The sequence below is a fragment of the Theropithecus gelada genome, chromosome 16 (assembly GCF_003255815.1).
Source record: "Theropithecus gelada isolate Dixy chromosome 16, Tgel_1.0, whole genome shotgun sequence".
Classification (NCBI taxonomy): domain Eukaryota; kingdom Metazoa; phylum Chordata; class Mammalia; order Primates; family Cercopithecidae; genus Theropithecus; species Theropithecus gelada.
The window spans coordinates 67128433-67200144 of NC_037684.1; the positions used below are offsets into that span (position 1 = coordinate 67128433).

Consider the following 71712-nt stretch of genomic DNA (forward strand, 5'->3'; position numbering starts at 1 on the left):
GCTGGAGTGCAGTGGTGCGATCTCAGCTCACTGCAACCTCTGCCTCCCAGGTTCAAGTGATTTTCCTGCCTCAGCCTCCCAGGTAGCTGGGATCACAGGCGCACACCACCACAACCAGCTAATTTTTGTATTTTTAGTAGAGACAGGGTTTCACCATGTTGGCCAGGATGGTCTCAATCTCCTGACCTTGTGATCCATCTTCATTGGCCTCCCAAAGTGCTGGGATTACAGGCGTGAGCCACTGTGCCTGGCCCAGAGTCAACTCTTGAACATACATGATGCTGTATATTCGGTAAGGTTAGGTAATCTTAATTTTGACAACTGCAGAGATTGAGACCTGGAAGAGAGAGAGAGACAGACAGAGAGAGAGAGAGAGAGAGAGAGAGAGAGAGCGGTGTCTCCTCCAATACAATTCCTCCCCACCACCCTATTTCACCCATCCCTGCCTCAGCTCTTAGCAGGAGTGAGTGAACCGGACAGGCCATTGATAAAGCTGGGTGCCCTGTGTGAACCCCACTCTTCCCTGTCCACCACCTGGATGTCTAGTGTGAGACAGTTCCTGCAGCTTCAGAGATGGGAGGGCAAGAGGACTTGAACCATCAAAGCCATGATGCTTTGACTTTTTTCTCTATTTCCTCTTTCCTTAGAGACTTGAAGAATGCTTTGAAATGACTGCCAAATATAAAATTTCATTGATTCAGAACTTACTTATGAGAGTCTTTGCTCTAAGTATATCAGTTCAGGACCTAATCAAATCATATTCAAAACTCAGAAGAAGAAAATAACTTCTCCCAGTCATGTTACCTAAGTAGGAATTGCAACTGGCTGCAAGTAACAGACCCAAAATAATGATGACTTAAATAAGATAAAGTTTTATGTTTATCTTCTGTAAGAGAAGCCTGGGGTTGGGCAGTCCAGTTGCTCCCCGGATTTCACGAAGGTCACAGGCATCTTAGAACTTTCTGCTCTACCCTCCTTGACAATGGCTTTTATTCTCAAGGTCAGTCAGTGGTCCCAAGATGGCAGCTGCAGCTCCAGCCATTGGGTCTGCATCCAAAGAAGCAAGAGTGAAGGGACAACAGCATCTGGCAGGTGAAGAGCTTCGGGCCTACAGATAGATTTTTTGGCCTCCACCTAAGTATTTCCAGACACATCTCATTGGTCAACCGTTGTCATGAGGGAGGCTGGGGATCTAGAAGGATCATACTTTAGCCGGGCATATTGCTGCCTTCAGAAAACTAGAGGTTTTATTACCAAAGAAGATGGGGAAAAAGGATATTGAATAAGCAAGTAGTCGTCTCTCACATTTCTTCCAGAAACCCAGATTTCTGGCTTGGGCAATTGGCTAAACTGAGTGGTGGTGTCATTTCCTGAGGCAGGCGACACAGAAGAAAGAAGAGGAGCAATTCAGTCTGAGGCAGGTTGAGTATACACTGCTGGAGGCATTAAGGTGAAGGTTTTTGTCATAGGCAGAACAATGGCCCCCTAAAGATGTCCACATCCAGGTCCCTGGAATTTATGAGTAGGTTACCATACATGGCAAAAGGGACTTTGAGTTGTGATTAAGGGGTGTTATGGGCTGAACTGCATTGTCTCCACATTCATATATTAAGATTTGAATCCCCAGCACCTCAGAATTGGACTGTATTTAGAGACAGAGCGTTTAAAGAGGCCCTGATGAAATGTGTCTGGGGGTCCCTATAAGAAGATGAGATTAGGGAACAGACACGCAAAGAGAAAGGACCACGTGGACACACAGGGAGACTATGGCCATCTGCAAGCCAAACAGAGAGCCCTCAGAAGAACCAAACCTGCTGACACCTTGCTGTTAGACTTCTGGCCCCAAGAACTGTGGGAAAACAAATTTCTTGTGTTCAAGCCATCCAGTTGTGGCATTTTGTTATGGCAGCCTAAGCAGACTCATAAAAGGATTTTAAGATTGGGAGATTATCCTGGGCTATCCAGGGAGGCCCAATGTAAGGTCTTAATATAAGTGCCCAACATACAGCACCACATAGGGGTCCTTATAAATGAAAGAGGGAGGCAGGAGGGTCAGAGAAGAGCTGTGATGACATAAGAACACCATCCGTCTTCTGCGGACGTTGGCTATGAAGATGGAGGGGGCCTCAAGCTGGGGACTGCAGGCGGCCTTCAGAAGCTGGGAAAAGCAAGGAACAGATTCTCCCCTAGAGAATCCAGAAGGATGCAACCCTGCCTGCACCTGGGCTTTAGTCCTGTGAGATCCATGTTGGACTTCTGACCTCCTGAACTGTGAGATAATGAATTTGTGTTGGTTTAAGCTACTAAAGTTATGGTGTTCCTTTTTATTTTACAACCACAATAGGAAGCTAATACTGCATATTCAGTAGGCATTTAGATGTATGTTTTGCAAAGTCACCGACACACAGAGAATAACTGAAGCCACTGTCATGGACAAAATCATTCAGAGAAGTATTTAGAATGAGGAAGAGATGGAATCTAGGGAAGAATCTTCCAGGAGACCAACATTCCAAGAAAGGGAAAAAACTGCATTGCTGTTTCTTTGATGGCTGGATTTCAGGACAGAAGTATAGCCAGATGGGGACACGTGGGGGGACATTGATCCCCCAAAGTGCCTTCCTTAGACATGACAGCTGTACAACACAATTGAAGGCTATGATGTACAGGCTTCCAAGGAAACGGCAAAAAGCAAGACCGTGAAATAGAGGTGTGAATAGAATCAAAATGGCATTGCTTTTTATAGGCTGGGGTCCTCCTACTAACCCATAGGCAGCTCCCAGTCCCCCTCTCCCTCCATCTCCCCATTCCTTTCCTCTTGCATCCTACCTCTGATGTGAACACCTGTCATAGCTCCATTCTAGAGAGCTGGAAAGGCAGCCTGGGGTCAGACTGACATGGGCACACACCCTCTGCATTCCGTCCTCCCTGTCTCCATCCTACTGTATCATAACTGATGATCTCCTTGCTTCTCTCCTCTGTGGACTCTCCTGATTGCTTTCTGAGATGATAGCTTGTCTTCCTCACAGCATCCCCAGTTTTGATGTCTGGTGCATGGCAGGTACTCGGGGCCTTGAAATGCCAGGCTAATAGCTACTCCTGAGGGAGGGATCAGAGACCATGTCTGAGAAAGGCATCAGAGGAAGGGAAGGGCCCCAGGCCCCCCAGGGAATGAGTTGGGCAAAGGCTGCCACAGTAGAATCTGCTTCCCTTCTCTTTCAGGTCTTCCTCCCATGCAACCCCACATTGATTGAAAAAGAGCTCAATATAGTCTACATGATTGTCCGAGGGGCCATTGGCCATCACTCCCCCTCCTCTTTGCAGTTACTTTGGTGGTTTTGCCAGAGAGCCCTGCTGTGCAGTGGGAGATGGTCTTATTTTGGAGGTGACCTTTACCTAAACTTCTTTCTTTTTGGAATAGGAGACCTGGACTTGGAGAAGGCCTGAAATCTCTCTTTCCTGCACCTGTAGTCCACAGAAGTGAGCACTGTCCCTTAGCCATAGAGGACCCTCCCTATGGAGACCAGGGGAAGCTGACCGCACAGACCATGGCTGGGCTGGTGAAGTGCCTGGAGCTCTGTGCAGGTCTGGATAGGAGGAAACGGCCCACAGGAACTGGCCCTCCTTGCAGGTGCCAGGAGCACAGGCTCAGGGCTCCAGGGATGGGGATGGAGGTAGGACCTGGGAGGGCAATTGTCTGTCCTGGTTTCTGCTGGGGGCTTCTTTCTAGGACCTGGTGTAGTAGAGTCAAGGCCCTTCAGTGACCAAGCCCAAGGTCCTTCAGTGACTCCTCTCTAGTCGTGAGAGATAGAGGGAGGGTCTTCTGAGAATGAAGGAACAGGGTAAGTGGCCCCTAAAGCACCTCTGCCTGCGGGAAGACCTGATGCTCAGCAGCTCTTCTCTGAAGAAGTGGTATTGGGTCTTTTAAACGTTTTTTTTTTTGAGATGGAGTCTCCATCTGTTTCCCAGGCTGGAGTGCACTGGCATGATCTTGGCTCACGGCAGACTCTGCCTCCAGGGGTCAAGCGATTCTCCTGCCTCAGCCTCCCAAGTAGCTGGGATTACAGGTGCTTGCTACCACGCCCTGCTAATTTTTGTATTTTTGGTAGAGACGGGGTTTCACCATGTTAGCCAGGCTGGTCTTGAACGCCTGACCTCAAGGGATCTGCCCGCTTCGGCCTCCCACAGTGCTGGGATTACAGGTGTGAGCCCCCACGCCCAGCATGGTATTGGATCTTGATTGCCCCTTTTCTTCTAAGCACTCCCTGTGGGAGGTGGTTTTAGCCTTCTGAGGGGTTATGAACTTGGCCTATAATGTGATGCAATGTGGACACATAACCTGTGTCAGAAGGTCCTGAATCCTCCTGCTGCTCAGTAAGTGAGCCTGGCCCCTGGAACAAAGGCTGGATGTACCAAGGCCACCTTGCTTTGACAGCGTGGTGATTGGAGGCCTCATTCCTGCCCCTGACCATGCCCGTAGCACGGAACCTCATGCCTATGGCCAGAAGCTCCGGGTATGAGAGCACATGAGCTCTGGAGGCAGCCGTGGGCTTACGCCTCTGATCTGGTGCTTACAGGCTGAGACCCGGGACATGTAACTTACTTTTCTAAGCCTCATTTACTTATCTGGAAAAGGTGTTACAAAGGTTTCAATACAGGGAAGAAAAAGAACAAACTAAACTGTGTGAAAGCCCCCAGCACAGGGTCTGGCACAGAGGAGGTACTCAGAATGCGGGTTTCTTCCTGGCTGGTGGCTCCTTTTGTCTTCCCTTCTGGGCTCCTGGCCAGGAATTTTACCCCCGTCCTGGGCCCTTGCCTGGTGTGCCCTCCCAGCCTGTATGGTGACCTCAGCTCCCTTTCCGTTTTCCCCACCTTGATGATGCTGGTGCCTTCTGCTGCTCCTCAGAGGCCTTTAGAGAGTCTGTGGAGGTGGAGGGTGTGGGCGTGGCCTCTGCAGCTACACCAGCTGGGTTTCAATCATACTGTCCTAGCTTGATGTCCCTCTGCCTTACTTATCTCACCTGTAAAGTGAGGATGATGGTAACAGTATTTCAGGACAGGATTTTGGAAAGGATTGAATGAGTCAGTGAATAAAGGGCTTAGATTTTTCTTCAGGCACTTAGTGAGCACCCAATAAACAATCATCATTTCATTCTTCTGCTCTTCAGACACCACCCCAGAATGCTTCCTTGCCAACCACCTCTGATCACCCTTCCTTCTTCTGTCCTCCCCTCCCCAACCTCACCCTCCAAACCCCCCATGGCACAGGGTTGGTGCCACCCAGCAGCATCCCCAGGTACACCCGCTGGGCAGTTTCCTTGCACGTGTTTAATATCAGACATGTTTGGAGCTCTGGGTTTTTGTTTTCCAGTATCCTCTGATCTCTGAGGGCAGGAAACAGTGAGGAGATGGGTATGAGGGTCAAGAAGGGTTGGGAGGCAGGTCATGACTCTGGAAATGTTGCAGGAATTGAAGGAGGAATAAAATATTCTTTGTTCTACCCAGACACACCACCAGTTGCTTTCTTTCTTCCTTTATGGATTGAGCCAGCTAGCGTAAGCAGAAAGTCAAGGCCACAGTGAGTTTGGTGGGAAGCCAAGTGGAAGAGAGTCAGGATTAAAAAGCTGAAGGGGCAGAGGAGGTCAGCCCAGAAGATGGGGAGAAGGGGCTTAGAAGAAAGGAGACCGGGGAGCTGAACTGCACCTGCTCCTTGTGCCTGCACTTGTCAGTTACTGGGGACATTGATAGGCTGATCTTGGAGCAGCTGCCTGCCTTGCCCTGGAACACTGATGCATTCTGGACAGTTCTTTCTCGGTTTCTCTTTTTTTGGTCTCAGTACTTGACTTTTGGGGATGGAAAGAGTTGGAAGCTGCTGGTCTCTGCCCTGTCAGCATCTCAGAGTAGGGTCATCAGTTCCTACAAGATGCCTGAGGAACCATGCACAAAACCCATCCTGTCCATTTTCTCCCAGGTAGCAATCTGGGGAGAAGGATGTGTGGCAATGGAGGGTGGGGTGCATTTTAGAGGAATTAATTGGTGGACATAGTCTTGAAATTCCTGAAGAGAGGAATGAAAACACAGCAGACACTGTTACATTGAATACAATTCAACATTACATTGATTCCTTTAGGCTTCAGGTTAGATCAAACTCTCCCAAACATAATAGCCGTGGGGAGCATGATACAATCTAGTGAGCTGAAAACATGGAAGCTGGTTCTGTCCTTTGACCCACTGACATGAAAAGAGTCATTGCAGGTGATGCTTTGTTGCAGAAATGTGGAGTCTGACCTGGGCTGCATTCCCAGATCAGGTGCATCCATACTTCAGCCTTCCATGGGGCAACAGGCATTGGCAAATACCTCAATGTCCTGCCTCAGTGTGACCCTGGAACATTTCCAGCCCACACTCATGTGGAGGATCCCAGTGGGGATGACAATGGGGATATTTCCTCATGTTTTCTCTGCTGAGAAACTAGCTTGAGTGGGCAGGGAATGGAGGCAGGTACTGCTAGAGTCTGCAGAGTGAATCCAGAACCTGGACTTCTAGAGTTGTGGTTGTCCTCAAACTTCCTTCCACTAAGACATCCGTGATAGCGGCATCCAAATGGGCCCTCCTCATATAGCTGTGCCCAGGCTACAAGCTCCTGGGCAGAGGAAATGAGGCACCCGGAGTATGGGTTTCCAGTGAGTGAGTTGGGGCCCATCCCATTTGCTCCCATTTAAGAACGCATCGAGAAATGCAAGGGTGATATTATAGGGCCAATCTCAAATCTGCATTCATGTCAGAAGAAGAAAAATGATCTGCAATGTTTGTCACTGAGGCACTAAAACTACGATTAATGACACAGCACTTGCAATGCTCCCAAGAGTGGTCCTGACCGCCTGTGTGCAGGGCTAGAGGTGAGCTAGAGACCTGGCCACACTGGCATGGGTCTGCATGAAGGCTATGGCCATCCTGGGTGAACCTCAACGGTCATGAGTTCCCCAAACTCTGACTCCGTGGGTGGGTCAGGTAAGGGGTGGTCCCCATGACAAAAGTGCTTGCATCCATGGATTTTCCCACAGTGCAGAGGGAATAAGGATGGATTCTGGCTCTGCATATGGAACTGCCATGGAGGATGGGGATATCTGGAGGGCCATGGTGACTGGGGAGGCCACAAGGCTGAAGAGTGAAGAGAATTACCTCAAGACAAGGGTGATTCTGGTGCAGGATGCTCTCCTCTCACACCTCATTACCAAATGCTCTCCAGGAGTCTTTGGCTTGGCCTAGGGCAGTGTGACTGGCCCCCTCACAGGTACCACTTCTGTTCCTTCACCTATGGGCCTCTTGATTGCCACAGGGAGTTACAGAAGCACTTACCTCTCAGGGACTCTCTGCTTGGCAGGCCCTCTGGAAACCCACTTCCCGTCTCTACCATAGACCCCAGGAGGCTCTCAATGTGCCTCCAGGAGAAGCTACACTAGGCACTTGGGGAAGAGGTGGGAAGTCAGGCAAGAGAGGGATGAAGTAAAAACATCTGGGAGTCAGACAAGGGGCCGTGCAGTTTCCTAATTCCATCGTGCTTCTCCTTCCCCAAGCTGCTCCTGCACACACACGGCAGCGCCTGCTGCTCCCAATGCTGTTCTTTCCTCTCTTTGGCAACTCTTATCCTTCCTTTCATTTTTGGGTTGGAGGACATGGCCTCCAGGAATTTCTCCGTCCTCTCTCAAGTTTAGGGTAGACGCCTCCTGTGTTCCCACAACCACCTGCATTTTGCTGGTTGGCTTGGCTGCCTCTCTCACCTTGGGAAGCAAGAAGACAGCAGGGATCGTGTCTTGCTCCCAGCCAGGGCTTATCCCAGAGCGGGACACTGAATAAGTATTGACTTTTTTGTTGGGCGGGGGCAGGGATAACAGAAGTTGGAATTTTCTAGCGTGAATTCCATCTCTAGAAACCTACAGATCATTCGGATACGGAACTTGATCCTCTCCATTTTGATCTTGATAGACGTGAAGGGGAAAACAATCTTACAGGATCCCTCCGTATCTTTCCATTTTGCTGTTCTAGACGCAGAGGTAGAGGCAGGGGTAGGAAAGAAATTAGGGCAACGTGCATTCGTCCTCGGCTAACGACCAAGTTCAAAGAAAGTGGTCAATGAGAAGAAGTTAGAAGGTCAAGCAGAAACCGTGACATCCCCTGGCCTACCCCTCTGATGTAAATATTATATAATTAGGAGTTAAACTTCTTCAGCTGACAAACCCCCAGAGTCATGTTGCCATGTCCAGGGGCACGTGTCATCTTGGAGAGTGTTTTTCCCAGGCCTCCCTTCATTGTTCAGTCTTTGGAATGTTTGATACTTGTGATCTTGAAAGTCTGCTGAGGGAGCTGGGGCTGTCAAACCCAATGGGTTAGAACTCAGCCGTCCCTCCCTCCTCTGTAAAGGACCTCCGTGGGTCAGTTTTGGTTCCAGAAGGATGCAAATGAAGAATCCAGCTCTGGCACTCAGGTATGTGAACAAGAAGTTCTCCCTGGGGCATAGCCCACCCCCGAAGAATTTCCCAGCATGCATTGCACTTGGTAGAGAGTGTTGGATGAATGATGTCTGGACGCAGAGGCAGGGGGTTAGAGTGACGAAAGGGAAGGCCACAGCCAAGATCCAAGGAAGCATCAGTCAGAACAGAGATAAAGTGGATATATCTGGCAACATTCCCGGCTGCATGGAGGATGGAGCCCTGAGCTCTGTCTTCCCCACTGGGTCAGGAAGAGCATTTTCCTGGATCAGTTTTATGGCACCCCACAGAGGAGAAGGGGATGTCGGATATGGTCGTCAGATCTTCTCCCAGTCAAGGTGGCAGGGAGATGTGGAAACCACCATCAGCGAGTCAGGAAGAAGGACTTGAGGCTGCGTAAGAAATTCGACTTCTGTCTGTGCTTCTGTTTCTTTTTGATGATGGGCACCCACACCAGCCCGCACACCAGCATCATGAGTCCCAGGGACAGGAAGCCGGGCCCTACCATTTTGAGGATGGAGAGATTATTCTTACTCAGCTTCAAGGTGTAGGCCAAGCAGGTGATGACCACGCCAAAAAGCAGGATGGCACCGCCCACCGACATGATGACGATGGGCTTGCGGTAGATTTCCCAGTTACTCCTGGGGGTGGTGGTCCAGACAGACTCGCTCCTGGAGCTGATGCACAGGGAGCTGGCGGTCTGGCTGGGCAGCAGGTCCTTGGCTTCCGGAGACTTCTCATCGACCTCTAGAACCTTGGGGAGAGTCTCCATCGTCATGATTGCTCAGGACTGGGCACCTAGGACCGGCAAAAGTTGGAAACAAGAGTGGAGCCAAAGGAATCCTCACACACCCTTCCTGTACTCAGCATCCATCTCTAGCCCCGCTCTCAGTGGAGGGTGAACAAGGTCTTTGAGCTGAAGCCAAAAAAGAAAGTGAAATGAAATTCACATAAATAAGAAACCACCCAAGCTGGTATAATTTTTTTTCTTGTGAGAGATAAATATTATAACATTTTATTCAATAGCTTTTACTATTTAAAACAAGGATCACTATTTAAATATTTATTCAATAGCTTTTAATATTTAAAACAAGTGATGCCATTTTAGAAACAAACAAAAGCTATAGTTTTTTTTTTTTTTCTTTTTTTTTTGAGACAGAGTCTCCCTCTGTCACCCAGGCTGGAGTGTAGTGGCGTAACCTCAACTCACTGCAACCTCCACCTCCCAGGTTCAAGTGATTCTTCTGCCTCAGCCTCCTGAGTAGCTGGGATTACAGGCTCCCACCATGAAGCCTGGCTGATTTTTGTATTTTTAGTAGAGACAGGTTTTCACCATGTTGACCAGGCTGGTCTTGAACTCCTGACCTCAAGTTATCCGCCCGCCTCGGTCTCCCAAAGTGCTGGGATTACAGGCATGAGCCACTGCGCCCGGTCAGCTATAGTTTATTGAATGGCATTTTATTTTCAGACCCAACCACTTTCTAGCTGTCTGATCTTGATGGAACTACTCAACCTCTCTTTGTCTCAGTTTTCTTACCTATAAGATGAGGATAACATTACTTCTTTCATAGAATTTTCACAAAGGTCATGTGAGTTAAGTGGTGTAATGCACTGAAATAATGCCTAGCATATGGCAAGTACTCCATAAATGATATCGTTTGTCTATTAGAAGAGTGATGCTTTATAGATAAATTCTGCATGCGTGTCCTGTGCCAGACACTGCATCAAACACTTCCTTTATTAAACTGAAACTCACAATAAACCTGTGAATTAGGCATTAGTTCTGTTTTACAGATGAGATAGTGAAGCTTCAGAGAGGTGAAGCAACGTCTTGAAGATCACACGATAAGGAACTGCCCAAGCTCAGATGTAAACCCGTTACTCCTACCGGGCTATGCACAGGTTGGAGAACACCGTTTCGTGCAGCCTGGGCTTTCATGTGCTCTGTCAGCAGAGGACAGTGAGATCTCAGGTTCACAGTGCAACCTTTTTTCCTGTTTTTGAGATGGAGTTTCACTCTTGTTGCCCAGGCTGGAGTGCAATGGAGTGATCTCAGCTCACCGCAACCTCTGCCTCCCAGGTTCAAGCAATCCTCCTGTCTCAGCCTCCTGAGTAGTGGGGATTACAGGCATACACCACCATTCCCAGCTAATTTTGTATTTTTAGTAGAGGCAGGGTTTCTCCATGTTGGTCAGGCTGGTCTCAAATTCCCGACCTCAGGTGATCCGCCCACCTCGGCCTCCCAAAGTGCTGGGATTACAGGCATGAGTCACCGTGCCCAGCCCCCACAGTGCAACCTTCTAAGATCTAAATGCTACCCTTCCCCACCCTCCATGTTAATTACATTGAGGCCAATTTCCAGCTTCCTATTCTTAGGCCTGGAAAGGTATGGAGTCTCACTCAACTGCCCACTCCAGTGTCTCATCGAGAGCCCATCTGCATGGCTCTCAGCCACTGGGACTCCCTCATCTCTGACCCCAACTCAGGAAAGGTAGATGGTCATCCATGTAGAGCAATTTCAGGGCTGGGCTGTAGAGAAGTACTGCTTGCCCACCAAATACTTCACCATACCAATGCTTTCTCAAATTCTTTTAATGTCAGATTAAAGGATTTCTTTTCTTTTCTTTTCTTTTTTTTATGTGTAGTTTTGCTCTTGTCGCCCAGGCTGGAGTGCAAAGGTGCAATCTTGGCTCACTGCAACCTCCGCCTCCCGGGTTCCAGCGATTCTCCTGCCTCAGCCTCCTGAGTAGCTGAGATTACAGGCACTCGCCACCACACCCAGCTAATTTTTGTGTTTTCAGTAGAGACAGGGTTTCACCATGTTGGTCAGGCTGGTCTTGAACTCCTGACCTCAGGTGATCCACTCTCCTTAGCCTCCCAAAGTGCTGGGATTATAGGTGTGAGCCACCGCGCCCAGCCTCGATTAAAGCCTTACATTTCATAATCAGAAATGTGGCTTCAAGGCAAAGGTCTATGTATTTACAACAAGGTCATAAGATGTAAACGATTGATATTAGATACTTCCTGAGGATAGGTTCTGTTTGAGAGAGCCCAGGTTCCCTGCCTGGAGGTTTCACAAAGGTACTGCCCTGATTCATCTTTCAGATGTCTCCAAGGTGTCTGTACAGTGCTCTGTACCCCAGAGATGTAGCTTATCTTTAACTGAATGAGTAAGTAAATGAACAACTCTCTCTCCCTCGTTTCCCCTCCTCTCCCTTCCACTGGTTGCTAAGGACAAACGCAGGACCTTCTCCACTTACATAGAAACCACTTACACACTTATTTGTCTTCTAGCAGGAGCCTGGATCCTTCCCTGCAGTAAGCTCAGGCATTTGCTGCTGTCTGGGACAGAGTCCGCAGGCTCTCTCCTCCTGTACCCCGAGTCCTCAAGCTCTCTGGCTGTTCTCTGAGGGTCCCCTGCCTGCTTGGGATGACTTTCCTTAAGCAGTTCTCCTAGGCTTCTGCCCTTTTTCCCTCTTCAGATCGAAGCCTCTGGACCTTGGCTTCTACCCTCTTTCCTGGCCAAGAATCCTGCGCTTCCTCCTCTGTCTTCTTCTGTTTCCTGTTTGGCTACTCACAGCCTACTCACATCAGCATCTCTACTAAAAATACAAAAAACTAGCCGGGCGAGGTGACGGGCGCCTGTAGTCCCAGCTACTCGGGAGGCTGAGGCAGGAGAATGGCGGGAACCCGGGAGGCGGAGCTTGCAGTGAGCTGAGATCCGGCCACTGCACTCCAGCCTGAACAGAGCGAGACTCCATCTCAAAAAAAAAAAAAAAAAAAAAAAAAAAAACAAATATCCCTGTTTGTGAGTGGGATGCAAGAGATTTCTTTCCCTAGCAGAAAATTGTATCGGGGAAGGTGGACTATTCATCCCGGTCACAATGAAACCACCTTCCCCAGCTCAAATAGGATGCCTGCGAGGGAGGCTGGAATTAGACTCAGATCTGTGGTGGGGTGCACTTTGGGAAACCGTATTACTGGCCAGGACTTAAAGACAGCTTGGGATAAAGGAGTTGGTGTCTGGAGCTGGTGGCTCCCAAGTCCTGATACTTGTTACATTTATCTGCAACCTGCCCCTTCCGCTTGACCAAGGCACTTCTACACAGAGAGGGGTCCTTTACTGAATGCGTTCTCCTTCAATCCTTCTGACGGTGTCAGTTTCAGCTGAATCTCTCCAACCTGCTCATTCCATCCCTCACTGCTCAGGCCTGAACTTTTCTGAACTAGTGTCACCCCCGACCCCAAGAATAATGATTCCATTCTCTAGAACAAGCAGTTACAGATCCCTCCCCTTTAACAGGGAGACAGAGGAGTTGTAACCAAGGCCTTCAGAATTTGGCCTTGGTGATGTTACAGTTTGGATCTCTGCTTCCTACGACTCGAAAATATTACAAGGTGCTTTTGTAACCGTAGACACTCAGTGTGTACTTCCCTTTGAAGCCTGTGGTATATTTGCATAAGCGAAGCAGCCATTTAAAAAGTGAATTTTTTTTTTTTTTTCTCTGTGGGCTGAGGGGCAGGGATGGGTTCATAAAGCTGTTAGGAGACCTTCAGCTGGTTATTGCAATCTGGTCTCATATGAGGGTGTTTGATCATCTTAAGCAGAATTTCTTTTTCTCAGTAGTCATTTCCAGTCCTTTTCAGTGAAGACATGGGGAGATATGATTGCTGTTTCCTGAGGTTGGAAAGGTTGTGATGAAGGAATTAAAATGCAGGGATTCTCAGTGGTGTCAGAGAAGATAGCTGGGGCTGGGCAGGGAAGGGCTTGCTCCTGGGAGCTGCCATCTGGGAGTGAGGGAGCTCAGGAACAGGAAGTGTTCAACTGGGTGGGGACTTAATTATAGTACACAACCAGGCTGAGAAGGCTGCAGGCTGGCACCAAGAAACAGTGCTGGTCTGGGACTATATAGCAACGAGAAGCCAGACGGAGAAAGAATGCATGCGATGTGATCTCATTTCCGTAAATTTCAAATACATGTAAAACAGTCTATGCTATGAGAGGTTAGGATAGTGGCTGCCTTTGGTGGTGGTAGTGACTGGAATGGGGACTTTTGAGGTGCTGGCGATGTTCTGATTCTGGTTTTTCTTTTTTTTTTTTTTGAGATGGCGTTTCGCTCTTGTCCAGGCTGCAGTGCAGTGGCACGATCTCAGCTCACTGCAACCTCCACCTCCCAGGTTCACGCCATTCACCTGCCTCAGCCTCCCGAGTAGCTGGGACTACAGGTGCCCGCCACCATGCCTGGCTAATTTTTTGTATTTTTAGTAGAGACGAGGTTTCACCGTGTTAGCCAGGATGGTCTCGATCTCCTAACCTCATGATCCGCCTGCCTTGGCCTCCCAAAGTATTGAGATTACGGGAGTGAGCCACCGTGCCCGGCCTTTTTTTTTTTTTTTTTTTTAACTACAGAAGGTTAGAACCTGACTCGTACTGCTTTACCAAGTCACTGGTCCTGTTCCTTCCCACCCAGTGGTTGTAAAAAACTCCCTTTGATCTTACAGCCAGGTGTTAGGAAGGAAGCAGCTCACAAGGCGGCATGGAGGCAGCTGTGAAGGGGCAAAGGCAGGACACACTGACCAAATCCTCCCTGCCTCCCTTCTTTGGCCTGAGTGACCGCTCACCTCGCCAAGGCAGGCTTCCTTCTGCTGGCCGAAGTTCCTAAAAAAATCTCCAATGTACCTCAGCTGCTTCCACAAGGCCAAAGAAGCCATGTGGCTGGGGAAGGCAGGTGCTTTTTATACAATAATAATAACGACCATTTATCAAATGCTTAGTGTGTGGCGGGAACCACGCTAAATGCTTTGTCTGCATTGCCTCATTTCATCCTCCCACCTAGTCACTCCTCTGGGGAAGCTATATTCTTTTTTTTTTTTTGAGACAGAGTCTCACTCTGTCGTCCAGGCTGGAGTGCAGTGGCCGGATCTTGGCTCACTGCAAGCTCCGCCTCCCGGGTTCACAACATTCTCCTGCCTCAGCCTCCCAAGTAGCTGGGACTACAGGCACCCGCCACCTCGCCTGGCTAGTTTTTTTTGTATTTTTTAGTAGAAACGGGGTTTCACCATGTTAGCCAGGATGGTCTCCATCTCCTGACCTCGTGATCTGCCCGTCTCGGCCTCCCAAAGTGCTGGGATTACAGGCTTGAGCCACCGTGCCCGGCTGGGGAAGCTATATTCTTGCCCCACTTTGCCGGTGAGGAAACTGAGGATCAGAGAGGTATAAGTGACTGGCTCAAGATGACTCACAGGTGAGGAGAGCATCTGGATTGGAATGTGAGTTTTGCAGCCTGCCTGGCTCCAGACTCTGTGTTCAAGTCTATCCTGCCCCTCTTTGGGGCAGTTTTAATGTTTCTTTTCAAAATCATGGGAAAAGCAAGTGGGGAGGACACCCGAGGTGGAACATAGTAAACGGAACTGCAGCCTTGGCTGAGGAGATAGGCCCAGGACTGTGGGGTGGAGCTGCCAAGGATGCCGGGTCCCCGAGCTGGGGCCAGCAAGCAGCAAGAGGCCAGTAAGGGGCCTGTGGCACAGCGGCCTCAAAGTCACCCCTGTCACCATGCCACAAATCCAGCATAAGATGCCTGGCGTGTGCCACTTTCTTTGCCTGGGGAGTCTCTTTTAATCCTTCGCTCTAAGAGGGTAATACTATTAGCATTCCCATTTTGCAGCTAGGAACACAGGCTCAGAGCTGCCGGCCTCCAAATCCTGCTTTTATTTTATTTTTTAATTTTATTTTATTTTATTTTATTTTATTTTATTTTATGATGTTTTGCTCTTTTGCCCAGGCTAGAGTGAACTGGTATGATCTTAGCTCACTGCAACCTCCACCTCCCAGGTTCAAGCGATTCTCCTGCCTCAGCCTCTCAAGTAGCTGAGATTACAGGTGCTGCCACCATGCCTGGCTAATTTTTGTATTTTTAGTAGAGACGGGGTTTTGCCATGTTGGCCAGGCTGGCCTTGAACTCCTGACCTCAGGTGATCCACCTCCCTCAGCCTCCCAAACTGTTAGGATTACCGGCGTGAGCTACTGTGCCCGACCAGCCCTGCTCTTTTATTTATGCTTTCTCAAGGAAAGGGCCCTGCTTTTTTATTCTTCTTGTTTTCTTCACTTGCATTCCACCACCCCGTACCTGTACATCTCCACCTCCGAACTCACTCCCCAGCCTTTCCCTGGTGCTGTCCTCCTTTGAACGTGCTGAAATACGATTGGTATTAATAGGGTTGTCAGATTTAGAGAATAAAACTACAAGGTGTCCAGTTACATTTCAGCCTCAGATCAACAATGGATATCTTTTTCGTATAAGAATGTTTCAATATTGCATGGGAGCAATGTATGCAAAAAATTTATTCATCATCAAATTCAAATTGAATTGGGCACCTGGCAGTACATCTGGTGACCTTAATATTGTAAGAGGTTCCGCTGTGCTGCTGTGCTTGGACCTGGAGTTATCTGGCCCTTCCCGAGTTTCTGCCCCTCAGGCCCCTCCATCTAGAGAGCTCCGATAGCACCTGGGCTATTCTGGGAGTTGCAAGAGCTGAAAGCAGAGGAGAGAGGCACACATTACCTCACTGCTGGGAGGCTGGGCCCAGTGAGGGGAGTCTGGGGGAGAAGTGGGGAAGGCAGGATGGAAGTGGTGGGAGTAACACCATGTATTATTCCTGTGGAAGACCCAGAGTGGTGAGAAGTGGAGGGTCCTCCTGTTTCCCTCACGGAGTCCCCATTAATGCCCCACCCATCTCCAGCTTGCCAGTGGTCGTCCTCAGAGTCCCTTGTCTTCTCTGGCAGTGCTGTCTTCCCCTCACCAGGACATTCTGTTGGTGACTGTCCACCCCTCTGAGAAGGTGAGTGGGAGCCAAGTGTCTGGGCTGATAAAGTAGAAGCTAGAGAGTTTCTGAGTAAGCTGCTGCTGTCACCATGGCCATGGCCACCCATCTGTCAGCTGCTCATAGCGCTTCTAGGAAGGGAAGTTTCCCAAAGGTCACAGTCAACCTGGAGGGTGCCACTCACCTCCCTTGTCAGGCCACCCAGCTGGTGCCCAGACCCTGGCCAGTGACAGGGTAGAAAAATAACTTGGGCGATCATGTGTGTGATCACGTCTGGCTTTACCCGGATATAGGGTCCCCACGGCACACAGTTGCCTGACTGAGCCACGTCTTTGTCTGTGTTTGCATGTGCCTGCCTTGTTCCCCCTTTCTGAGATAAAACTCCCGAGGCAGCCAGCGCACCCTACCTTGTTTTTCTGGCACCTGCCCCAGGCACCTGCCACAGCTGTAGGAGGAAGACATTGGCAGCTGCTGAGGTCTGATACGGGGTGCCCAGGAGGATGGCCTGGGACGGAGATTCCGCCCATGTCCTCTGGGGTCTGGGGGTGGCCTTGCATTTTATGGTCTGGCTTTTTTTGCTCCTTCTCCCACCTAGATTTGATAGGATAGTCCCTGCCCAGCCCTTCCCATAATGGCTGCTAACGGTGAAGGCTGGATGCTATACACGCAGGACTGAAGCAGCCCTCTGCCCACAAATTCCCTTCTTCCCAGTACCCAGCAAGGGGCGGCCCCCTTCCTCCAGCCACCCCTGTCTGCCAAGACCCTCAGCAGGCAGTGCCTCCAGGCTGGCTTCACCCCCTCCCGGGGCATAGGCCCCTCTCCTCTGCTTGTTGTTCCTACTTGCCTTCCAACCCCAGTTCAAAGACAGCACGCTCCAAAACAAAGTTAAAACCAGCTCTTTCCTCCAGCGAGGTGGAAGGAAGGGCAGAGGGAAACGTTCCCTCCTTACTTACTGTCCTCGATGTCCCAGGGGAGGATGGGGGACCTGGGAATCACTCGGTGCTCGTGCAAGGAGGAAGCCGGCAATGAGTTTCTGCTCAAGTCCATACCAGCCAGAGAAAGCCACCCTGACCACATCCAGAAGTCGGTGTGCTGTGAATCCCAGCAACTGAGCAGGCTCCAGCAGGGATGGATGAGCTCACCAGGCGATGGCCTAATGGGTTAACTCTTTGTGAGCTGTTGGCACGGGTCCTCGGAATGTGGCTTTCTCAGCTGCGCTCAGCCACGATGAGATGAATCTTGTGAAAAATTCATGATGTTTCTCTGCAGTCTGTCTTCAAGTTTCATGGAGGCATGCGTTCCGTTGATGCCGGGGCAGGGCAGCTTCTCCTGATCCAGGCTCAGAAATCAGAGGACCTGGAGTTTCTGGGTTGGTGGAGGTGTGTGGTGGTGCCACGGTGGTGGGGATGGGTTGCCAAAGACTGGATCAGACCCTCTGGCTGACTCATGCTACACTGGGTCTGTTCAGTGCAGGCCTTAGTAATTCGATCTGGGAACTCTCTGTGTTCTCGATATTGGAGGGGGCACATGCAGACTTAGAAAACACCCTTGGTTGCAAGATGGCAGGGACACTCCTTGGAACTTTCCAATGCCTGTGGGTGCGCACCCTATGTTACAAAATGCCAGGAGTCCACAACAGGACTTACCCCCATCCCGGGCCCGACATCTCAAACAAAGGCAAAAGAGCTTGTTTTTTTTTTTTTGAGACGGAGTCTCGCTCTGTCACCCAGGCTGGAGTGCAGTGGCCGGATCTCAGCTCACTGCAAGCTCCGCCTCCTGGGTTTACGCCATTCTCCTGCCTCAGCCTCCCGAGTAGCTGGGACTACAGGCGCCCGCCACCTCACCCGGCTGGTTTTTTTGTATTTTTTTTTTTTTAGTAGAGACGGGGTTTCACTGTGTTAGCCAGGATGGTCTCGATCTCCTGACCTCGTGATCCGCCCGTCTCGGCCTCCCAAAGTGCTGGGATTACAGGCTTGAGCCACCGCGCCCAGCCGCCCTGTTGCTTTTTATGCAATGCCTGCTGCCACCGTGATGAGAAGAGAATGATGAAAATCAGTGCAAGGAGGGTGAAAAGGTTTTCACCTCTATAAACCTTTACCGGTCTGTGTTTGGGGAAGCTGGGTGTGAGATGTTGAGTAGCCAGTTCTCAAGATGCTGATGCATACACTGAGGTCAGCAAAATTGCCTACGATTCTGAAAGGCACACTGGCTCCTGCCCTGGCCCACACTAACCTGAGAATGTGGGCAGCTGCTGCTCCTCAGGATGACTGGTGGGTGGGCATCCTTGCTACTGGGAACAGTACACTGAGGGGCGTCCTCTGTGGTCTGCTGGGAGGGCTTTCCTAGGAGCTGTCCAAGGAAGCTGCCGTCAAGGCAGGTATGAGACTCTCCCATATTTGACATCTTGAGTTCCTCACCTGTGCAATGAGCAGGAGATTCTGAGTCTGGAAGGCTCTGCAGAGGTTGCTATGTGATTCAGGCCTAGAGAAGCAGACAGCCAGGAGGATGAGCCTGTTCCCTGAGCTGCTGTGAGAGATCAGGCTGAGTACGCCCTCTGTTCTCTGCGAAGATGAGCATCTCTGCTCAGGGCAATGAGCAGTGAGAGGCCTGCCTTGAGTGTCCAGGGGAACTCGACGTTGAAGGTTTTTGAGGATGTGAGTTGCTTTGCTTAGGTGCCTCTGACTTTATACTCAAATCAGTTTGTAACACCAAGTGACCTGGCTTGCAGAGGAACCCTAGAGTGAATTATTTTGCAATGCAAATAATCAAATGATTTATTTATTTATTTTTACAAAGTTCAGGCTAGTCCCCCACCCTCTGCAGGGCATGGCAGTGTGGCAGAGTAATACCATCCGTAAGTCAAACCCTTATTTATTACTCCCTCCATGTCGGGCACTCTTCTAAGCACTTTATATATACAGCAATTCACTTATTCCCCACACAACTCTATAAGGTAGCTATGTGAGGTATATTGCTATCTCCGTATTTGGCCTTGGATGAATTACTTCTCTGGGCCTTAATTTCCTCATGTATTCATTGAGTGGGATCATTACTACATCACAGAGTTTTTATGAATATTAAATGAGAAAATGCTCATAGCAAGTGCTTAAAGAATGTATACATAATATATATGCATATAATACACACGTGTATAAGTACATATTTAAGTATAAATGTAAATTGGAGGGGCAGCAAGCATCAGAGGAGAGCATGTCCAGGGTTGAAGCTGTTCTGTCTGCAGATGCCCTTCCTAGCAGGACAGATGAGGAGGTGTGAGGAGCCATCATGGTCCCTGGGCAGCTGACTCTGGTGTCCCGGGTTGAAGAGGCCACTACTGCAACTGTGGTGTTGAAGGGGATGGGAGCAGGGATGGTCACTGCCTGGGGATGGCTCTTAGCCTCTTATCCAGAGTGCCCTAACTCCCCACCCTGTAGCTGCTCCTGCTCAGTGCTGTGCCCCCTCACCTGGCCAGTCCAGTGTTGCAGGAGACAGGTAGGGTGACCAGCTACCCAGGCTTACTGGGTACTGATGGATTTCCTGAAATATGGGACTTTCAGTGCTAAAACCATGAACATTCCAAGCAAACCAGATGAATTGGTTTCCTTAGTAAACACTTTTGGGCAGTGGCATGTCATTTGGAACACCTGTCCCTGTGCATGTGGGCTGTCTCCTTCTGCAGTGTTCTCTGTATTTGGCTTCACCCCCCTCCCAGGGCATAGAGTCTTGTGGGCAAAGGCGGCCTTCTCTCCTCCACCCCCACCCTGGGGCTGGGGGCCCTCCCTCCCAGCCTGCTTCCCCCCTTGCTTCCCCGGCTTTGCATCTTGCTCTGTTCTTGGGCACAGTTTGAGAGGAGGCTGGGACTCCCTCCGAGCATAGTTTCCAAGAGTTTCCAAAAGTGGTGGTGTTTTCTTTCGGCTTGCTGTGTGTTTCGTTAGGATAATGAGCTACCTAATGGTTATTAGACTATAATAAAAAGATACCAAAACAAACAGTGCAAGACAAGGATGTCAACATAGGCACCTCTTTGTTAGGCTTGTCACCGACTGCCAATGCTGCCAGCCCACCCTGGACTCTTTCCCTTGGTTAGAACCTCACTCCCCCTCTGCACTGGCATTGGCAATGTATGTACGTATTTATTTATTTTTGAAACAAGGTCTCACTCCTGTTTCCCAGGCTGGAGTGCACTGGCGTGCTTGGCTCACAGCAGCCTTGACTCCCAGGTGCAAGTGATTCTCCCTCCTCAGCCTCCCAGTAGCTGAGATTATAGATGCGCACCACCACGCCTGGCTAATTTGTTTGCTTTTTTTTTTTTTTTTTTTTGTAGAGATGGGGTTTCACCATGTTGTCCAGGCTGGTCTTGAACTCCAAAGCTCAAGCGATCTGCCCGCCTCAGCCTCCCAAAGTGCTGGAATTACAGGCATGAGCCATTGCACCTGGCCTATCTTCATTTAGCTGACCCAGTCAGTCTGGCCTCGGCCCTGCACAGCCGCTGGGCCTTCACTCTTCTGCTCTATTATACTTCTTAATGATTGTCTGTCTGTCCCTGACTCGCATCCCCTAAACTCCTTGGAATAGTTTTTTTTTTTTGTATAAAAAATGTTTATTAGGAAAAATTTTAAACACACACACGTGTGTGCATTACCTAATGAGCTTCCACAATCACAGCTTCAACAATTATCAACGTTGATTCTTTTTCATTTGTCTCCCTTGTATATGTACAAGGTTGACCCTTGAGAGCAACACAAGTTTGAACTTCGAGGGTCCATGTACATGTTGGCAATTTTTCTTCTTTGGGATAGCGTCTGGCTGTCGTCCAGGCTGGAGTGCAGTGGTGCAATCCCAGTTCACTGCAGCCTCAAGCTCCTGGGCTCAAGCAATCCTCCTGCCTTAGCCTCCTGAGTAACTAGGACTACAGGCACGTGCCACCATGCCTCGCTAACTTCATTTTTTCTACAGAGATGGTGTCTTGCTATGTTGCCCAGGCTGGTCTTGAACTTCCATCTTCAGGCAATCCTCCTGCCTGGGCCTCCCACAGTGCTGAGGTTACAAGGAATGAGCCACCATGCCTGGCCTGGATATTTCTTCCATAAATATATTGACTTTTTTGAGACTTGTGACAATTTGGAGAAACCTACATATGAACTGCATAGCCTAGAAATATTGAAAAAATTAAGAAAAAATTAGATATGTCATAAATGCATAAACTATGAGTAGATACTGGCCGGGCGTGGTGGCTCACGCCTGTAATCCCAGCACTTTGGGAGGCTGAGGTGGGTGGATCACGAGGTCACGAGACTGAGACCATCCTGGCTAACACGGTGAAACCCTGTCTCTACTAAAAATGCAAAAAAAAAAAAAAAAAAAAAATTAGTTGGGCGAGGTGGTGGGCGCCTGTAGTCCCAGTTACTTGGAAGGCTGAGGTAGGAGAATGGTGTGAACTCAGGAGGTGGAGGTTGCAGTGAGCCAAGATCGCACCACTGCACTCCAGCCTGGGCAACAGAGTGAGACTCTGTTTCAAAAAAAAATATATATATATATGTATAATATATATTATAATATGTTATAATATATATTTATATATTTATTATATATAATATTTAAGATAGTATATGTTAAATAATATATTAATATATATTAAATAATATAATAATATATTTATATAATGTATTATAAATATATATTTATATTTATTATATATTATAATATATAATATATATGATATATAATTATATATAATACAAATATATATGAGTAGATACTGTTTCATTTATATGTTAATTGAGTCTTCATCTTATCAGTAAGGCCTCTGGTCAACAACAGGATATTAGTAATTAAGTTTGTGGGACTCAAAAGTTACACTTGAAGTTTTGACTGCACACAGGGTGGCACCCCTAACCCCTACATTGGTCAAGATACTTTGTTTCATTTAGTATTTTAAAGTAAATTCTAGACTTCTCTTCTTCAGTAAAGCCTTGCAAACAGAGTTGTGTTTCCCTAACAGATGACCTCCTTCCTTCTTCCTTCCTTCTTTTTTCAAATAATAACCACAGTGCCATCATAACCATACATGAAGTTGAAGTATTCTTAAAGTGAATGCCCATTCCACATTCACATTCCCTTGATTGTCTCAAAAACACCTTTTTTTTTTTTCTTGCTTTTGAAACAGGGTCTCGCTTTGTTGTCCAAGTTGGAATGCAGTGGTGTGATCATGGCTCACTGCAGCCTGGACCTCCTGGGCTCGAGAGCCTTCCATCTCAGCCTTCCGAGTAGCTGGGATCACAGGCACCCGCCACCATGCCTGGCTAATTTTTAAATTTTTTTGTAGAGAGAGTCTCACTTTGTTGCCCAGGCTGGTCTTGAACTCCTGGCTTCAAGTGATCCTCCTGCCTTGGCCTCCTGAAGTGCTGGGATTACAGATGTGAGCCACCATGCCCAGCCTCGAAACCACACTTTTAGAGTCGGGTTTCTTCAAAGCAGGATCCCAGCAAGTTCCAGTGATTAGTTTAGTAGCTCTGCCTCCAGCACTTCTTTTGGCCTCTAACAGCCTTTTCCTTCTCTGTTCGTAACATTTATTTATTGGAGACACAGGACTTCTGTCTTAGAGCTAACTACCCTCGTTCCAGATTTGGCTGCCTACTTCCTCACGGTGCCATTATCACTTGCCTGCATCTTGCAAGGGTCATGTCTCAATTTCCACTGTGGCCCTGGATCCTAGTACAATGCCTTAGCCCAGGAGAGGTGCCCAGTCAAAGGTGAATAAACAGTCACATGAATATTCATAAGGTATCTGGCAATGTATTGAGGGCTTGACCCACATGCCATTGGGCTAGGGGCTACGTTTTCTGTCTGCTTCTACCTTGTGATGTTGGGACTGGTTACTGAGCCAGAAGACTCAGAATACCATGGTCATTACCATCATCCCCTTCTAACCGAGTTCTCCCATTTTCTTTTTCTTTTTTTTTTTGAGACAGAGTCTCGCTCTGTCTCCCAGGCTGGAGTACAGCCCCGTGTCTCGGCTCACTGCAACCTTTGCCTCCCGGGTCAAGCCATTCTTCCGCCTCAGCCTCCCAAGTAGTTGGGACTGCAGGTGCCTGCCACCAAGCCCGGCTAATTTTTTGTAGTTTTAGTAGAGATGGGGTTTCACCATGTTGGCCAGGATGGTCTCGGTCTCCCGACTTCGTGATCCACCTGCCTTAGGCCTCCCAAAGTGCTGGGATTACAGGAGTGAGCCACCGTGCCTGGCCAGTACTCTCATTTTCTAAGAGATGATAAGTTAATTTTTTAAATTATTTTTTCCCTTTTTTTTTCTCTTTCCTCCTCTTCTCCTGTGCCCCACTTCCTACTTAGCTCTTTAGAAATGCAGTTATAACCTTTTGCCTTTGCTTCACCAGATACTGCCTGGAGAGCAAGCTTATCCAACTGTGTGCTTACTTAAAAGCTCAAGAGTGGAAACCTTTGCCACCAGGCGTTTGCCTTGAGAGACAAAAGTCAATTTACAACCAAAAGTATGCCTGCTACAAAACTCTTTCATCTGGAGAGCACCAGAGACAAGGCCACTTTACAGCCTAATTCTGCCTGCGATGGCACCAACTTGACCACTTCCGGTAAGGCAGCCTGGTAGATAAGGCACATATTGATAAGGCACCGGAAGTTACGCAGACCCCCACCTGCTTGTTTCCTCCCCTGCATGCCACTCATGCAAAATCCCTTTCTAAACACCTGTTTTCTCTTCCAAAAGAGAAGCGGTACCCTTAAGGAGGAAGCCTGTGTTTCTTCCCCTAAGCTAGCTTCGGAATAAAGTCACTTTCTTTATAGCAGATCCCAGGAGTAGCTGAACTTGCAACCCAGCTACACTCTCCTTCCCGCTCACGCCAAGGCAGGGGAATGAACAAATAGGAACCTTCGGGGTAACTTCGGAGGAGGCGACTGCCCTGGGCAGGAGTTTCCACAGGACCCTGGGCATCTCTTGCCAATGCCAGTGCAGAGGGGGAGTGAGGTTCTAACCAAGGGAAAGAGTCCAGGGTGGGCTGGCAGCATTGGCAGTCGGTGACAAGCCTAACAAAGAGGTGCCTATGTTGACATCCTTGTCTTGCACTGTTTGTTTTGGTATCTTTTTATTATAGTCTAATAACCATTAGGTAACTCATTATCCTAACCAAGCACACAGCAAGCCGAAAGAAAACACCACCACTTTTGGAAACTATTGGAAACTATGCTCAGAGTGGGTCCCAGCCCCCTCTCAAATTGCGCCCAAGAACAGAGCAAGATGCAAAGCCAGGGGAAGTAAGGGGGAAGCAGGCTGGGAGGGAGGGGCTCCAGCCCCAGGGTCGGGGTGGAGGAGAGGACGCCCCCTTTGCCCACAAGACTCTAGGCTCCTTCCAAGGATGGCAAGAAGCCTCTTCCCCCCAACCTTTTTTTTTTACCCAGGGCCCAGGAAAGTTATGCAAAGCAATTACTCAACTTTGGCAGCCCAGGGAGGAGCCACCATCTTCTACCTGCTCCACCTCCCACTACGTTTGTCTTTGCCTCCTTTCCCTTCCCATCAGGGCTCATGACCAAGGAGATGGAATTCTGTGACCCTAAGTCTCTGCTAGTCTGGTCCTCTTGGCTCTTTTGAGAGACCGAAATACAGGTGACTCTGGCTGGGCTCCGGCAGCTAGCTGTCTTGAGGCTACACAGCATCTAAGGCGTTATCCTTAACCTCTGGCTCCCTCCGGCTTTGCTTTTTCTCTCTCTTCTTGTCTCTTCTAAAGGTTCTCCTTGTTCCTGTCTCTCTTCCTTCTGTCTACTGCAGCCTCACACACCAGACAATTCTCAAGATGTCCTTGTGGGGAGCCTCCAGGGGCTCTTCTCTTTCTCGGTGCATATAATTCAGCAGTAATGTGAGAGACAGCAGCCCGCTGGGCTCTGCGCGGGGAGCCTGGAGCGCTAAAGCGAGGGGAATTGTGTATGGGGAGGTGGGGACGGGGAGGTGGGGACTTGAAGAATGAAGGGACTGGTGGAGTTTACAAGAAGTAGGAGTGGGAGTGGCGGAGGAAGGAGCATCTTTCTTGGGCAATCGTTATCTGCTGGTACCTCCCCCTCCTCAGGGGGCGTCAGTTCCAGGAAGGAGCCGGGGCTGGGTGGGACGCGGCGCCCTGGCGCGGGGCTGTGGCTGAGGGCGGAGGGGGCCTCCTCTTGGGGTGCGTCTGCCACCTAGTGGTGAAGATGAAGCAGTGCTGCTATCTGAAGTCGACTTCAATTACTCCTTCGCTATTTGTCTCTGGCCTGGTAATTCACAGTGGACTGGAAATTAGAAAATCGAATCTCACGCATTGCTAATAAATACTATCTCACAGCAATATTCACTGCAATTTCAAAATGCCAAATAATTAAGACCTACTAGCTTTTAAATAATTTAAAAGACTCAAGTAGTCATGTATGCATCTTACCATCAAATATTGATCATATAGATTATATGACAGACACTGTTTTAGGTTGGGCATTGGAAATAAAAAGAGCTATACAATTTATGTGCAAAGACAGGCAACTGAATAAACAATTCCAATCCAGAAGGAAAAACTGTTCAATACAGCCATGTCGGCGCTGTGCAATTGAGAATACAAAGGAGAGGCTTGGCAACACGGAGAAACCTTCTCTCTACAGAAAACAAACAAACAAACAAACAAACAAACAAAACCCCCCTCAAAATTAGCCAGGCATGGTGGTGCGCATGTGTAGTCCCAGCTACTTGAAGGGCTAAGGTGGGAGAATACTCTAAGCCCAGGAGGTCGAGGCTGCAGTGAGACGAGATGGCACCACTGCACCCCAGCCTGAGTGACAGAGCAAGAACTTGTCTAAAAAAAAGAAAACACAAAGGAGGATTGGCATAGGGTGGTGATGGGAGACGCTTCCTCAAAAAGGTAATGGTTAGTCTCAGCACTTTGGGAGGTTGAGGTGGGCGAATCAATTGAGCTCAGGAGTTCGAGACCAGCCTGGCCAACATGGAGAAATCCCATCTCTACAAAAAAATCCAAAAATTAGCCGGGTGCGGTGGCACACACCTGTAGTCCTAGCTACTTGGGAAGTTGAGGCAGGAGAATCACTTGAACCCAGGAGGCAAAGGTTGCAGTGAGCAGACATCCCACCACTGCACTCCAGCCTGAGCAATGAGAACGAAACCCTGTCTCAATCAATCAATCAATCAATCAAGTGAAGGTTGATGGTTAGGATGAGCCTTGAAGGACATATAGGAGCCAAAGAAAAGTGATGGAGGTAACAGGTGGTGGTGATGGTGATAGAAGTAGAGGTGATGATGGAGATGAAGGTGGTGGTGGAAATGGAAGTGATGGTGGAGATGTTGGTGCTGGTGGTGGTGGTGGAGATGGAAGTGGTACTGGTGGTGGAAGAGGAGGTATTGGTGGAGATGGTGGTGGTGGAAATGGAGATGATGGTGGAAATGGAGGTGGTGATGGCAGTGGAAGAGTGGATTTGATGGTGAAGAGGGTGGTGGTGATGGAAATGGAAGTAAAGGTGGAGATGGAGGTGGTGGTGGTGGTGGTGGTGGTGGTGGTGAAAGTGGAGGTGATAGTGGTGGTGGAAATGAAGATGATGGTGGAGATGGAGGTGATGGTGGTGGTGGAAATAGAGGTGATGGTGGTGGAGGTCGTGGAGGCAGTAAAGTTAAAGGCTGGAGGCCATGCAGGCTGTGGTGGTGAAAGTAGAGCTGATAGAGGTAGAAGTGGTTGCAGTGATGATGAAGGCAGTGATGATGAGGAGAGTCATGATTGTGGTGGTAGTTGTAGTGTTGGTGAGTGTGCTGATGATAGCACTGTTGTTGCTGGATGTATTAGCTTTGGTTTTGGTGATAGTGATGAATGTGGATGGTATTGGTAGAGGTGGGTGTGTTGGTGGTGGTGATGGTGGTCATGGTGGTACTGGTAGTGGTCTGATCTTCAAGTCAACCATAGCTGCTGCTACTACACAGGTCACTGCTTAGCCTCCGCTGGTTCCCATCTTTATGGCTTTTCCAGTGTTGGAGACTCTCATCTCTATTTCTACCCATTTTTGGTCCTCAGAAATCCTTCTACTGCTTCCATACTGCCTCAGGGCACAAAGAATTGCTGAGCAGCCATTGGAAGTGATATTTCTCTAGAGATATAAACAGTTCCCTCTCGTTAGGATCTGGTCATTTCCCTGCTTCTTTTCTGGAACTCCACTTGGAGAAGAAATGTGTTCTTCTTTGCTGTACTTTTTCCAAGATGCAACTGAGTTATTCATCCATATGGGCCTCAGGCCAGGCCTGAGTGGGTTGCAGGGCCCCTGTCTTGGGAAAACACCAATGTCTGTGTTTTCTTCTTACCCTTTGTTATGTGTTAAGCATGCCCCACCCCCAAATTCATATGTTGAAGCTGTTGTAACCCCCAATGTGATTGTATTTCTTAAAGAGGTAATTAAGGTTAAGTAAGATTATAAGGGCCTTAATCCAGTAGGATGGGTGTCCTTAGGTGAACAAGAGGCACTAGGAGCATGCCTACACAGAGGAAAGCCATGTGAGAACACAGGGATAAGATTGCTGACTGCAAGCTAAGGAGAAGAACTTAGGAGAAACCAATCCTACCGGCACCTTGATTTTGGACTTCCAGCCTCCAGAACTGTGAGAAAATAAATTTCTGTTGTTTAAATCGCCCAGCCTGTGGTATTTTGTTATGATGACCCAAGCAAAATAATGCATACCATGATTCTCTTCCATTCTCTCAACTCAGGACATCCTTTCCCAGTGTCGGGGTGGTGGAGGGGAATGACGTGGATGATGGTGGAGAGAAGGCCTTTCTGTTGTTAAGAGTTTTTTTCTTTCTATCATCCATGTGACATGCTCTTTCATTCTTTTTAGTGGCTGGGCCAGTCCACCATGGCTTTTCAGGAGGCAGGGCCCAAGTACATCTTTGGATTCAACGAGGGTGGTTCTAACGAAGAATACCAGTGAACCCACCCTGTGGAAGGGTCCTCATCGGTAGAGGTTATATTCCAATTACTTATGATCATTTTTGATCTGAGGTGAACACAGAATTCCCTCTTTGGAGTATTGTGGGCATTATAATTGCAAAAGGGAATAATATTAGGCTCCTTCAAAAAAACAAAGTGGTGGACCAGCATCTTAGCTGTGGAAAGAGCTCAGACCTTCATAACGTTTCAAAGTAACATGGGTGTGAGGGACAGTCGATGACCACAGAAGGAGCTTGGCCAAGGAAAAAGAGACATATAGTGTCAGACAAAGCTCAGAAAATTGCAGAGAATTAGACTGGGAGGCAGATCATCTCAGCCTGGAGCTAGCTTACTTTTGTACTTCTTGCATGAGACAATCCACATTCTTACTGTTTAAGCTGCTCAAAAGGGTGTTTCTGTAACTTGCAGTGGAAAGAAATATGTCCAGAATCTCTCAAAACCTTGAATACCACAGTGCATTGGCAGGGCAGGCTTTATATGGCCACAAACAACAATACTGGAATATTCTATTCACTCATTCCCTCATGTCATGGTTTCCTACTTGTAAGCACCATGGATAAGTCCCTTTCTGCTGTTTCTCCCCAAAATGAGGATATGCATCATGATTTCTTGAAGATTCCACCATTAGTCATAGATGAGCCTGACAAATTGTACAAATTAGAAGTTAGTGAGGCACCTTCACTGGACCTCTGCTGTATCTCTAAGTATATGTTGGGATGGGGAAGGGTGAGTGAATAATTACAATTAATAAGAATTAATAAGAACAAGTTCCTTTCAGTCCGAGTGGCATTTAAGAAAGGCTATGAATTCTTCCCTGATCAGTCCAGAAAGGCTTCCCTGGAGCTGTGGCTATTGAGTGATCTTCGTTGTAACACAGCTTTCCTAAAGTCAGATTCATTGAGAAAAGCGCTACCTTTAAGTCCAATCCAAGGGATAAATAGTTCATCAAATATAAGTTTATTTGTCTACATGCTTCCTTCCCTTCTAGTCAGTTTAGCTTCTCCAGGGCAAGAGGTTCAGCCCCTGCCTCCCTGTTTGTAGCACATGAATTCATTCAAGAAATGTTTCCCTACTACCAGGCTCCAGGATTCTTCTGTTGCATGGAAAATCAGAGATACATAGTCTCTGCTCTTACCAAGCATTCAGACAGTGAGAAAGCTAAGCATTAAATAGGTCGTTATGACAGTAATTACTCAATAGTGATTAGAAAGAAGAGGTACAGGAGCTATAAGACTATACCATGGGAGGACTTGACCTAGTTCATGGAGTATATGGAGGCATCCCAGAGCAGGGACCATTTCAATAGAGACCTACAAGCTAAGGTCTTGGCATTTGGTATCCCGTTAGCAGGGGGAGGCTCTGAGCCTGGTTAAGACTGACTTAGGAGGGGTACTTGGCAGGAGGTCAGAAAGCCAGGCAGGAGTGGCTCAGATAAAACTGGAATCATCAGCAGGGGCCAGAGCTTGCTGCGCCTTATAGGCTGTGATCAGCCATAATAGAGTCTTTGTAAATGTTAGCTTCCATGTATGAATGAATGAAATACCAGAGACGTGTCCTTCTTTAGGTGCCCTTAGGTAGCCTTATGTAGGTTTCAGGATAACAGTACAGTGGTGAAAATGTCCAAGCAAGGGTGAAGGAAGAAATATGTCTAGGTAAGCCAAGGAGGAGATAGGGATGGACATGGGCAGATTGCACACTTCTTGATGGAGCAGGGACACCCCAGGGTGGAGATAGCCCGAGTTAGATATTAGTGTTTGGTGCCTATGGCAGTGATAATGAGGTAGGATCAGGCCTGCAATTCACCTCCTTCTCCCCCAAGATCCAATTCCCCTCCTCACTTTCTTAAGATACCAACATGATCTCCTGAGGGCAGGGTCTAGGGACTCTGATCATGCTGCCCACTTTAGAGTGCCTTGAACAGTCTCAGAGACAGAACTCCCTCTGTGCACCAGCCAGGAGGTGCCGTATATACTTGTCCATGGACTATTCCTGAGACTAAGACTTCTAGGGTTCACCTGCAATCTCTCTTTCTTTCTAACAGTGGCAGTTTTAGCAGGGGGTGGGGGTGGGGTGGCAGAAGTATTTCTATATTTGGTAGAACAGTCTAGGCTAAGATAAGAAAAGGATTCCAGTTCAAGACCAGCCTGGCCAACATGGGGAAACCCTGTCTCTACTAAAAACACAAAAATAAGCCAGGCGTGGTGATGCTTGCCTGTAATCCCAGCTACTTGGGAGGCTGAGGCAGGAGAATCGCTTGAACCTGGGAGGCGGAGGTTGCAGTGAGCCAAGATCACGCCACTGCACTCCAGCCTGGGTGACAGAGCAAGACTCCATCTCAGAAAAAAAAAAAAAAAAAAAAAGAAAACAAAAGGATTTCAATATTTCAGTAGCTTAACATAATAGAAATTTATTTCATGCTCTTATAGTAACCTTTGGCATGTCTTCACCTTGTCAAGGCAGCTCTTTTCTACTGGATTACTCAGGGACCCAGGCTCCTTCCATCTGTGGCTCTGCTGTCTCCTAGGGCCTTGTCATTTATTGTCTACATTGAGCTGGCAGAAACAGAAAAGTTGAGTTGGAAGGGGAAATGTTTGGAGGAGCATATGCAGGTCTTTTTGGCCAAGCCTACAAGTGGTATATATCACTTTTTTTTCATACTCCATTTGAGAGCACTTAGTCACATGACCACACTTACCTGAAAGGAAAGAGTGGAAATATAGTCTAGCTATGTGCTCAAAGAATTACAATTAATAATAGATTTTTGTGGATAAGTAGATTTTTGTGGAAAACTAGTAGTCTCTGCCACATTGATGACCAAAATTAATATTTCACACTCTCCCTTTGTATTAGTGATCTAAGGCTGTGTAACAAAGTATCCCCCAAATTAGCAGATTAGCACAAGAAACATTTGTTACCTCACATTGTTTCCATGCGTCAAAAATTTGGGAACAGCTTAGCTGATGTTTTCAGCTCAGGGTCACTCATGAAGTTGTGGTCAAGACTTTGACCTGGTCTCCGACTCATCTGAAGGCTTGACTGAGGCTGTGGACTTGTTTCCAAGGTGGCTCATTCCTAGCTTCAGTGGGTCAGGGACGTTCATGTGGGTTGTTGGCAGGGGGTCTGAGTTCCTCCATGTATGAACGTCTCCACAGGGCTGCTTGCCTGGCCTCACAACATGGCAACTTGCTTCCCTAGAATGAGTGATCCTAGAAAGAGGTCACAGTATCACTTATCATTTAATCTCGGAAGTCACACACCATCATTTCTGCCACATTCTGTGTATTAGAAGCAAGTCACTAAATACAGTATGCACTCAAGGGGAGAAAACTTCTCAGAAGGTGGTTTATCCAAGTGGAAACATTTAAAAATTACCACGTTCTTAAAGAAGGATGTGGTTTTGGACGTAGTTCAGGAAAATGAAATACCAGGAGAAGATGCAGTTGGGGCTTCCAGGAGCACCTCCTAAATGCCTGGCTTGTTTTTCCTTTACACCTTCTGCTTTCTTAATGTCTGGACTGTGAGTGCCACTTTTATTGCTACAGTGGCCCTCTGAGGACAATAAAGAAGTCTTGTGGGTGGAACTGAGCAGTAAAAAGAGTAAAACCAGTAATAAAAGGAACTTGGAGCATTGAGGATATTGTGGGAGCCGCCAGGACAGCCCAGGACCTTCTACTTCTGAACTAAATGATTAAAAAAAAAATCATTATCTGATTTAAGCCACTGCATGTTTTTTTGGGGGAAGGGGAGGATTTCTGTCACCTATAACCAAATTCTACTTACAAACAAATATAACCAATTCCTAATTAATGTATCTGCTATGTGTCAGACAGTCCTAGGCACTGGGGAAAGAAATTTATATGAAAATGTCACTATCCTCAAATGCAACACAGATACATGTCGGGTAGCACAAAACAGAAAAGGGACATCTCACACAAAACAAGCAGCACTCAAGGTTGTAGAAGAAACTCACCAAATAGAATAAAAGCCCCATGGAACAGTGATTTTGGCCTATGATGTTTGTTCCTTTACCTCCTGTACTTAGCACAGAATCAAAGACATTCACATACTATGTATTCAATACATAAAATGGAAATGGAGTATATCTTCAAATTAAAATAATATGTCTTCTGTAGGGAGAGAATGATGATGAAGGACTTCCCGGATTTCTAGTTGGGTTGGAGGACAAAGCCAGTTGGGTAGGACACTTAGGCACTGGGCTCACATGGGGAGCCTCAGCAGATGGAGGCAAGCTGTGGGCACATCTTTGCAATCGCTTTCAGAGCACACAGGGCTTATTGTGGCATTGATTACTGGAGGCTCTGGGTGTTCAATTTGGCTTGAAAATGCCTCTCCCGAAAGTCAGAATAACAATTAAGGAAAGCGTGGTGAGAGTACTAACCCATTTAATTAATGAGGTCATTTGTTTTGCTGAGAATCTTACTGAGGCCTAGGAGGAGGACTTGCTGCCGTGGATTACAACCCCAAAGGAAGGACATTTTTTTCTGTTTAGCCCTTAAAATCCAAATCCCATCCTGCAACGCCAGTCACTGGTTTTAATTGACATTCAGTTGTCCTTTCACACTAATTTCTCTGTGGACCTGTTTGATTTAAGCGGTCCTCCCTAGTGAGGTTCTCAAAATGGATTAGACAATTTCAGCCAGTGTTTGCAGTGCACTGCACTCCTGTCCAAAGAATAACAACGAAATTAAATGGCTACAATGTCCTGCTTTTTTCCCTCTAAAGTAACAGAGGACGCAATCCTGGAACCTGTCTCCAGCATTCGCCAAGCCAGTGACTTTCACACACTCTTATCTGTTTACATCCAGTTCAGAAAGATGACTTCGGTAACAGACCTGTGCCAGAGCTCTGCAAACTTCACTAGGGCCTACAAAAGTAATTGTGGCTTTATAAAAAACTCTCCAAAGCTCAGAAAGAAAATATTAACAAAATATTTTCCAAAGTAACATTAAGTCATTGAGTCCACTAAAATTCAGTGCATGGTTATATTGTCATATATAAATTATGTCCAATGTGGGCATATTTTGATTGTTACGTTTAATACGCTGTGAGGTTGAGTGTCTCCAAATATGAAGATAATTTGTGACTTTGAAAGCTCTAAAATGACCTTGAGTCTACTTGCTTCTTGAAATCTAGGTGAGGTTATTCTTTGAACTTCCTATGGAAGTTCAAAGCCCTCCCTGTGATTTCTGCAATTTGCTGTGTTTCTGCTTGGGCAGGGCTTATAATCACGTGGAGAGGACACTAAGACAAAAATGGCTGGGCTGGGCCCTCATCAATTCTGATTCAGCAGGTCTGTGGGGAGGCCCAGAATATGCATTTCTCACAAGCTCTTCGGTGATGCTGATGCCACTGATCTTGGATCACACTTGTGTAATAGTGGTTCTCAAGCTGTCTTGGTCCATTTGTGTTGCTACGAAGGAATATCTGAGGCTAAATCATTTATAAAGAAAAGAGGCTTATTTGGCTGATGGTTTTGCAGACTGTATAAAAGTCTTGGTGCCAGCATCTGCATCTGCGGAGGGCCTCAGGCTGCTTCTACTTACTGTGGAAGGGGAAGGGGAGCCAGCATGTGTAGAGATCATATGGTGAGAAAGGAAGCAAGAGAGAGATGAGGGAGGTGCCAGGTTCTTTTTTAACAGTCAGCTCTATAGAGTGAGAACTACTCATTTTCACCAAGACTGCACCAAACCCTTTATGAGGAATCTATCTCCATGACCCAAACACTTCCCATTAGTCCCCATCACCAACATTGGGTTCAAATTTCAACATGAGGTTTGGAGGGTCCAATATCCAAGCTCTATATACCTTAAAACTTAGCCTCAGAATCACCTAGAGAGCTTAACAAAACACAGACTGCTGCCTCTCATCCCAGAGTTTCTGATTCAAGAGGTCTGGGGTAGGGCCCCCAGATTTTCATTTCTAACAAGTTCTCAGGTGATGCTGCTGCTGCTGGTCCCAGAACCAAACTTTGAGTAACGTGTCTTCAGAGGACCCTCCTTTGATCCTCCTTCAGCTTTGCCCTTCCCTATAGGGGAGTCTTGGGACTAAGGGACCATCCTCTTCCCCACTAGACCCTACTCTGGGTACTTGAGATCCTTGTACAACTAGCCTTGAGCCCACTTCCAGGGCCTGCATGGGGACTACTCATAGGAGATGGGAGAGGAGTGGATGGAGTTGGATGTACAGACTGGGATGTCCACATACCATGTGAGGCCCTTGTAGTTCAGGATGGAGCCAAGGTTGAGAAGAATGGGGGATGGAACCAGGGCCCAAACATTCCTGTGCAGGCAGCATCAAATCTCCCATTTAGGACCATCCTGACCAAAGACGAGAAACCTGACAATTAGGAACATAGGTTCTCAAGTCACGCATACTTCCATTCGATCCGTGACTCTGAACTCTTTCCTGAGTGACCTCAGGTAAGTTATTAAACCTCTACGAACTTAGCCTCTGCATCTGTAAAACTGGAATAATACCAAATACCTACCTCATTGGTCTTTTGGCAAGAGTTAATGCAGTAAAGTGTATAAGGCCTTGAGCATGAGCCTTGGAATGTCGTAAATGGTTGATATTATTGCTCTTGCTGTTGTTATTTTCAGTTGCTGCTTTATTAAGTCCTGTGGTGGGGGAAGCGCCTGTTATTCGTCACTGTCTTCTTCTTGCCTCGTGCCAGAGAAATCCAGGCACCTTCTGAGCAGGCTTTAGGCTCCTGCTGCTCTCCTCTGGCTGCTCTTTGCTCCGTCCTGCTCACAGCCCTAAGTCCTGTATTGCAGGCTATGAATAAAGGATGCTAGAGTTTAGAAGATACCATGTCTTTTTTTGTAAATGGCTAATGCGAATGAGAAACTTCATAGAAAATAGTACTTTTTTTGCTTCTGTAATTAGAAGGTTCATGAAGCTATCTGCAGTCTAGATAATGACATTTATGGAAAATAGTGCACCCAATGATTTGACCCTTGCTCCTGTTTTTCAAGGGTTTAATTTATGTTTTCTTTGCTTTGTGACTGCTTTAGATACAGTGATGAAATATGAGTGTTTTTGTGAGGGCTTAGGCAGCCCCCATGGATGCCGGAGTGTGGGCCTGTGTGAATGAGTGCCTCTCCTCATGTATATATGAGAATTCCAACCTCCAGCAGCAGCAATAATAACCTAACTTGTACTTTCACCAGGCTTTCCACAGGGCCATCCAGTCGTACTTTCTACAGTGATGAAAGTATCCTTTCTCTGTGTTGTCCAAAATGCAGCCACTAGCCACATGTGGCTATGAGCACTTGGAAGGTGACCAAAGGGACCGTAGGTGAAAATTGAATTCTAAATTTTGTTTACTTTTCATTAATTATTTAAACAGTCACTTAGCATTAGTAGCTACCATGTCGGGCAACGTGGATTAAGAAGGTGCTTGCAGACTTGATCTTTGCTACTTCTCTGAGAGAGGAATGGAGAAATGTATCATCTTATTGATGATGAAACTTTGGAGTGGAAAGATGGTGTGACTGGTTTAAGATCACAGTGCAGTGATCACACCTGGGTATGGGCAGGTGGTCATCCACCCCATCACCACAGGTAACCTGCTTCTTCAGAGCCTGAGAAAGTCTAATTAATACCTGAACTACTAAGAAAAAGGCAAACACTTCAATAGAAAAAAAATGAGAGGATAAAAAAGTAACATTCAAAAATTCAGAAGCATTTTTACATACTAGGAGTAGTCAATTAGAAAATACAGGCTTTCGATATGAAGAAAAGCTGTGAAACTGTCCAGAAAGCCACAAAGGAAGATGTGAATAAACAGAGACACATTGTGTTCCTGGTGGGAAGTCCCAATGGTCAGTTCTACACAGAGTAATTTATAACTATAAAGCAATTCCCTTAAGATATTTAGGGATATTTCATGGAGTTTTTCAAACTGAAGAAAAAAATGCACCTGAAATAGAAAATGTAAGAGAATAGCACAGACATTTAAAAATACAAATCAGAAGCTTGAAGGGGCAGGGAAACACATGGCAAAGTTATAATAACTGAAACAATATGGGGATGGTGTGTAAATAGCTTGAAGGACAAATGTAACAGAGCAGAGAGTCCAGAACGAACTCATGTATGTGTGGGAACTAGGATGTGATAACAGCAATGCCTCAGGCCAGTGGGAAAAGATGGCAGTTCTGTCCTGCACTGTGATTTATAGCGAAAAATTCGAAACAAATGTCCCACAATAGAAAATTAATAAAATATCTTTTAAGACTATGTATTCACTAAATGACAAAATAAACCATTTTAAAATGATGATGTTACTGAGTGACAAAATGATGAACGTTATTTATAGAGATGTACGTGATATACTGTTAAGTGAACACAAAAACACAGTTTACGAAACTGTAAAAAGGGCTGGCTGTGGTGGCTCATGCCTGTAATCCCAGCACATTGGGAGGCCAAGCGGGGGCAGATCACCTGAGGTCAGGAGTTCAAGGCCAGCCTGGCAACATGGCGAAACTCTATCTCTACTGAAAAAACAAAACAAAACAAGACAAAAAAATGTAATCCCAGCTACTCCAGAGGCTGAGGCAGGAGAATCGCTTGAACCTGGGGCAGAGGTTGCAGTGAGCCGAGATCATGCCACTGTACTCCAGCCTGGGCGACAGAGTGACTCCATCTCAAAAAACAAAACAGTGAAAAGCATCGTGTGATCCATGTTTGCTAAGTACGTTCACATATATGGATACTTCTACTTGTGAAAGTCACAAATATACATGTCTATCCTGATCCAACCTTTAAACTTTATTTTTATATTTTTGTTTTTAAAAGTATGGAATGCTTCACAAGTTTTTTGTTATCCGTGCACCGACGCCATGCTAATCTTCTCTGTATCGTTCCAATTTCAGTATATGTGCTGCCAAGGTGAGTACATGACTTAATTTTTTAGACCAATCTTAACTGAGGTACTACGCAATCAGTAGCTTAAGCCTCTACTTGGTTGGGTTAAGCGTTAAGCCATACCTCCCAATCTTGGCTTCAGTGGTCTATGCCTCATGGCTGGGATCCTATGTGGCTTCCTGAGTTGCCTTTGAAGTTGACCACATTCCCAACCATGTGGGCTTAGGAAACAGCCCTGGGGGTATATTTTTCTCTAGATCATAACTCTTCCTCGTGATCTTTCTTTTTTCCTTGTCCATTACACCAGGTCCTTCCCTGTTTGGTCTAGCAAGCAGAGATCAGGGAAGTATCACATCTAAATAGATTCCACTAACATTCCAAGGGAAACGGAGTGGCTCTTTCTGAAAAATAAGAACATGCAAAACTCTAGAAAGGCCACGGGAACAAAAAATGTTTTCTCTAAAAACCTTGAGTCCGCATCCTCCACTCTTAAGTGGGGAGCCCAGAACAATCTTCCCAATCTCTTATTCATTTTCCTTTTTTTTTTTTTTTTGGTGATGGAGTTTCGTTCTTGTTGCCCAGGCTGGAGTGCAATGGCATGATCTCAGCTGGCCTCAGTCTCCACCTCCTGGGTTCAAGAGATTCTCCTGTCTTAGTCTCCTGAGTAGCTGGGATTACGGGCATCCGCTACCATGCCCAGCTAATTTTTTGTACTTTTAGTACAGATGGGTTTGACTGTGTTGGCCAGGCTGGTCTCGAACTCCTGATCTCGAGTAATCTACTGGCCTTGGCCTCCCAGAGTGCTGGGATTACAGGCATGAGCCACCGTGCCTGGCCTCTTATTCACTCTTTATATTCTCCCAATAACTTTTGGACTTAAGGAGGAAAGTGTGTTGTTTTAACACCGTGCTTGGCATATTCAGCTTCATATTCACAGCCAGTGCTCATCTGGGCCAGGTCTCCCATAGCTAGCTCATTTTAGTGTATCCAGATCATGGCAGTTTACCAGGACACATCACTTCTTCTCCCACCCACCCTCCTACCCATTCCTGCCTCTGTTTCAGAGGGACACATGGTGGTAGAGCCCTGATACTGCTGGATATATCTAGAATGAATTTTTAAAACAAACTGCTTCTGAAGAGTCTCCCAGCCTGGTGGCTGAGTGAGTGAGAATTAAGTGTCAGTGAAGGAACTAAATTACCACCTACTGCTTCATCCATATAATTAAGTTAATAATTAAAACATGACTAGCAGGGGCTTCATCCACCAGGAATCATAATATGCTGCTTTTTTAGACCCTTGTCACAAAATATGAAAACCACATCGGTAATTGTTATCAGAACTGCTTAGCAACCTCGGCTTTAATTGTCAGCCAGCTTATCAGAACATGCAGTTAATTATCGTGTCTCATACCTAGAATGTTGGGCATGTGAAAGAGTCCCGGAGATGGATCTTCCCTGCGGTGAAATGGAGTCAGATGGATCACCTGCAGGGGGGTTCACCCTGGGAGAGTATTTCAGAATTTGCCTGCTTCTTCCTGGAACCAGCCTTTGTTAGAATGCATGATTCCATGATGAAAACTTGCAGATTTTCCATGGAGGAGAAGACTCCTTCCTGATCATATGTTCATTGTTACGGGACTGTCTATTAATGGTACAATTGCTGAGCCAGCCCAGGTTTCGTATTCTCGTTAGTAACAGGTATTTGGATGCTCATAACAGTTCTAGGGGAAATTTATGAGTGATGACGTAAAATAAAACACTGGATCTGAGAACGAAGAGATGAGTTCTATGGCCAGTTTTTCTGCCACTAGCTGTGGGCCTTTCTTCAAATCTTATCTCACTAAACCTCAGTTTCTTCACCTGTTAAATAGGTAGGAGTGCGATAGCCTGAGCTGGTATGCCTTGGGCTGCTGGCCCATCAGTAAGTGCAAAGAGGTATGGCCATTGGAGGTTTTTTTGTTTTTTTGTTTGACTGTCCTAAATTGTTTCTTAGGTGTGAGTTTTACAAACATTGTTTATATTAGTGGTAACGGTGGAGCCGGAGAGTATTGTGCCTTCTCCAAGTTGCACGACGAGAGAAACACCAACAGTGTAGTGGAACTTACGGCCCTTTCCAAGGCCACAGCTCTTTCAGCCTGCAGCGATCAGCCCATTCATCTCCCTGTGCTTGTGGACTGCTGTGGTGATTCACAGGATGTCAGGATTTCTTCTGACAGCTTTATGGAATGTATCAATGAGGATAACCTCAACAAATTTGTATGAGGAATCTTTACCAACGCAGTGAGAATTCAGGCCTCTTAGAGGCCCACAGTGGCATCCAGCTCACTCCTCTGCAATGAACCCAAGGCTTCAAGCAAACGTTAGCTGGTTAATACCAGGATGGACAGGCTTGCTGTAAGTTGCACCCTTAGGAACTGGGTGTTTTTGGCCACCACGGCGCATGTGAATCCTATATATAACATAACCTGGCTTGGCCTTCTATCCCAGCCCATGCCCCTTGTATCTGACTTGAGGGATGGAAAAGAACCCAGAAGAAAGAGTCACACTAAGCGAATGTTTCAGAAAGAATGGAAATGTTGTCTTTGCCAAACGCTCCTTAGAGGCCAGGAGAAATGACTGAAAGGGTTTTACTGAAACGGGTCCAGTTAAACAACCCATTACGGTATTACAGTTTTTTGCTAACATGTCTATCCACTAGTCTGAAAACTCCTTTAGTCTTCTCGTGCCCTGAAACTTTGCTTGGCCTTGTATCTCTCAGAAGAAAGTGCAGTCTTCTCAGCACACATTGTGGGCTACCCAAACAATTACAAGCCGGAATCCCCAGGACCTGTCCTTAGCCCCTTTTCTTCTGGTGCTCTTGTAAGCTTCCTTGGCCTTGTATCCCTCAGAAGAAGCTGCATTATATCAGACTGCTTCTTCCTCCATGGCTCCTGGGTGTCCTTGTGTGTACCCATCTTGGCTTACTGGATGGCTGCTGCCAGATGGAAAGGCCGTTGGAATTATTAAAATGCAGAAATGCTCTGTACCGACTGGCAAACAGCCACCATCAAAGCCCCTCTTCCTGCACCCCTTGCCGAGTGCCTCCTGACCGCCTTGGCTGCAGGTTTCCTCACCTGGACTCCCATGAGTATCAGCTAAAGTTTCACATCTGGCCCAGATGCCTTGTGACACGGCGTCCTTGTTGTCATCATCAAGGTCATCTTTGAGTCCTCAGTACCTTGGCCATGCCCACGGCTAAATGACATTGATGCCCTTGGGGAGAAGCATCACCCACCTGACGAGTTACTGGTTGTTTACACTCTCTACAAACAAAAAGGTGATTTTTAGATTTTTCCATCTGTCTCTTTGTTTTTGGCCAGCTGGGTGGGGTCAAGGTCAGATTTTGGCTGTGAGTGTCTATTAACACGCGCACTTTTGCTTCACAAATGGAGGAAAAACCTGTTAATGGTAGAGTCTTCGGATAATTCAGGCAAGGATTAGACTGAAGATGACCTTGGCTTTGGAGATAATGAAATTTAATTATGTAAATACAATTGGAACACCGAAAGCACATAAATAAAATTGTTTTTGAGCACACAACTCACTCTTTAGGTGGTGACCACTGGTAGGATTGTGATTCGAGCTAGGTAGGCTGTGGGCTATTCACATAATGATTATTAGTGAGACTGCAGTTCTTTTCAAAGATCTTGTTGATTTCTCTGTTCATTTATTGCAAATGACTGAAGACTTGTTACATGTTTTCTATCTCCTCTAGAAGTGATTTTTAAGACCTTTTAATGCCTATGGCATATTCATTCATTCAATAAACAGTTTTTGAGGCTTTACTCTGTGCCAGCCATTTGTGCTAATTGCTGGGAACAAAGGCACAAAACCATGTTTACTAAAGGAGTTTTCAGGCTAGTGGTTAGACATGTTAACAAAAAATACGTAATACCATAAATGAATTGTTTTACTGGACATCTTTCAGTCATTTCCCTGGCCTCTTAGGAATGTTTGTCAAATACAACATTTCCATTCTTTCTGAAACATTTGCTTGGCGTGACTCTCTCTTCTGGTTTCCCTTCCATTTCTTAGGCTGCTGCTTCTCAGTTGTGGGCTACCTATATTAGCCAGTTCTCACACTGCTGATAAAGACATACCCGAGACTGGGTTATTAATGAGGAAAAAGAGGTTTAAAGGATTCACAGTTCCTCATGCTCAGAGAGGCCTCCCAATCATGGTGGAAGGCAAAAGGCACGTCTTACATGGTGGCAGACAAGAGAGAACGAGAACCAAGTGAAAGGGGTTTCCCCTTATAAAACCATCAGCTCTCGTGAGACTTATTCACTCCCATGAGAACAGTATGGGGGAAACCGCCCCTGTGATTCAATTATCTCCCACCAGGTCCCTCCTACAACACATGGGAATTACGGGAGCTACAATTCAAGATGAGATTTGGGTAGGGACACACCCAAACCATATCACTATCCCAACAATTAAAAGTCGGAATTCCCCAGGACCTGTCCTAAGCCTCTTTCTCTTCTCATGCTCTGTGCTCTTCCTAGAGCACTTCTTTCACTTCCATTGCTTTAATTACCATTGCTATGCCAGTCTCTTAAGGGCAACCCTCTCTTCAGCCCATTGGATGTCTCTCCTTAGACATCTCACAGGCTGCCTGAAACTCAACATGTCCCAAAAGAATTCTTGTTCTCTGAACTGCACCCACCCCCTCTTTCTATTCTAATGTCCTAGATGTTTTGTTAATGACATTACTGTCCACCCAGTTGGTCAAGCCAGAAACCCAACAATTACCTGACATTCCTCTCCCTATACCTCATAATCAAGTTTTGTTAGTCCTACCTCCGTCTGTATCTCTGGAGAGTTTCCCGAGTGCCACAGCCACCATGCCTGTCTAAGTCCTCACTGTCTCATACCTGGTGGGGTAATGTCCTGGTGTTTCTAGCTCCACTGCTGCTCCCCTGCAGACCTTCTTCCACATGGCAGATGTGGTCATCTGCTTCAATTGTGGATCTGATTATGTCTACAGCAGTTGCCATTGGAGGTCTGCTGAACCTATAAGCCAGTACCTCTCCTTCATAGAGACGTGTGCTGATTCCTGAAGTCATGTTTGCATCATGAAAGCTGGAGTTTCCTTGCTCAGCTCATAGCTCATTGAGTTAGGCATGAATACACTGATCCAAGCTGGCTTAACTGAATTCTTTCTCCATAAAGTTTGAATGGGAGTCAGTAACCACTGTTATGTGTGTCTCTCTGTATGGCCAGACCCTTTAGTTTGTTTTTTCCTTCTTTCTTCCTTTCTTTTCATTTCCTTTCCTTCCTTCCTCTTGCTTTTTTCCTTTCTCCTTTCTTTTTTTTCATCCAGCTTTATTGAAGTATAATTGACAAATAAATATTGTGTATATTTAAGGTATAAAACAGGAGGCTTTGATATACATGTACTATACATTGAGAAATAATTACTACTATCAAACTAATTAGCATGTTCATCACCTCACACAGTCACTGTGTGTATGTGCTGAGAACACTGACTATCTACTGATTTTGCATATTTCAAGTATATAAGAAAGTATTACTGACTATAGTCACCATGCTGTACATTAGATCTCTGGAACTTCATCCTGTGTAACTGACAGTTTGTACCCTTTGACCAATATCCCTGGAACCATTATCCCCACACCCCAGCTTCTGACCACTGCAATTTTACTCCCTGCTTCTGTGAGTGTGTTAGATTCCACATATAAGTGAGATCATGCCGTATTGGTCGTTCTGTACCTGGCTTATTCCATTTACCATAATGCCTGATATAGTTTGGCTGTGTTCCCATCCAAATCTCAGCTTGAACTGTATCTCCCAGAATTCTCACATGTTGTGGGAGGGACTCGGGCGGGGGGGGTGATTGAATCATGGGGGTCGGTCTTTCCTGCTCTATCCTCGTGATAGTGAATAAGTCTCATGAGATCTGATGGGTTTACCAGGGATTTCTGCTTTTGCTTCTTCCTCATTTTTCTCTTACCACTGCCATGTAAGAAGTGCCTTTCACCTCCTGCTATGATCCTGAGGCCTCCTCAGCCATGTGGAACTATAAGTCCAATGAAACCTCTTTTTTGTTCCCAGTTTCGGGTATGTTTTTATCAGCAGTGTGAAAGTGAACTAATACAATGTCCTACAGATAGAACCATAAATTACAATCTAAGGGTTGCAGGGTGACTGTCATCTACCCTGCTTTTGGAGAAGCAAGGAAAATAAACTGCAAACAGAGGAAGAGAAAATAATGAAGCAGAAACACTGAGTGGCAACAGTACAGATGGAGAGAGACCAACTCTGGGCTTTCCCAAGAGTTTCCAGATCATGACTCCAGGCTCTTTTCTTGCTTAAGTTTCATTAAATTTCTGTGAATCCTTATAATAAATTTCCACATTTCACTTTAGCTACTTTGAGCTGATTTCTATTCCTTGCAGCCAAACAATTTTCACTCCCACACTGGCATTATCATGTTTAAAAAAAAAAAAAAAGTCAAAGTTCCCTTGACCTTAGGACGCAGCCCCAAATTTCGAAGCTGAACCCAAAGCCCTGGTCAACTTGGCTTCTCACTGCTTTGTGCTCTGCACTCCAGTCACCCTGGAAGACTTCTGGTTCCTGGACATGCTGCCCTCTCTTTTGTCCCTGCCCCTGTCATCCTCCTGCCTAGAATATACTTTGATTCCCTTCTCCACCTACTTGTGCCATGCTCTTCCTTCACTTTGCAACATAAATGCCAGTTCCTAGGAAGCCAGCATCTTGGCTTTCGAAGCAAGGCTGCTGCCCTCAAAGAGGACTCCCTTGGCACTCCATATTTCCTCACTACATTCACCTCCCCATCATACCTTAGCTCCATGAAGGCAGCAGCTGTGGTCTGGTTCATTCTCAGCTGTATGCTCAGCCCTTGGTGTTATGCCTGCCACAGAGACCGTCCTCAATAACCATCTGTGCATGAATTGGTTGCTGGGAGAACCCTGGAGAAGGAGCAGCCATGCTTGCAAGGAGAGCTAGGGAAGATTTTGCAGAGGAGGTGGTGTCTGAGCAGAGCCTTAAAGGACAGACAAGAAGATCCCATCTAAGACACTCTCGAGAATTCAGGGACACAGGTGGGGCACTTTGGGAGAGTGGGGAGTCTGGGATTTCAAGTCAGGTGATCCTACTAACTGTGGGACTGAGGGCAAAGTCCTGGCTAGAAGGGCTAGTGTGAAGGTCGGAAAGGGCAATTACAGAGTACCAGCCATTACTGTTAATAAGAGAAAACAATTATTATTTTCTGTAGATCTGAGCATCACCAAACGCCTTATATTGTTGTAAGGATTGCATTTTCTGAACAATAATGAAAACCCTAAATAAAGTTGTTATTAATAACACTGTTATTATTAATTATGGTAATCAGAACTTGAAGCCCACAGTGAAGTGCTCCTTCTCTCAACAACGGGGCAATCATCCTTTTCCTTTGAGTGTTAAAGTGAAACATGCAAAGTTACTAGAAATATATAGAATAGTTCTCAGACCAGCTCCATTGAAATGTAACTTGGTTGAACATATTTACATATTAAAAAAAGAGTATGTCAATCAGAGAATTAAGGGACAGGAAAAGCAGTCACAGAGGGAAACAGGTTTGACTTGGTCTGTGCAGGAAGGAGGGAGGAGGGCAGTTCAGCCAGCGGAAGTGATGGCTTTCTGTTTCCGAGGCCAGCGCTAGGATGCAGAGACGCTCTAAGGATACCAGCAATTTCCTCTCTGCTCCCTGATGTCATCTTAAAGGACCTGCCTAAGCCACAGCACTCAATGAGACAGATTTTTATAGCAAAAGCTCCAGTTCCTGGCTCCTCCATCCTGACCATAACTGACAGAGTTAAGAGCGAACACCAAACTGGAGCTGAGATTATCAGTTTCAATGTGTTCACATCTTTGCATCAGGGATAGGAAGACTGACACATTTGGCTGTTGGGGTAACAAGGCTGGAACGTTGGAATATCATGGAACAGAAGCCATCATCTTGGGATGGCTTTGTTGAAGCCTCGTACACACAGAGATGTAAGCAAAGTCATGTCTGCAAGAAGAGAACAGTAAATAAGATACACAGAAAAGAAGAGATAAGAGGAGGAGAGGAGAGAGAGTGAGAAAGAAAGGAAGGAAGAGAGTGAGAATGCCATCTACTAAATTTCTGGTTCCATGAAGCCTCGCTCTGCTTCTCAATAGCTTTCCTTTTTCACGTGAGCCTTGATGAATAGAGCTATGTTCCACACAACCAAACCATTTCTAACCAAGATGGGGCTTGAGATGAGAGCCTCAACTATTTCAGGTTTTCCTGGAAAGATCTTCCCAGTGTGAGTGAAATGAATGGATCATGCTGCGTCAGCCAGACACGGTCAGACTGGGACTCGAGCCGGGTCTGCTTCTTAGATTCGTGGCCTACCACCATGAAAGCTGGGACCTTGTTGTATGATAATGTGCCTTCCACACATGGGTGGCATAAAGCAATGTCAATTTATTATCTTGCTATTCTTCAGTTTGGAAGTTCAACATTGGTCTCACTGGGATGAAATGAAGTCATCATCAGGGCCGATTCCTTTGGTAGCTCTCAGGAAGAATCCATTTCCTTGTGCATTTCCAGCTTCTGAAGGCTGCCCACATTCCTTATCTTGTGGCTCCTTCCTCCACCTTCAAAGTGAATGATGTGGTATCTTTCTGACTCTGCTTCCAGTGTCACAGCTTTCTCCAACTCACTCTTCTTACTCCCTCTGCCCCATGTGAATACACTGAGTCCACTTGGCTAAATCAGGATGATTTTCTCATCTCAAGGTTAGCTGATTAGCAACTGATATCGTTTGGCTAGGTCCCCACGCAAATCTCATCTTGAATTCCCGCATGTGGTGGGGGGGACCTGGTGGGAGGTAATTGAATCATGGGGGCAGGTCTTTCCCATGCTATTCGCATGATAGTGAATAAGTCTCATGAGATCTGATGGTTTTACAAGGGGCAGTTTCCCTGCACAAGTTCTCTCTTTACCTACTGCCATCCATGTGAGAGGTGACTTGCTCCTCCTTGTCTTCCAGCATGATTGTGAAGCCTCCCCAGCCACGTGGAACTGTGAGTCCATTAAATCTCTTTTTCTTCCCAGTCTCAGGCGTGTCTTTATCAACAGCATGAAAACAGACTAATACAGCAACCTTAATTCCCCTTTTTCATATAACCTAACAATTCACAGGGCCCAGGATGAGGGCCTGGGCATCTTGGTGGGTAGGGAGCATTATTCTACCTACTCTATGTAGGGTGAAAAGAACAAAATACCAACATAGAGTTTCTTTTAAAATATTCATTTTGGCTTAGGAAACTTTGATGCTCAACTAGTGATCTTCTGAACTCATGCTTTAATGAAAAATAGCATGGACTTTCCATTCCTTTAGTCCTGAGTTCGATCCTACCAAGTCTATGACTTCAGTATGTGTGTTTAACTTCTCTGTACTTCCACTTCCTCCTCCATAAAATGCAGATAATGATGGTACTGTTTGGGGAGCTAGATGAAATCAAATATGCTTTTAAGAAAACATTATAAATGTCTATGTTTTTCGCTTTCCTTACTTTCCTTTTCCTTTCCTTCCAAATCTTGACAGCCTGGAACCATGAACTGCATATACCAAGAATGCTCCTCAGTGACAGAAGACCCATGCTGTCTTGGCCACGCTATGTCTCAGTTGCAGAAGTGACCTGGTGCTAGAAATCTGAAACTAGCATTCTACTGGGATGACAATCCATAATCTCCTCATGCTCCTTCTGCCCCATATTTCAGGTCTTGTTATCTCTGGGAGTGAGAGTCGTCGAAGGGTTTCTTTTTGTCTTTCCTTTCTCACAGCATAAAATGACAAGGACCAGGAAGCCAAGGACAGGATATTTTTGGGACTGCTAAGTAGGAGCTACCAGGACTGTGATCTCGGGGGCCTGTCTGAGTGATGGGAGGTATTGAAGAATTCCCAGTGGACTGCATCCAGGTCATGGCTACAGCAAGCTTTTCCCAATCCCTTTGAGCAACTTATATTCCTTTTTTTGTCTTTTTTTTTTTTTTTTTTTAAATTTACTTTAAGTTCTGGGATACATGTGAAGAATGTGCAGGTTTGTTACACAGGTATACATATGCCATGGTGGTTTGCTGCACCTATCAATCTGTCATCTAGACTTTTAAGCCCTGCATGCATTAGGTATTTGTCCTAATGCTCCCTCTCCTTTTGCTCCCCACTCCTCAACAGGCCTTGGTGTGTGATGTTGCCCTCCCTGTGTCCATGTGTTCTCATTGTTCAACTCCCACTTCTTAGTGAGAACATGTGGTGTTTGGTTTTCCGTTCTCTGTTAGTTTGGTGAGAATGATGGTTTCCAGCTTCATCCATGTCCCTGCAAAGGACATGAATTCATTCTTTTTCATGGCTGCATAGTATTCCATAGTGTAAATGTGCCACCTTTTCTTTATCCAGTCTATCATTGATGGACATTTGGGTTGGTTCCAAGTCTTTGTTACTGTAAATGAGCAACTTATATTTCTTTAAAGGATTCACTGCCTGCAAGTGTGGGTGAGCTCTGTATATCTGTAACCACAGCCATGGGCTTCTGATGATGACTTCTTATTTTCCTTTATGTCTGAAGGAGCTTGGCTGCCTTTGACCTCACCACCCTAGGGATCGAAATAGCATGAAGTGAAGGAGTTCCTGTGTTGATTTGTTGCAGAAAGATAGTCCAGTTGGATTTAAATGGTATCATTATGGAAATGCAACCAGTTCAGGTATCAAAGCCTCTGCAAAACATTCTAGAAGGTTACTTGTGTTTTAGCTGAAAAAGCAGTCAGCTGATTAGAATGTATCGCTCCTCAACTTTCCTTTCAGTTTTGGACACAGTTTCCATACCTCATTGGCAGCTCACAATGCATCTTCACAGACATGAGCACTTTTTTTTAGTGCTTGGGTTCCTGGTAGTGCTCAGAGTCAGACAGGCTGGTGTTGAAATCCCAGTTCTCCTGAAACCAGCAGTCACTTAATCTTTCTGAGTTTCAGTTCTCCTAACTGTAAAATGGTGGCACTAATAACAATTTTCTTGAATTGCTGTACTTATTAAATGCCCCTAGCATGGCACCAAGCCCTCGTTAAGCACTTGGAAGTGAATATCCATTTCTTATTTTTGGGTTCTCTGCATATAATGTTTATATACATCTTAATTAAAACTGCTTCTTTCCTTGAAAACATCTAATATTCATGTATAGAAGAGTATTCACAGAAAAGCATGCATCTACCTTTCCTTCTCTGGGCACAGCAGACATTCACCTTCCCAGATTTGGAAATGAAGGAAGCAAGATTGCCTTTTGGGGCATTAGGCACAGTGGTTCACAGTACAGATACATGAAATCTGCTGAAGGAGAAGGCACAGCTCTCAGGTAGACAAGCCCCCACAGCCACCAGATTGAATATATTTCCATTAAGAAAGGATGTGTCCATCAGAGGAAGGACTTGTCAACTCTGGAATAAAAAAGAAACGTGAGTGTAACAGGTAAATATCAGCAGGATCCATCCTAGGATATTCCACTTAACCGGTGACTGGAAGAGTTCTGGTTTTGTCAGGGCAGAGAGTGGAGCCCACATATGTTATGTGACTCTGGTCTCACCGGCAAGACTATCCTCCTTGTGGAATGAAAACACTGAGCTATCTCAGCTGGATGCCTGAGGCACTGGATTATTAAACTTCCCTCGTTCTGACTTCAGGCTCACCAGAAACTTTCAGTCTATGATTCAGCTTCTCCTTGGAGTCTGTCTATGGTGAGAGATTGGGCTAATTTTATGGAATCTGAGTTTTTAGGTCTCTGTGCCAGTAATTTCTCACAGTAAATGAAGGCATTGGTGTTCTGGTTTTATCTGTCAGTGCTCTGTGCTTGGGTAAAGTGTCTCTATTGAGAGATGGATCCCTTTTCAGATTCTGTAGCATCCAAGTAGCAGATCTAGGATGATGGAAAATTCCCCAAGGTAAGCCATATTAGTTTATAAGACATCTTGGAAGATAGTCTGCTGGCCTCTCCTCTTGGTGACAACCATCTGGCATTTCAGAAGAAGAATATTTCCAACTTTGACACTAACCATACATCCTCTCCCCACTCCATCTCACTGAATAACAGCCCACAGTGTTGGTGCCACATACTAGAGAGATCCTGGGATTTGGAACCAAGCAGACCGGGGTTTGATCCTGTCTCTGCTGCCTTCTGTCTATATGATACTGGGCATGTAATCTAATGTTTCTGAATATCAGTTTCTGCATCTGTAAAATGAGATTCCTCACAGGGATGTCGCAAGGATGAAAGAGATGCGGCTCAACAAATGTAGCTATGATTATCGTGTACATTGGCGAGGACTCCCTGATGTAGAATGATGGTCAAGTGTGGATCTTTCATTCTAATATGTACAGCGAATCTGTTATGTGCAATGGTGTCTTTCTAGTTTTTAGTGATGTGCCATCCTCGTGGCCTTTCCTGGGGTGCGCTTCTCCTTAAGGAAGGCTAATGGATTTCTGCACCTAAGAGCTCAAGGACCTTGCTGAATTTTTAATTTCCCCACAAACTAACAAAGTTGCAATACCTCAGTCTGGCTTCACTGTTCCAGGCATTGGTAAAATTAGGTTGTCTCTCCTCTCTGGGCAAGACTGTGCTTTGATTCTTTTGATTATAAGGGGAGAGTATTTTAGCACACCCAGAGATGAAAACCATCACAGTTTCCTCTCGGCGAAGTTCAGGCTGCATTGCCAAGCGATAGCCAGGTGGCCTGCATTGCTTCCAACCTTCTGTACATTCTTCTTACAAGGTCTGAATAGACTGGAGCTTCCCTGAATGCTTTGTGATGGGAATAGATGTGGAGGGCTTTCACCTGTGGCCTCAAGTTGAACCCCTGAAAGTATAAAGAGGCAATGACTTTGGAGAAGCAAATTTGTTTGTTTGTTTGTTTTTTGTTTTGTTTTTTGTATTTTTAGTAGAGACGGGGTTACACTGTGTTAGCCAGGATGGTCTCGATTTCCTGACCTCGTGATCCACCCGACTCGGCCTCCCAAAGTGCTGGGATTACAGGCGTGAGCCACTGCGCCCGGCGCAAATTTGTTTTAAGGATATAAGCATATATATGTCATTTTTTGGTCTTCCTTAAAGTAGAAATTATTGCTTCATGGTACCATTCGATCAGAACTTCGGCAACTGGTTCGTTAAATGAGAAAATTCTTTTTTGCATCTGCCCGTTTCTACCTGATCTCTGTCCCTGGAAAACATTTTGGGTGAATACAGTCGCTTTTGGGGTCACTCTTAGACAATAACAACAAATTTAATATAATAATGTTACTTGGCTACTTTTAGGTAAGAGAAAATCTAGTCTAGTCTAATATACAAACTCCAGACTCTCCTTCCATCACTTGGCCTGTTTCATGTTTGGAAGTCATAGTGGGGAAATACTTGCGATTGCTTCTCCGCCCATGCCCATCTTAACTACCCTGACACCCTAGCAGACATTTTAGGACCCTCCTGTGTTGGAGTCGTAGGTGGGGAGGAGAGGAAGGACAGAAGAGGCCTCCTGCAGCTGCCTGTAACCTGCATGTGGCAGTAAGCACACGTCTCTCTCTCTCTCTACATGGCACTTTGTGATTTCCTCCATGAGCCCTTCCACTGCAGCCCCTAAAGCTGAGGAAACCACATGTTGGCTGCTTTTGACTTTTTTCTCTTGACAGCTGCGCACCCAATGGGACGCCCACAGCCCCTTCTGCTGAGATTGCCTCACGCCTGGCAGGAAGCCCACATAGGCAAGCTTCTTTTCTTCCTCTTCATTTAAAACAAAAAAGAAAACACTTAAGTGGTAACCTGATTATAAAAGCAACACACGTGACAACAGAATCTTTCTAAAAATAAGAGAGCAGAAGATAATTAGTCAAATTCCTGCCACCTACATCCCAAATGCCCATCAGCAGATGAATGAAGAAACAAATCATTGTACGTTCCCACGCTGGAGTACCACTCAGCGATAAAAAGGAGTGAACTCTTGATACAACAACATGGTTGCATCTAAAAATAATTACGCTGAGTGAAAGAAGGCCGACAAAAAAAGCATGCATACTGTCTGATTCCATTTCTATAAAATACTCAAAAATATGCACTGATTTACAGTGACAGAGAGCAGAGCGGTGATTGCTTTTTAATGAGGCGAAGGGAAGGGTGGGAGGGATGGATTCTAAAGGAGTAGGAGGACATTTCTGGGGGTGATGGATAAGTTCCTTATCTTGATTACGGAGATAGTTTCATGTATGTATCAAATTGCATCCTTTAAATATGTGCACTTCTTTTCTATTATGTCTCAATAAAACTATTTAAACATTTTTACTGTTGGGCATATTCAGACGGGGTCTTTTTCTCTTTCTTTTTATTTTTAATTTTACTTTGAGTTCCAGGACACATGTGCAGAACGTGCAGGCTTGTTACATAGGTATACGTGTGCCATGGTGGTTTGCTGCCTCTATTGACCCATCTACATTCCCTCCCCTTGCCCCTCACCCTGCAATAGGCCCTGGTGTGTATTGTTCCATCTCTGTGTCCATGTGTTCTCATTGTTCAACCCCCAATTCTGAGTGAGAACATGCAGTTTTGTTTTCTGTTCCTGTGTTAGTTTGCTGAGAATGATGGCTTCCAGCCTCATTCATGTCTCTGCAAAGGACATGGTCTCATTCCTTTTTATGGCTGTGTCGTATTCCACGGTGTATATGTCAGACAGGGTCTTTTTCTAGAAGGGTCATGGCTGGTTCTTTCCTGGACCACCCGTCACAGGCTCCTTCCCCCATCCTCAGTGTAAGTGCAACTTACATCTGTGGCAGCTTCTATATTCAGCTGTCGCCTGTTACCTGTAGACTCTTTAGGAATGAGCTTGGCTGCCATCCAGGCTTCAGGGAGCCTCGATAGTTCTCCTTAAGTCCCGTCCTTTCTCTGACCTGAGGTGTTGGACCAGACGCTTGCTCTCACCCATGTGTGGAGAGCAACCCACACACAACACCAATATCTCTCTTCAAAGATCTAATCCTTTGCATCTCTTCAACCTCCTGTGAGTCTTGGCTTTTTCCTCCATAGCCTGGTGACGGGTACACATCTATTGAAAGCAGAAGTAGCTTTTGGCAATGCCCTTGGCCAAGCCTACACATGTGGTTCAGCATTTCAGTGGGGGTCTACTTGGCACCCATTGTTTTTAGCTTTGGAGTCACAGCTGAAACTCTGAGATGACAAAAAGTCTCATTTTAATGACTTGTTTCACTTCCCTTTGCCTCACTGGGATACAAAGAGATGAATTTTTCCCAATATATTTTTAGAGGCATATTTATCATAAGAGCAGGCCAGCAGCATCTCTGAGTGCCGAGGCCCCAAGAGGGACTTGCAGTTATTGTATGCCCGCACCCCTCAAGGCCCCCAAAGATGCAGAGTGGACCTTTTGGTCTCTCTCCTCCCTTTGTCTAAGGATATCAGTTAGTGATCATAAATATTCATCCCATCTATTTCCTGATGCTGAGAAGGGAAAATATTGCAAACACCATGAACACTTGTTGAAGACACACATACATCAGGCACCATACCCAGAATTGACTCTACAGTGGTGATGGACAGGTCCTGCCCACGTGGATGCCACAGTCTAGCAGACTGGACAACAGGATGGTGACCTGGCGAAGAGGGTGAACATAAACTGGTGGACAAAAGTCAACATGGTTCGCCTCCAGAGATCTTCTTTAGAAAGGAGTCAAGGGGCCAGACGCAATGGCTCACGCCTGTAATCCCAGCACTTTGGGAGGCTGAGGTGGGTGGATCATGAGGTCAGGAGTTCGAGACCAGCCTGACCAACATGGTGAAACTCCATCTCTACTAAAAATACAAAAATTAGCCGGGTGTGGTGTGCATGCCTGTAATCCCAGCTACTCAGGAGACTGAGGCAGGAGAATCACTTGAACCTGGGAGGTGGAGGTTGCAGTGAGCCTAGATCATGCCATTGCACTCTAGCCTGGGCAACAGAGCAAGACTCTGTCTCAAAAAAAAAAAGAAAAAAGAAGAAGAAAAAGAGTCAGGAGTGGGCAGTGCAAGGCTGAACAGCTTTCCACAGAAGCCAAATACACCACCTCCGTCAGGATCCTCCCTCATAGAGGTCACCAGCACAGGAATGAGTCAGAACATTGCCACGTGAGCAATTGGAGCAGAATCTTCCTTCCTCCCATCCTTGCTGCTGGGCCACAGGCCAGTGGTAGGCCTCTAAAGGGTTTAGATCACACAGGCCGATGAAAGGGACAAATCAAGGAAAAAAAAAAAGGGAGCTTGCCAGGCACCTTCTTCTGCACCCCCAATTCCAAATGCCCTCAGTGGATGTGTGGGGAGTGCTGAATCACATATGAAAGCAAAGCTTTAAACAGGATAGACTAAGGTTTAACAACAACAACACAAAAACTTGAATGTCTGCAAAGTTGGATCCGCATCTCATGGAGAGTCCAGGAGGTTTTTGCAGAGTACAGCTGCTAATAAAAATATGGAGAATGTAGGCCAAGTGCAGTGGCTCACGCCTGTAATTCCAGCACTTTGGGAAGCCAAGGCAGGCTGACTGCTTGAGCTCGGGAGTTACAGACTAGCCTGAGCAACATGGGGAAAACCTGTCTCTACAAAGTACAAAAAAATTAGCCGGGCGTGGTGATGAGCACCTGTAGACCCAGCTACTTGGGAGGCGAGATAAGAGGATTGCTTGAGCCTAGGTAGTTGAGGCGGCAGTGAGCCGTGATCGCACCATGCATTTCAGCCTGGGGGACAGAAGACAGGAAAAGACCATGTCTTAAAAAAAAAAAAGAAAAAAGGAAGATTTACCATGCCACAGAGACTGAGTGCCTTATATTGTAATACAAAGTCTTCGAATCCTCACAATGACCCCAGGAGGTAGGTGCTGTTATTAACATCGTCCTTTACACCATGAGGCTAATAAGACACAGAGAGGTTAAGTACCTTGTCCAAGGTCATAGAGCTAGAACCTTGACTTCAGAAACAGCATCTGCAACGCCCCCGGCCTTTTGCCTACTCTGCAATCTCATGGTTTCCCTTCCTTCTTTGAGGCCAGGAGCTCTCCAAGGTGCTGGAGAGAGGCCCAGAAGCAGCGTAGAGAGGCAGCCCCGCCAGACCCTGTAAGACCATAGTAAGGACCAGGATTTTATTTTGAGAGTTAAGGGAAACCACAGGCGTCTAAATGAATCACTGCTGCTTCCGCGCTGTCATAGCCAGCACTCCGGCTGTGTCTCTATTTAGCACTTGAGAGCTGGCTGTTTACGTGCCTACTTCTCCTTCTGGACTGGAAATGTCTTACAGCAGGGACCGCATCTTAGCCATTTTTATATCTTCTTCACGCTGTCCCAGTTACACAGCACAGTGCTGGCATCTATTAAACATTTAGTACCTGTTTATTGAATGAAATTAAAGGAGAAATGGATTCTTAATTATCTCTGAAAATCTCATTTTCCGGTAGCCCAATTAATTTCAGAGAGACTCAGGAATTTCTACAGTATCGTGGCAATGATAATGGTAATGTTAATAATTGCGGTTACTAAGCTCTGAGTGTTCCATGCTGGGATTTGGGCAAAACACTTTATATCACCCGTGATATATCGAGAGAGAGGAACTCTAGGTCCTGCCAGTCACCGGCAGTCCTTTCACTCACCTGGGCGAGCTTGTAAATCCCAGAGGTTAAGGAGAATACGATTTATCAGGAGTGGCCACTAGGTGGTGGTGTGACACCATCATCACCTCTGTACCTCGCCATAGGTAGTGGGCAACTTGGACCAATTCCGCGGGGCCCGTGGAGTGGCTGGGGGTCTCTTGGGAATCAAGATGGCCAAGATGGGGGTCTGTGCACCAAACTCTGTAACTGGAGTTGAGGGCTTTCCAGTTTATGCTGCCCATGAGCAGATGAATGGAGAGGACTCTTACTCAGCCAGGGTGCATTTCCTTCTTGTTGAAATCTGAAAATTATTCACTTCATTTCAACTCAGTTGAACAAGACATTATTGAGTCTCAGCTCTCACTAACACCCCCTCTGTCTTCACACCCTCTATTTTAGACTGGATTGGGGTGTGAGGACAAGAAGGCCACCAGTCCCAGTTCTCACATTTATGAAGAACATGATTAGGCATTTAATGTTACATTCAAATAGGGCCACACAGAAGATCATTATATTTCTTCCAACGTTAAAAGAGTTTATTCGTTCCATGAAAAATATTTAAGTTGTACTGTTATTTTCGTGTTCCCTTTCAGCCTACCTTCGTTTTAAAAATATATCAGCGTCTTTCGATTTTGGAAGTATTTAGGACCCCTTTCTCAATTTGTGAAGACCTACCTGTTTGAAGAACAACTAAAATGCTTGCAGTCCCATCAAAATAACGAACTGACCCTGCTTTCTCTAATTTATTGTTTTCATGCTTGCTAATATCCACTTCTGGAACAGTTTCTTCTCTGTCTTAAGTTGATCTATTCCTGCCTGTTCTTCAGATTTTAGATTGGACATCACCTCCTGTGCAAAGCAAGAGCTTGTTAGGTGCTTGCTTTTACCCCATTGTTGTTCTTTCTACTATGCTGTAATTCACAAATCTTTCTCTGTGTCCCCTGAAAGACCAGGGGTTCTCAACTTGGGGTATATGGACCTTTGGGCTATCCATGATTTACCCTTAACATTTTGTATTATTTGGTTACTGCCACAATAATACAGAATAAGAGCAACCGCAAAACCTCAGTGGCCCATAGTAAGTGAATACTTGTTATGTGTCTGGAGTCAGCTGGTATTCAGGAGGCAGGGGTCCTGCCACTCTTGGATGGGCTTGTTTACACCTCTGGGATTACCTGTCTGCTGGCTGATGGAGATTGGCCTTTGCTGTGGCAAGTGGGCCCTGTTCCACATGCTTCCCATCTCCCTTCTGGACTAGAAAGCTAACCCAGGAGGTCCTTCTCATGGTGGTGGTAGAAAGGCAAAAGATCAGGCCCCAAAATGCAAGCCTGTTTCATCAGCTTCAGCATTGGTCATTCCCATTAACATCCTTTTGACCAAAGCAAGTTACATGGATGTGCTCAACGTCAAGTGCTGGGGAAGGTCCCCCTACTCACAGAGTGAAGGTTGGTCACGCTGCATGGCCAAGGGCATGATTCAGAAAAGAGAGAAGAACTAGGGCCATTGCTGCTACCTACCATGGATTTGATGCCAAAATACTGTATATTTTCTGGAAAGATGATCTAAGGCTTTTACCAATTTCCCACTGGGTCCCATATCTGCAAAAGTTCAAGAACCTCTGATATAGACTCAACTTTGAGTTTAGGGACTACATATTCTTTATTTGTATATCTTCAAAACCTAAAATACAGGGCCTTGACCATAGCAGGTGCCCAATAAATGTATGTAGAATGGATGAGTGCTTTTTGTATGCACTCATTGAACCTAATACATATACAGTATTAGGTTCTGGGGATACAGAATTAAGCCAACCAAGGACTCTATTCTTGAGGAGCTTCTGCTATGTCTGCTCTCTGAGAAAGCTGTTGCTCAGGGGTTGGAGTCAGGAGGCAGGTGGACATCCTTCAGCCTCAGCCAGTATAAAGTTTGCATCATTATGATGTCTTGAGGGTGAAAGTCAAGAAAGAACAAGTTCAGGAGAAACATAATAAATGAAGACGCTCAACTTCTGTGGTCCCAAATGTGAATTATCCTGCAGAAACCATATGCTGTGCAAGGAACACATATGTGGGCCTAAAAAATAGAAGTGGAGACCTCATATTTATTGGTGTCACAAAGTGAATAATGAATTTTCTTAGCAGCTAGTTCTAGACTCCCTGTCCAACAAGGAAATTGCCTCTGTCCAAGAAAATATCTTGATAAGCTGCTCTGGGCAGAAGGTGAGAGACCCTGAAGGCATGGGTGTCCAATGAAATGAATTGTTTATTTTTTTCCTCACAAAGCAGGAAAGAGAAAAAGGAGATAGAAGAAGGTGGAGTAAGGGAAAAGATAAGAACTGGAAAGCTGAACCACAGCCCAGACCCAAGCAGGAGAAAGAGCAAGAAATGCCTATGAGAAAGCCGGAAAGAAACCCCTGGAATTTGGAAGAAAATGTCTAAAAGGTGATTTTCAGGAGATGCCTGGAAGGTGTTCTCTGGGACCCTCCCTCAAGACTCCTAAGTAACCACATTTGCAAATGCATCTTGCATTTTGTTTGCTCCAACTTTGTCTTGGTTTTGCTTTCGTGGGAACTGAGAAAAAGACTGAGTTACTCATCAGGATAGGTGTGGTCCAAAACAGATACCACTTGGTAAATGTAGTAACAGATTTAGTAGCAGGACCCTGGAGATGAAGGTTTCTAGGCTTGTTCTTCTGAGGTCTTAGGGACCTGGGGAAGGGTCTGGAAGCTCAGAGACTGTGGAACCATGGGATATCAGGGCATCAGTATCTGGCACTTGTTCTACGACACTCTCTACTTGTATAACATTGGGCTAGTTTCTTTAATGTTCTGCTTCTGTTTTCTCACTTCTAGACTGAGGATAATAGTATCTTCTTCCTGGGATCTTTGGGACATATCTAATGAGAAATGGAGACATCATAGAAGACATAGAACCTGGCACACACACTCATACGTGTCAGCTCTCATTATTTTAGATGTCATTGGGTTGTTATTGTTATTGCCTTTGTTGTTCCCAGTAGCTGACATTTGGGTAGCATTGGCCTGGTGGACTGGAAGCAACACAGGACTGAGGATCAGAAAGCCAGCGTCTGGTCTTGGCTCCTCCCCTAAACAGACATGCGACCTTGAGGAAGTCACTTTGCCCTTCCAGGCTTCAGGCTTCCTCTTCCTCTTTTAACAGAAGATATTCGAGAAGACTTTCTCTGAGGGTTGTTTATTCCCTTCAACCTGTAGGAGGCACCATGGCCCCACAGCTCCCAGCCCCACAAAGCCTATTGTGACATCAGAGGAAGCAGCCCTGGGTTGCAGTCCACAGTCCACTCAGAAATCCATTTTCCCCACTCAGCATAACACTGAAGTGAGACTGACTTGGTGTGTTTGTTTACACCCCTTGGGAAGTTATTTCCCTTTTCACTTAATTACCTGATATCCAGACATTGCTGTGCAAAATTCGCCTCAAATACATTTTGTAAAGTCATCTAGACTCACTCATTTGGTGCTTTGATTAAAATGTGCAATCTTCCCCAGGCTTCAGCACCTCGTTAAATAATTGCACCTCCAGTAAGAAAGTAAACAGCACACTCCGGGGGCACAGAGAACAAGATGAATGTGATGCACATCCAGCAGATATTTTATACACCATCTCCCAGGCAAGCACATAACCTCTGGCTTAAGGGCTGGACGGATGCTGGCTTTAACTGCTCTCTTTTTGCAATCTTTTTGGGCAGGAGTATGATCTAGAAGCAGAGCAGAATTTCCTCTGCCCGCCCTTTCCTGGCTCAGTGTCTGTTTAACTTGGGCCCAGCCCTGGCGGAAGGACCAAGGATTGGTTGTTCACTGGGAACCTGGCTCATCCCCTAGCAGCAACTTTGCATTCAAAGTGCAAGGGGCAAGGGGCTGGATACAGAGCTCATTTCCTAGAGGGTGTTGCAGCGCTGTTGAGGGATTGGCAGCTTTGAATCAAGTCCCACCTTTCTCATTAATTCTTGATGTTGACCTTGAGCATTTCACTTTACCTTTTCTGACTTTCATTTTCCCCCTGCCTCTTTTATAAAATGAATCTGGGGTACGACTATGGGAGGGAGTGGCTGAGTTAGGATGGAGGAAAAAAAATCAGTGGAAAAGATGAGGTCAAGGAACTGATTCACAAAGCCTATGATGGTAGGTGATGATAATGACCAACGGCACAAGGAGCCACCTTTGAGCTCCAGGATAGGAAGCTCGATTCAAGATGATGTCCCAACCACCATGGTCCCAAAAAAGGCTGAAGGATGCTGGTTGGTGAGGGTGTTTGTGGAAAGTTCTTTTCCCTGGCATTACAACTCCAAGGTATGGGAATTGAGGATCTAACCACCAGGCTGGCATAGATTCTTCTTGAATTTTTCTTCTTGTTCTGTAGGGAATGGCAAGGAACCTGAGGAACCAGAGTGAGGAAAACCTGGACCATCTGAAACCTTTCTCATTTGCTCCCTAACTATCTATGCCTCTATCCAACCACCCATCCATCATTGATCAAGCTCTCGCTATGTCTATACTATAGAAGGTGCCACCAAATGAAATGAAATCTCTTGTCCCATGTGTCTACTTGCATCTACTTGCATCTTTAAGTTGATACAGGGAAGGCATAATCCAGGCACAGGATGCTGGAAGCCTTAGAGGCACAGTGGCATCTGAGCAAATAAAAAACTCTCTACTGCTAAAGGATTGGACGTAGAGGGTCACTCCTCTGCTCTGCCACCTACCTTGAGGATGCTTTACACGTGGCTAAAAGTAGAGGCAGAGTTATCTGGGTAAATGAATGCTTGAGAATTGGAAATGCCTAGGACAAATTAGTTTGAATATGTCTATCTCATCCTTTTTTTTTTTTTTTTCTAAGAGACACATAACTCTGAACTTTAAGGAGTTACAGAGTTCACATAGCTTAGGATCTGGAAGCCATGTTCCTTTTTACATAACATTCTTGAATATGCTACTTGTATACCCTTAATTTGCTCTATAATTATTCTTTTTTTTTTTGAGAGGGAGTCTTGCTCTGTCACCCAGGTGGAGTACAGCGGCACGACCTCAGCTCATTGCAACCTCCACCTCCCAGGTTCAAGTGATTCTCCCACCTCAGGCTCCTGAGTAGCTGGGATTACAGGTGTGCACCAACATGCCCAGCTAATTTTTGTGTTTTTAGTAGAAACAGGGTTTCACCATGTTGGCCAGACTGGTCTCGAACTCCTGACCTCAGGTGATCTCCCTGCCTTGGTCTCCTAAAGTGTTGGGATTACAGGCATGAGCCACCACGTCTGGCCTATAATTATTCTTCACAACACTTATCAGCAATAGGATTAATTATATGTGTCATTAATTCAATGTTTATCTGTCTTACTAGAGTGTGAGCTCCGAAAGGACAGGAGGCTACCACAAATAGCTACAAATTACCTATACACACTCTAGGTACAGTTCTAAGCCCTTCAGATACAGCCTGCCCACCCAGAACTTCCATTCTGGTTCTAGGGATGGGGATAAAGGGAATTGCTACCTAACACTGCGGTCAGAAAAAGTCTCTCGAATAAAGTTTCATGCAAACAGAGACTGAAAGCAGTGAAGGACCATATCATGAAACTCTCTGGGAGGAAAGGCAATTAAGGAAGAGGAAATGGAAAGTGCAAACGTTTTGAGGGCTGGAACATGCTTGGTATATTCAAGAAACAGCAGGAAGACCAATGCAACTGTTGCAGAATAATCCCATGAGAGAGTGGTGGAAGATGAAATCAGAGAGGCAGCAGGTGGCCCTAGCTTTCACTCTGAGTGTGACGGGAAGCTATTTTAAGCAAGGGGAGAAAGACAGACAGAGAGAGAAAGAGAGAGAATGACTCAGGAGTTGGGTTTTGTTCATTTAAAGTCTGAGATGTGTGTTAAGAATCCAGCTGAGATGTAAAGTTGGGTTGAGGTATGTGGAATTCAGAAGAGCGGTCTAGCAGAAGATAGAAACCTGGGAGCCATCAGTGTAAATTGCATTTAACACCTTGAGCTTTAGTGAGGTCTTAGAGAGGTCTCTAGTGAGGACAGTAGACCAGGAAAAGAAAGCAGAGGGCTGGATCTGGGGCCGTTGATGTTCAGACGTCTGAGATCTGAGCAGGGACCAGGAGAAACAACCAAGAAGGAGTGGCCAGTGATGTAGAAGGAGACTCAAGAGAAAAGAGCAACCTGGAGGCAAATCATAAAGACTTTCAGGAAGAAGGGAGGGACAAACATTGTCAAATGTTTCTGAGAGACTGAGTAAGATGAAGACCGAGAATTGATGATTGGGCTTTGCAACATGGAGGTTATTGGGAACCTAGATAAGGGCTGTTTGGTGAAGCAATGGGCAAAAAAGCCCAAAGGATTGAGTTCAAGATGGAAAAAGAAAGTGGAGATCATTCTGCAAAGGAGAGCAGAGAAATGTGTGGGAACTAGAAGGAAATGAAGGGTAAGCAAAGGGTTTGTGTTTTGCATTGGATGGAAAAGGTCAAGAAGAGAGAGAAAATTTGATGGTGCAGGAGACAGCGTGGCTGACTGATCAATGACCTTGGTATTGAAAAAGAGAATGAGGACCTAGGGTTCAAGGAGAAGGGCTGGCCTTAGAGCCTTCAGTTCATCTGTGGTGTTGAGTGGGAATGCAGAGCTTATAGGAAAAATGCCCTGAGGGTGGTAGATGTGTTGGTGGAAGCCTGCAACATTTTCTTCTGATTGCTTCTATTTTCTTAGTCCAGAGTGAGGGGGGGAAAGAAGTTACAAAATAATAGTTTGGTCCCTTAATTGGATTTTCTCCAATCACACTAGGCAGAAAAGCATATGAATGGATGACTTGTGAAATGGAGTAGGACTGGAACGTAGCATTTGGGCCTTTTGAGGTAGGATCTCATGCATTTGAAATAAGTCAGTCAATATGTCTGCATATTTTTCTCCCACCAAGTTCAGCTGCTTGAATAAAGGATCACAATAGTTAGAGAGTGAGATTTAATAAGGGCTGAGGATATTTTCCCTAGGTGAGAATTAGGGAGTGAGGAAAAAAGGAGCTGGAGTGTGTTCTAGGGAGTATGGTAAGAGCACCTACTTGAATGGAAGCTGGATAAGACGAGTGAGGCAATGGAGGAGTTGAGGGACAGTACAACCATGTATTGATCATGTATTTAGGTATAATCATATATTTAGTTTATAGAGGGGTCAATAATTTTTGGAACTGGCAATCTAAAAACGAGAAGTGGTGGTTGGAAAGTAGGATTCTTAGAATTGAGATAATAGAGATAATAATTGAGATAATTGAGATAATAGATAAAATTGATAATTTTACCAACTGCTTGGGTAAAAATGTCTAGGGTATGAGTATAAGAGAGAGTGGCTGAGTCAGGATGGAGGAAAACAATCCCCTGAAAAGAGGAGGTCACGGAATGGACAGTTCAGCGCTTTGCAGGGATTTCTCTATGGGAAGTGAAATCACTGAGAATCACAGCTGAAGTAGTATTGGAGAGGGTGACCATGACCCAGGTGCCAGGATCTTGTAGAAATGAGGGGAATGACACAGGGTTCAATAGTTGACTATGACAAGGAGGGTAGTGGATTGTGCAGTATGGCAACATAACCCTTAAAGCCGGGAGTGTTGGGGGTAGTGGTGTGGAAGATCAATAACAGGCAAAAAGGAGTCCTGCCTCACCTCCAGGCCCAGTGGAACAAGGGGCATGGGAATGAAAAGATCAGCTGCCTGTTCAGAGGACAGCAGGGGAAACGGCGTCTTTGCAGGAGCTTTGAGATTTTCTTAGGGGCTAGTTCTGGAACCTAATGGATGCGGAGCCCTCCTAATGTTTCCTCCCTGTTGTTGCCTCTGTTGCTGCTTCTTGGAGTTGCATCTTTGACCACAGACCATTCTGTACCACTGTATATAACAGTGATTACATACACAGGGTTTGGGCTCCAACTATCTCGATTCAAGTCCTGTGTTTCTAATGCACTACTTCTCAGCTCTGTGATCTTGGGCTAATTAATTGACCTCTTCGTGCTTCCGTTTCCTCATCAGAAGATAGAATGGTAATAGGCTTATGGAATTGTTGTGAAGTTCGAGGAATAGATATAGGAGCTGTGCTTAAACTAAGCTAGGGACAGTGGTTGCACATATAAATGTTTGGTGTTAATATAATTATTGTTTCATCACATTCTGCTCTTGATGGGCTCCTTATTCTGTGAGGACAGAAAGGTGAAGGGAATGTTTAGAGTCACAATTGAAGATAAAGTGATTTTGCTGATAATAGATCATGCATTCCAGTGACCCAGTGAGTAGGTTTGGGAAGTTGGGGGTAGTCAGATCTGGGGTTCACAGAGGTTTAGGGGAAGAAAGGCAGGGTACTGAGGGATGAGTTTAGGGAGTCCTGCTGTCAGAATGGCAGGGCTGGGTGAAGGGTGATCTTGCCTGGACAGTGCAGAACTCAAGGACCTCCTCTTGACTTTGACTTCCACTGATGAACATGGTCAGTGTGGTTCACCGGCATATCCCTGGGGTCTAGCCAAGCCCTCACTGCATCCTTGCAAATAAACAAAAGATGCTTCTGAGGAGGAACATGCTGTTATGAGTTTTCCTATCAGCTCTGCTTCTTCTAACACCTCACACTACCCTTTTGGAAATCTGTTTAAGCTCTTGGTCAGATTCCCTCTGAATTTCACTGAGCATGTTGGCACACCTCCGTACCTGTGATTTTCTTGCTTGTAAATAGTTGTACTTGCAGTTCACCTCACCCAGGGCTGAGATAAAAAGTGTCACATAATGTTCCCAGAGCCCTGTCTCGTATTGCCTGAGCAGATGCTACCGTTGCAGTGATAACCAAAAATATTAAAATGGAGACCATAAGGACTTGTTGAGCATTGTAGTTTTCCGACAGGACAGATAGTTTCTTTCTTCCTTGGCTCAATGCTTGAGACTTCATCAGACACAGAACCTTCCTGCTGCTGTGCCCCACAGCTGCCCCTCTACACCTGCTCAGGGCTGTCTGAGCTCTCTGGTGAGCTCACTCAAGACCTGGACCCTGGGGTCTGTTGCAGATGTTATTACAGGAGTCACAGACTGGATAGAAAATTACCCACAGGCATATGCTGTTTGGACCACATAGTGTTTTACAAATCAGGAACTTTCATACAAAATTCCAGATTAATGACTTTTTTTTTTTTTTGGTGGGCGGGGGCAAATCAGAAGGCCCAGGCACAGGGACTCTGGGATTCTATGTAGCAACCATTAGCTGGAGTTGAGTCATGGTGCCCCCTGCAGATGGAGTACATACTCTAAGTCATTACATATCCCTCCAAGTAAGCCTCTTGGGACTGTTAATTGTTTTTTTTTTTTTTTTTTTTGAATTGGAGTTTCACTCTTGTTGCCCAGGCCAGAGTGCAATGGTGCGATCTTGGCTCACTGCAACCCCTGCCTCCCAGGTTCAAGTGATTCTCCTGTCTCAGCCTCCCAAGTAGCTGAGATTACTGGTGCCTGCCACCATGCCCAGCTAATTTTTTGTATTTTTAGGTAAGGTTTCAACATGTTGGTCAGGCTGGTCTTGAACTCCTGATGTCAGGCGATCTGCCCACATTGGCCTCCCAAAGTGCTGGGATTACAGGCGTGAGCAACCGCGCCCGGCCCAATTTTTTTTTAACGTGACAAAATAAATACAAGATTCTATTTTCTGCTTAGTAACACCCATACGTGGCTGTGTATTTCTTTTCAACTTTTATTTTAGAATCAGAGGGTACATGTTCAGGTTTGTTACTTGGACATATTGCATGATGTTGAGGTTTGGGTATGACTGATCCCATCATGCAGATAGTGAGCATGGTATCCAATAGTCAGTTTTTCAACCTTTGCTTCCCTCTCTTTCCCCTCTAGTGGTTCCTAGTGTTTACTGTTCCCTTATTTATGTCCGTGAATACCCATTGTGTAGCTCCCATGCAGTATTTGTTTTTCTGTTCCTACATTAATCCACTTAGGATACGGCCTCCAGTTGCATCCATGTTGCTTCAAAGGACATGGTTTTGTTCTTTTTTATGGCTGCATTGCATTCCATGATGTATATGTATCACATTTTATTTATCCAAACTGTTATTGATGGGCACGTGGGTTGATTCCCTGTCTTTGCTATTGTGAATAGTGCTGTGATGAACATACATGTGCATGTGTCACCCATCCAAGTACTAACCAGGCCTGACCCTGCTTAGCTTCTGAGATCAGATGAGATCGGGCATGTTCAGGATGGTATGGCTGTAGGCTTGTGTCTTTTTGGTAGAATGATTTATTTCTTTTGAATATACATCCAGTAATGGGACGACTAGGTCAAATGGTAGTTCTGTTTTAAGTTCTTTGAGAAGTCTGCAAACAGCTTTCCAGAGTGATTGAACTAATTTACATTCCCACCAACAATGTATAAGCATTTTCCTTTCTCCACTGCCTCTCCAGCATCTGCTGTTTTTTGACTTTTTAGTAATGGCCATTCTGACTGATGTGAGATGCTATCTCATTGTGGTTTTGACTTGCATTTATCTGATGATCAATGATAATGAGCATTTTTCCATATGTTTGTTGGTTGCTTGTATGTCTTCTTTTGAGAAGTGTCTGCCCATGTCCTTTGCCCACTTTTTGAGGAGGTTATTTGTTTTTTGCTTGTTGATTTGTTTAAGTTCCTTATAGATTCTGGATATTTGACCTTGGTCGGATGCATAGCTTGTAAATATTTTCTCCCATTGCATAGGTTGTCTGTTTACTCTGTTGGTAATTTCTTTTGCTGTGTAAAAGCTCTTTAGTTTCATTAAGTCCCCATTGTCAATTTTTGTTTTTGCTGCAATTGCTTTTGAGGACGTAGTCATAAATTCTTTCCCAAGGTTTATGTCCAGAATGGTGTTTCCTAGGTTTTCTTCTAGGATTCTTACAGTTTGAGGTCTTACCTTTAAGTCTTTGGTCCATCTTGAGTTAATTTTTGTATGTGGTGAAAGGTAGAGGTCCAGTTTCATTCTTCTGCATATGGCTAGCCAGTTATCCCAGTACCATTTATTGAATAGGAGTCCCTACCCCATTGCTTATTTTTCTAAACTTTGTCAAAGATCAGATGGTTGTAGGTGTGCAGCTTTATTTCTGAGTTCTCTATTCTGTTCCATTGGTCTATGTGTCTATTTTTGTACCTGTATCATGCTGTTTTGATTACTGTTGCCTTATAGTATAGTTTGAAGTTGGGTAGCATGATGCCTCCAGCTTTGTTCTTTTTGACTAGCATTTCCTTGGCTATTTGGGCTCTGTTTTGGTTCCAGATGAATTTTAGAATTTTTTTTTGTGCTAATTCTGTAAAAAATGACATCGGTCACTTGATAGGAATAGCATTGAATCTGTAGATTGCTTTGGGCAGTATGGTCAGGCTCGTTTTTGGTTTCATGTGAATTTTAGAATAATTTTTTCTAATTCTGTGAAAAATGACTTTGATAGTTTGGAATAGTGTTGGACCTGTAAATTGCTTTGGGCAGTATGGTCATTTTAATGATGTTGATTCTTCCAATCCATTAGCTTGGGATGTTTTTACATTTATTTGTGTAGTCTGTGATTTCTTTCAGCAGTATTTTGTAAGTTTCTTTGTAGAGATCTTTTACCTCTTTGGTTGACTATATTCCTAAATATTTTATTCTTTTGTGGCTATTGTAAGTGGGAATGTGTTCTTGATTTGGCTCTCAGCTTGAATGTTATTGGTGTATAGAAATGCTACTGATTTTTGACATTGATTTTGCATTCTGAAACTTCACCAAAGTCATTTTAGAGCTCTGGGGCCTTTTGTCACAGTCTTTAGGGTTTTCTAGGTATAGAATCATATCATCAGCAAAGATAGCTTGACTTCTTCTTTTCCTATTTGAATGTCTTTTATTTATTTCCATTGCCTGATTTCTTGCTAGGACTTCCAGTACTATGCTAAATGGGGATGGTGGGGACTCTTTTATATTATGGGTCTACTTCTCATAGGCATTGGAACTTGTAACTCAAGCCAACCAACTAAGATAAAGGAACATTAGAGGGCATGTGCAGAGAATAAAGTAATCTGTGAACGACTAATGACTGCATGGAACATTGATGTGTGAGCCAGCGAACAGCACTCAAACTCACCTGGCTATTTGTGAGAGTAAACAGCTTACATAATCTCAAAAAAAAAAAAAAAAAAAAAAAAAAAAAAAGAAAGGCAAAGAGCTAACTAACTGATACATTCTGCTCTTCCTGGAAACTTTAAACTTAAATCAGAAGCATGGGAAACTATTGCTTAAATCTTTACCTTATGCCATGGTTAACCAAATAGAAAAATGCCTGATTCTTTCCCAGGATAGTGGAGGGTTTCACAGTTCCCTCTTGTCTTTCATGCTGTAGCAACACCAATTATCACCTGCTGGACTCTTAATGGTGTGTGTGTGTGTGTGTGTGTGTGTGTCTCACTGGGAGCTTTTGAAAACACATAGTGGAGTATTGCATGTTTTTATTTTCTTTCTTTTTTGCCACAGCAGTGTAAAAACAGAACAGCCACATGATGGAGGTTGTTTATTTATTTTTCTCAAGAACAACTTACCCTCTGACTAGCTGATCTTCAAGTGAGCTGTTTAACCTCTCTGAGCCTCAGTGTTTACCTCTATAAATCTGAGAGTAATGGTTTTATCTCTCAGTGTTTCTGTGAGGATTAAATCATATGCTCTGTGTGAGTGCCCGGCACAGAGCCTCCATCGGGAAGGTTTCCAGTGAGTCTTTCTGTTCAGGACATTCATAAGAAAAGCCCCCGAGCAAAGAACAAGCCCATGGGGAGTGCCCACACAGTCAACCCCAACAGCCCAGTCTCTGAACCATAGCCTCAGGAATAGGGATGCTGAGGTTCTGCCTTCTGGAACTGGCACAAACAGACCCTCCAGAGAGAGTGGCTGTGCACCTGTTGATTTGGGTTAACTACCCTGGGGGATTTCTCTTCCTCCAAGAATAAGAAATCTCACATTGCTGCTCAGGGCATTAATTTCTGCCAGGAAATAAGTGAAGAAAAATTATTTGGCCACAACCCTGATTCTGATGTCTATTTCCTGGGGGCTATTTCCCTTTGGGAAGTGGACTGGTAAGCCTGGATTTTCTAAAGTAGTTCAGGTCAAAGCTATTCCTTCTCCATGAGTCATTAACTCTGTTGAGGTAGTAAGTATTTATTGGGCAGATTCTCATTGCCCTGGGCAGCGTTAGGCTCTGGGGATGCAATGATGATCAAGATACACCTCAAGTAGGTGACAGTCTAGTGAGGGAGATGAATAAGTAGATGGACAATTAAATACATTCTTCTAAGTCCTGCTACGTCCAGGGAAGGCCCAGGATCCCATGGGAGTTCATGGCAAGGGCAATGAAACCACTTTGGGAAAATTTGGGAAGGCTTCCTGAAAGAGTGCTATGGTCTGCATGTTTGTGCCTCTTCAGAATTCATATGTTGAAATATTTTTTTGTTAAATTTTAAAAAAACTTTTATATTAAATTCAGGGGTAAATGCACGTGTTTGTTATAGAGGTAAACTTGTTTCACAGGAGTTTGTTGTACAGATTATTTCATCACTCAGGTATTAAGCTTAGTACCCATTAGTTATTCTTTCTGATTCTCTCCCTCCTTCCACCCTCCACACAAGGGCAGGCCCTAGTGTGTGTTGTTCCCCTCTGTGTGTCCACGTGTTCTCATCATTTAGCTCCCACTCATAAGTGAGAACATGCAGTACTTGGTTTTCTGTTCCTGAATTAGTTTGCTAAGGATAATGGCCTCCAGCTTCATCCATATTCCTGCAAAGGACATGATCTCATTCTTTTTTATGGCTGCATAGTATTCCGTGGTTTATATGTACCACATTTTCTTTATCCAGTCTAGCATTATGAGCATTTGGGTTGCTTCCATGTCTTTGCTATTGTGAATAGTGCTACAGTGAACATACATGTGCATGTGTCTTTATAATAGAACAGTTTATATTTCTTTGGGTACATACCCAATAATGAGAGGAAGTCAAACATATGTTGAAATCTTAATCCCTAAAGCATTAAGAAGTGGATCCTCTAGGAGATGATTAGGTCATGAAGGCAGAGCCCTCATAAATGGGATTAGTTCCTTCATAAGTGAGGTCTGACATAGACCTCATCCCTTCCACCATATAAGGACATAGCCAGAAAGCACTGTTGGTGAATCAGGAAGGGGACTTTCACCAGACATCGAATCTTCCAGCACATTGATCTTGGACTTCCCAATCTCCAGAACTGTGAGCAACAGGTTTCTATAGTTTCTAAGCAATCTAGTTTATGGTATTTTTTTTAAACAGTCGCCCAAACTGATTAAGACCAAGAGGTAAGTTCAACTTGAGACATGAAGGATAAATAGGAGTAGCCAGACCAACAAGGGTGGGGATGACAATTCAAGCAAAGGGAATAGGCTGTGCAAAGTCCCCGAAGCAGGTGCACACCGCAGGTTTAGAGGCTTGCCAGCATGCATCGTGATCAGAGTGGTGCTGGGAAACCTCAGAGAGGTGGGTCAGGAAATCAAGGCTACAGCTTGAAAAGCTTTATTTTTCATACTAGGGAGGTTGGTTTTATTCCATGAATTGTTTCAGATATTCCAACATTTTGGGGCCCAGTCTGCATCTCTGAGACAATTTCGCACATCTAGAAGTTGTACACATCTTCCCTTTTGAAATGCACAGTCACTATATTGGCCTGCTCAGGAATGGTTGTGCTCTCGATTCAGAAAGAAGATATCCTAGGCACACACTGTCACGTTTTTGAAGGCAGTCCCTTGTAGATGTGCTCCATGGTCAGAACAATGCATCTCAACGTTCAATTTGGAAAAACTGACATCTGTATACATAGCATGAAAAAACCCTGCTGCTCTTGCTACTACCAATGACGTCACCTATCCTCTTATCTGTGAACTTCCAAGAGTTTGAAATGTGGCAAGTGCTCATTTCCTAGACCTCAAACTCAGGTTTGCAAAATAAAAGACAACTCTCTTTTTATTTCCACAACTGAATTTGATTTGTACCTCCAGCTCCATGTCACTGACAATGAATATTCATTCTTAGCCATTTTAGGAAAACTAATTAATTCAAGATTTTTCTCAACCAGATCACAGCTCCCCTCTTTCCTCCTCCCTCCGCAATTATATCTTATTTCCAGGAGACCTGACTACCGGGAAGCCGTTGGGAGTGGTTTCTGATTCTTGACCACCACATATTCTCTTCTGCATCTCTACCACACCCTTGTTCCCATTGGCTCTGTTGTCACTGCCCATCTTTGCTGACCACCTTTGCGATATCCGAGTTTTCATCTTTTCCCTGTGGTTAGTTCATAAAGTTCACTTTGTAGCCTCACAAGAAAACAAGGGGACATTAGGGCTCATGAACCCTAAAAATCAAATGGGAGGCCAGGTGCAGTGGCTCACTCCTGTAATACCAACACTTTGGGAGGCCAAGGCAGGCAGATCACTTGAGGCCAGGAGTTTGAGACCAGCCTGGTCAACATGGCAAAAACCTGTCTACAAAAAATACAAAAATTAGCCAGGTGTGGTGCCATACACCTGTAATCCCAGCTACTCAGAGGGCTGAGGCACTAGAATTGCTTGATCCTGGGAGGTGGAGGTTGCAGTGAACAGAGATGGTGCCACTGCATTCCAGCCTGGGTGACAGAGTGACATTCTGTCTCAAAACAAAACAAAAACAAAAAGGTTGAATGGGAAGCATCTGGCCTATTTTTTTATAGGGGCCTGGGAGGTCAAGCCTGTCTCCCTGGACCCTTCAAGGCAATTCTCCATTACTGCGGCTCCATGGTAGGATACAGATGGAGAATTCCCAGACCTTATTTATTTGCCTCAGGCCTGCTCAGCAGGTAAATGTGGGTTCCTTCTGCTCTTGGGCTTATGGTTCTTATGAGTCTGCTCATGGACTTGACCCCAGAGAATCAGGACGCGGAGGCTTCTCTCAGACCACTCTTAGTTTTTTTTTTGTTTTTTTTTTTGTTTTTGTTTTTTTGAGACGGAGTCTTGCTCTGCGCCCCAGGCTGGAGTGCAGTGGCGCAATCTCGGCTCACTGCAAGCTCCGCCTCCCGGGTTCACGCCATTCTCCTGCCTCAGCCTCCCGAGTAGCTGGGACTACAGGCGCCCGCCACCACGCCCGGCTAGTTTTTTGCATTTTTTTTAGTGGAGATGGGGTTTCCTAGTTTCACCCTCTTTCTACTTAAGATTTTTTAATCTAATAAGAGTGGAGGTAAAAGCTGGCTCTGACTGGTCATGAAATCTTTTTGCTTAACTAAACTTTATGCCCTGAGTCTTACTAGGCTCTGCTTTGGAATTCCAAAATCCCTTTCCTACCAAACTTTTGTCTCTGCCATAAGTTGAAATGTTCATTTGGAAAAGGAAATCTTTTTCCTTTTTGCTGCTGTAACACCCTTCCCCAAGGGCAGTTGGAATAGAATGGTCCCCTGTTGGTCGAGGAAAGGTAGGCATAAAGCAGTCCCCAGGCAAAACTCTCATGGGTGATCTCTAATAGAATATTCCTCTACAAAAGAGTTACTCACTGAGAATTATAAAACAGGAGGCACTCACGAATATTAGAGTGGACTGCAGCATGGAGAAGACAAGCTGAGTGTTGTCCACGGCCTAGAATGCTAAGTGTAAGGGAACCACTTATTTTCGTCTCTGCTCAAGAGGTATTATCAGAATGTAAGTGATAGAAATGCTTGGAATACTCTGCCTGATAAGAAGGTCTTTGTATATCATGTGG

The 71712-nt window shown here is 45.5% G+C and overlaps 1 protein-coding gene, 1 non-coding gene and 1 pseudogene across 2 annotated transcripts; all 3 read right to left on the reverse strand.

The window, feature by feature from the left end:
- Positions 1 to 6087: 6087 nt before the first annotated feature.
- PIRT (phosphoinositide interacting regulator of transient receptor potential channels) lies at positions 6088 to 17993 on the reverse strand. Its single transcript, XM_025362886.1, has 2 exons — positions 17261 to 17993; positions 6088 to 9402 (listed from the first exon to the last, which is right to left on the reverse strand). The coding sequence occupies exon 2, from the start codon at positions 9262 to 9264 to the stop codon at positions 8851 to 8853; it is 414 nt and encodes a 137-aa protein (XP_025218671.1). The 5' UTR covers positions 9265 to 9402; positions 17261 to 17993; the 3' UTR covers positions 6088 to 8850.
- A 19111-nt stretch (positions 17994 to 37104) lies between these two features.
- Positions 37105 to 37210, reverse strand: LOC112610421. Its single transcript, XR_003116331.1, has one exon. It is a non-coding gene; the product is annotated as a U6 spliceosomal RNA (small nuclear RNA).
- A 1985-nt stretch (positions 37211 to 39195) lies between these two features.
- On the reverse strand, positions 39196 to 39838 carry LOC112610181 (annotated as a pseudogene).
- Positions 39839 to 71712: the final 31874 nt, after the last annotated feature.

What these genes read in the sequence shown, in the direction of transcription:
- PIRT (XM_025362886.1), bottom strand. Translation starts at nt 9,264, where the DNA reads ATGACGATGGAGACTCTCCCCAAGGTTCTAGAGGTCGATGAGAAGTCT.